This window comes from Scomber scombrus, chromosome 15, assembly GCF_963691925.1.
Source record: "Scomber scombrus chromosome 15, fScoSco1.1, whole genome shotgun sequence".
In the NCBI taxonomy this organism is placed as follows: domain Eukaryota; kingdom Metazoa; phylum Chordata; class Actinopteri; order Scombriformes; family Scombridae; genus Scomber; species Scomber scombrus.
This window is the reverse complement of record NC_084984.1, coordinates 29,162,377-29,228,051: the sequence shown is the minus strand read 5'-3', so window position 1 is coordinate 29,228,051 and position 65,675 is coordinate 29,162,377. Positions and strand designations below refer to the sequence as shown.

General features: G+C 40.0%; 1 protein-coding gene across 1 annotated transcript; it reads right to left on the bottom strand.

Moving 5' to 3' along the window:
• Window positions 1-5,192: 5,192 nt before the first annotated feature.
• On the bottom strand, window positions 5,193-59,921 carry nrg1 (neuregulin 1). Its single transcript, XM_062434221.1, is given in 9 exon segments — window positions 5,193-5,829; window positions 14,936-15,136; window positions 30,312-30,433; window positions 30,531-30,657; window positions 32,198-32,301; window positions 34,194-34,216; window positions 40,775-40,833; window positions 44,338-44,488; window positions 59,216-59,921. Coding segments are annotated over 9 exon segments (2,130 nt in total).
• Between the last annotated feature and the right edge of the window lie 5,754 nt (window positions 59,922-65,675).

Sequence of the window (65,675 nt, the reverse complement as noted above, 5' to 3'; positions counted from 1 at the left end):
AGCTGGGCCACCAAGTGTCTAAGCTGCTGCACCTCCTCCTACATAACTGTAGGAGGCAAGCGTCACCAAAATTTCACGCCAATTGGAGTCCTGAATTAACAGGTAGATTAAATGTCTGGACAACTACTGCTGTCTTGCTTCTCAACACTGAATACAATTTTTGTCAGTCCCCCACTGATATATTACAAATTAAAAGTCAAAATTAAAAGAATTATTTCTCAAAATAAATCACGTCTGTGTCTAAGAGTGCATCCTGTCAACTACGCCAATATGTGGCAGAAATGGAGAGCGGAATAAACTAATTAATTGGAAGGATAAAATTTGAGTACTATACCTGGGAGTTTCGCCCCCAGGAAAATAGTTTAAGGACGCAGGTCCGAATGCACCCAGACACAGATAGTGGTTTAGGCAAACAAAGAAACAAAACAAAACATTCAGGATAGAGTAAAACAATTACTGCCACTTTAGTCAAACCTCATTGTTAAACAATCATTAGCCTATAGGTGCAGTGGACTAAAGAAAAAAACTAAATCAAAATACTTAAGAAAACAAGTCTTATTTAAACAAAACAATCATTAAAAACAAACAAAACATGCAATAACCCAAACAAAAGCAAAAACATGCAACTCAGTTAAGTAATAATAAAGAAATTAATCAACGCCACTGTACATATACTGGATGATGTTAACACAGAAGAATAAACACAGTGAAGAGCAACCGGATCAGAGTGCCACTGAAGTTACTAAAAACAGACAGGGGAATAAAGCAAAGACCCAACGGAGTGACTTATTTTCCACCGCACCGAGCGCAATTGAACGCCCGGCACCAGTCACCAGACACACCCAAAAAGTCCAGACACGAGACTTAAGTCTTAAGACACAAGACAGCAGCAGGAGTCCCGGTGCACCGAGCGTAAGACGCCGTAGGAGAGTGCACTGCGGCGCACAGCCAGACCCACAATGTGCCTGTAAAGTGAGCACACAGACAATAGAAGGTATAAACATGTTTATCCTTACATGAATGAAAGGCGTAACCTAAACAGGCCACCTTCCTGCAGACCATCAGCAAAGCCTCTCCGACAGAGAGGAGGGAGAGCAGCAGCCACAGTTTAATACTGCTGAGAGACCAAGAAAAATGAATTTTAGCAGCCAGCCAGGAAGCAGAGTTACAGCTGCCGATAAGGTGAGCCAACATACCTCAGGAGAGTGGCCCAAGAGCGTGGACAACTCCAGCCCCACACAGCCACCGCCAGCAGAGCGACACTGACTCCAGAGAGAGTGAGGGGATCCGGCAAACATCGGCCTCACCAACCGCCACACGGTTCAGACCACACAAGCCAGCCCGAGGGAGACAAAGGAGCAAACTGAACACAGGATCACCTATGCAGCTAAAGTACCGGCGACTCCGCCTCAATCAGCGCAGCGGAGCCGCACCTGATGTGAATCAGGACGCAGGGGCATTTCTAGACCCCCTGGGGGCCCTAGGCAAGAAGGACCATGGGGCCCCCCTGAATAATGATGAATGAAGTCCAGGACTACGGATCAGTAGAGAAATCTTTTATTAAACAATGAACATATAAAATAAATAATATATATATATGAAATTGTGTAAAAATCAGCCAGTCACTGCTCCCAAGCGCTCTACCAAGTGTCACCTATCAATCAATGTCACCACCTAGCTAGGCTGCTAGCTCAGCTAACTGACAAAGGAGCAGGGGCGGGTTTATGCTAATTGTTGGACCCGCCCACTAAATCCTGAACACAGAAATTTTGAAAGTTTGCGAAGCCTAGCTCCACAATTCTTGAGAAATACATTTATGACCTATTTAATGTGTTTAGAAGAAAATGGCTGAATTCACTTTACACAGACTTTAATGTGCAATAAACTTTTTTGGTGCTTGGTGGATGACTGGGAGTTTGGGATAAAGTGGCAGGCTGGCTGGCAGCACTACTTTTTTATAATGTAACACACATAGCTTACACATTCCCAATTACCACTGTCACGTTTTTTCTTTTCATCCTCTTCTTGTTTTTTTTTCTTTTCGTCTGCCCAGAGAGATATGTTCGCTTCATTTTTTCATCTGTGTGTTTAACAGGGACCGCACGTCGATGCCGGCTAGTAGGGGGGCCCCATTAGGGAGATTCCCGAAATGTCATTGCAGTGTCTACGGTGGTTTCAAGTTGTGTCGCTGATATGGAGCGATATCAGCCGTCTGTAGGGGCTCCCCTACTAGCCAGTGACAACTCGGAAAGGGCCCTGTCCGGGGCATTTCCGATGCTTTGTCGTTGCAGCGTCTAAAGCAGTTCCATTATTTTGTCACTGACGTCAGCCATCCCTCGGGGCCCCCTTCAGCTCGGGGCCCTAGGCAGTTGCCTGGGTTGCCTGCCCCGTTGCGGCGTCCTTGTCAGGACGAAAACGACAGGGGGAAGGGTGGCAAGCGAGCCATCCTGCCACAGAAAGGAGAAAGTATAATGACAGTTCTTCAAATACCCATTTATCTGTGATTGCTGCTGTTTCAATGGAGGTTTTCTTTAGGTCATTGATACTGATATAAGTAATTGGTGTTTTGTTTAAACCATACTATTGACCAAGAAGTTTTGTATGAGTTTCAACACTAATTCCCACTTACATGCTCTGTGTTGAGAGAGAGGTAGAACTTAGGAATATGCCTTTTAATTTATGACGGTGGTCTGTGTGACTCCAATCTGATGGTAAAAAAGGGGAGTGAAGTCTCTCCGATAAGTAATTACGTCCGAAGGAGACACCAAAATCTGTCTTATGTTATTTTTATGTAGTTCTTGTCACTTTGGGTTGCTCCTGATCTTTGTTTGTCCAAGAGAGAGACCATGCCAGTCTCTATATCAAACTTGGTCCAATTTACTCATCTCAGGGTCATAGGTGACTCTGACCAGATGATGTTCTGAGCCGTACAGATGCTGTGTCGGCTACAACAGTCTTGAAATAAAGGTCCAATGTTAGACCCAAACAACTGACTTTGCAATTATAAGGCTTTGTAATGTTTGAGCAGTTGGCTAACTAAACAGGAAACAAACCCTTTATGTGCATTCTTCCTCTTCTATTGTTTTAAATTGTTTTTAACGCTTTACTAAATGTATTTTAGTTGTGTGTTACATAAGTGAATATGGCATGAAAAACCAATAAACGTGACTCACATGAAAAATCTTTCAAAAATAAGTGTAGGAAATAGACACAACACGAGAATGGGCAATACAAAAGACAGAATATGAGGAATGTGATGTCCACCACCTTTTTTAGGTAAAATAAATGGATTATGACCTGTTTATGTTGTATTGTCTGCATGTGAAGAAGTCTGTAAAGGAGATAACCTAACACATTTTGGATTTTGTGCATCAGCTTTCATTCTACACACCCGTCTTTAGGATGCGCACAATTCAATTTTGCAAATTTGACATTTGCAATTTGATATTGTAAATGGTCTTGGGTGTGGCACATTGGCTCTGTAGCGCCCCCCAAATACTTGCATTTAGGTGCTCAGAAAGTTAGATCAGATTTACATGAAATTGACATGGTGTGATCTACACACAATATACAGCATGACATTAAAGGGTTTTTTCTAGCACCATACAGTATAGCGGACACAGGAGGTGATAGTTGCTTTCCAAATGCAATGTTCAATTTTCATGAAAATGTAAATCCTTGTCAATTGCCTTCTGGTAATTGTATTGCTGCATTAATAAATAACTTATGTAATATTTTACTTATGTTTCATCCAAGCAAAAGGAGGCATATATCACACAATTCAGCAAATGTATACACAATATGTCATCTCCAGGGTCATGTACTACACACAGGAACTAATATTTATTATAAAGTTCACAAACTATTTTATAATCCTGAAAAGGAATAGCAATGTCAACTGAGCAGCTTTATTTATTGATTCATTATTGATTGATTGATTTTTTTGTTGTCATCACCGAGAGGACTGAGTTTGTTAAGTCTCAACATTAAGGTGATGCATCCTCCTTCTAGCCGATCGCTTTACATAAATGGCTTTCTCCTAGTTAAACTTTCATGTATATTAATATAATATAATATAATATCTATCAATGATAATAATAATAATAGAGAAGCTTGTGGAAAATAGTATGTGTTAAATTTAGGCTACACCTCTTATTTTAATGTGTACATTTAATCAACACTGCATGTCTTGCATTTCCTCTGCTGCTATGTATTGTATGATTATGAGCATTTTAGGCATAAAACATATTTTGGGATGAATTAAGTTTTATATTATCTGATTTTCCAGTTGCAGTTTCAGTGTACACTGGGCATCTGTATCTGTTGATAAATTGAAGTATTGGCTTGAACCCAGTATCATCAGATACCGTTATTAAAGGACTTGGATCTGGGTTGAAAAGACTCAACAGGGACATCATAATTGTAACACTAAAGAGACAGGCTTTACTGATTACATCTTTACCTAACCGTTATAATATTTTTTCACTGGCAGAACATCAGTTTACACAGGTATCTATAATCGCTAACATTTTTCCAGCTTTCATCAAATACAGGTAATGATTGATCATTTATTCATAAACATCAGTCCAGGCGTTGCTTTTTTAAGTATTGTATTTACAAACAAAAGTCTCAGTGAGACAGCCCGTAATGAGTACAAAGGACATCAGATAATTGACCAGTCAGGTCAAATGGCTGGAGAGGAAACCACATACACTGCTTATTATTTCATCAAAGCATTTAAAGATGTAGCATGCACCTTGTATGTATAGGAATTATTATCAAACTGTCATATCAGTGGGAACTTTATACTACAGGATATTAAAAGCAGCCAGCAAGTTATTTTTGATTGTTAACCAGAAGATTAAGATGGTGGATAAATGGCCCAGTATGCAATGCTTTAGCTCCCTTAAGCATACCAAACAGAAAGGCACCATTGATATTTCTTCTGCGCTGAAATATATTGAACCATCGCTACATACTAGTGTATGGCACTTTACCTACAAGACATGAACACATTTATACATTTTTTGTTTAGAAAACTCTTTATTCACTACTTCACTAAAATAAAAGTTTTGTTTTTCATTCATCTTCAAAAGTCTTTACACAACAAATAATTTATAGAAAATAAAGGTTTAATAGTGACTATTCCTTTTTTCATAAACATAAAGGATTCTCAGCTATTTCTTTTCACTTTACACAGCTACTGGATTTTGTTTGGTGGTGGCACTGGATGACTTGACTTGCTGATCATCATTTGGTGATGCTGGGTTAGTCCTGCTGCTGTCCATAGCCCTAAGCAACAGGGCTGTAGTGCTATCCATAGTAAGGAAGGGTGTGTGTTCCCCATGGGGATCCTCTATTTCACCCTCTAGTATGTTGTCACCACTGGAGTCCACATTATGCAACAAATGGCCATTGGGGACACTTCTTTTGGTGCTGTAGTTTTCGATAATGTTATTTGAATTCACTAGCATTTCTGGCGATACTGAGACCATATGGGTGATAGCTGTAGTGATTGTGATTTGGAAGTTATCATTCTCCATGATCAACAGTGGGCTAGGTGGTAAGCTGTGTGCAACGTGGCCATGGTTGTAGTGCGCAGAGGTCCTCTTCTGTTCATCTCTTTTCAAGGTCTTGTATGGCTGACCTGTGTTTGACAACAGCAGTGGGCGCTCCTCTTCACCAGAGGGGCTTAAAGCCACTGAGGGGACAGAGATGGCCAGGCTGGGCAGGGGGGCTGACATCTCTGATGGAGGAGATCCTGGAGATACAGGAGAGGTGCAGGACACTGGAGACAGCCAAGTTGGGGTTGTCACAGCAGATACATACCTACAACAGAAACACTTTTCACACATTTTGCTTGAAATATGTTCATGTATAATGTTTATGTGCCAAATTTGATATAAAAAAGGTACAAATCATTGTCAGAGTTATTAAACATAATACTGACTCTAATACACAACAAACTACAGTCTCAAATACCAACAAGAGTTAAATCGGCATTGATATTACACAGCAAAAATGTAAGAGGTAGCATGGCTGTGGAAAGTAAAAGACAATATGAAATGTAGCAGCAAGCGACAATTCACCCCCCCTTCAACAGATCATTCACCTTCAAAACTTGGTTTGTATGTTCAGAACATAGTTTAATTGGTGAGTTTTAGTGAGTAATTAGTGAGTTTAATCAGGATTGCTGAAAGGCATCTTGAGTTACGAGCAAATATGTGATGGACTCATGCCAATTTTGGTGAAATTCTGTCCACCAGGTTTTCAAATACGCGTTTGTGGCATTTTTGGTACACCCTGTGGGTTGGGCTTAAAATGCAAGTACACCTTTGGAACGGCTGGACCAATTCCCTTGTTTTTCTTGTACTTTGAAGATATTTGGGTGTCAGATCAAATGATGAATATGAGACAAGAGTTCAGAATTTCAGCTTTTATATTATATTATAGGTATTTACATCCAGATGTGTTAAACAACTCACATAGCACTATTTGTATCAGACCGAATTTTTAGGTCAGCAAAAGTATTGGAACAGAGTCTTAAAGTAACTTAAAGTGAATAACATAATATTTGGTTTATCCTTTCTTTTTTTTTATAATTCAAAATGTTTATTATATTTTCATTATTACAACAGACAAACGAACATTGAACAAAACAGACAGAATGGAGGTCATAAAAAAATACAAAATCTGAAAATAAATTAACTAAAAATAAGACAGGCAGGTGAGTAGGCAAGGCTCCTGTGAAGCCCAGAGAGCTGCTGTCGAGTCTGTCTGGCCTGGACTGTGCGCTCAAGCGCCTCTAGAGCAGCCGACCCAAACATCTCACCGGGTTCCACTGGGACACTGCGGACGGTTCTCCGGCACGTCTCAGTGAGAGGCGACTGTACCAGGCACACCTGGCAGCGAGCCTGGACAAGAATGGACATCAATCGCCCCAGTTCTCTGGACATTAAAGCAAACGCCTGCAGAGACGCTTCACCAAAACTGTAGACGGAAGCGTCCAGCGTAGCATCCTGCAGGGATGCTGAAAGAGCAAGCATCAGATGCGACAGAGAATTGTCAATGCGTCCCATGCGTGCTGCTGCGTCATTGGCCTTAGAGAGCATATCATCTGTAACCCGACATTGGGGGCGAGGACACCTGGCATCCGGCCTCAGAGCTTCATCAGGTGAAACAATGAGAGCCGCTATAGTCGGCTCAACCGCTGGCATGTGGGCCAAGCCAAACTTGGCTGCATCCTGCATGGCTGCCAGGGTCCGGCTATCAGATGTTGCATGAGAGAGAGCTTTAGTATCCCTCCAGCATGAGTGCAACTCCCTCAGGTATTCATCTGACGGAGGCACAGTAAAGGTGGCAGGGGCTGGACCACGCCTGAAAAAAGCACTGGCAGGAGCCGGCTGAGCTTGCAGAACGTCCAACTGCAGGCGGGCCAGCGCAATACGAATGATGGCTCCCATAGAGCTATCCTCGGACCCAGCACCACAACTGCGGGCCGAGGAGCGGGAGCTCATCCCAGAGGCGTGGCATACTGGCATAGGTATAGCATACTGGGAGCGGGAGCGCACACGCTGCCTTCACCAACACAGGCGGGTACAAGTTGTACAAATTACTCATAGATATAACAGCAGTACAAATGTCGGGAGAGGGAGCGAGTACACTGGCTTCACCAACACATGGAACTACAACGAAAAACAGGTACAACCAACAGTGTACCGATTACACAGACAATAGGTCAAGCGGACACAACGCTAACCGCTAATGCCTGTAAATAATAAAACAGATGTCGGGAGAGGGAGCAAGTACACTGCCTTCACCAACCGTTATTTAACAAGAGAAAAATACTCAAAGGAAACTTATCACTACGCCTGGTACTCAGCCAGCTGTAGAGACCAACCGATGACTGATCCGAAGGGGTGTCCACAGCAAACCGCAACAAACCTCCCGTCTCAGCTCGTCGCAGCCCTTGGAGGGCTTGCAGCTCGCAGCTCCGACAAGTTTGTCACAAGGCTACCAGCGACGAAGCAGCAGTGAAGTACATGCTCAATTTTAGCTAGAGCTCACTGACATACGTGTACCTGCGAAGTGAGAAGATAAGCAGGAACAGATCCTCTAATGTCACCGGAAGATATAGGTTAGCCGGGGTCATCAGGGGTCACAGGTGACTTTGTTGGTATAAACACTCGACCTGCGCATGCACGAGATGGAGACATTCAGTGCTAAAGCATCGCCTCTGGCGGTAAGTAGGGATGAAATGGAAGCTTAAATTACTGTCAAGATTCCTTGCAACAGGTTTGTTATGTTCCACTAAGAAACCAGCAGATGGCAGAATTTGCTTTGCCATATGCTGAGACCAAATGACAAGGATCTTTGTTTGGTTTGACATCCAGTCTTTGACATTGCAAAGGCAGTAATTTATTACACTCACCATACCAGGGTCTGTGGATCTAATGGGCAGGTACATCTGCATATCATCAGCATGAACATAGTAAGAAACACCATGTCTCTGGATAATGAAGCATGTATAAAGATAATAAGATTGGTCCCAAGACTGAGGTACACCATACTTTTACATAAGACAACAAAGAAACAGAAGATCCTATTTGACAGGTTTAATGAAAACCATTCTAATGCTGTACCAGATATCACCACCCTTTGTCTCTCTAATAGAATGCTGTGATCAAAAGCTGTACTAAGGTTCAGCATTTGCTGTCATCAGCAGCCATTAAAAGGTCTGGTAATTTTGAGCAGGGCAGTCTCACCCCAGAGTGTGCACACAAGCAGTTTCAAAATAATCAGGGACACAACCATCAGACAATGAAATGTTAAAAGATTCCATTGCTTTTAATAAAGATTTTGTCAGTATTATATCAAGAGGGCTAGAGGGCACTCTCACAGTGGCGGTTCTAGCTTGAATGACGCCCTGGTGTATGATGTCATCATATGAAATCTGCTCCCCTATTTCATGATTGATACTAAGACTAAACCAATTCACCTTGGAGGTGCACAGATTCATTTTGTATTACCTTTTTTTTTGCCATTTCACACAACCCAGAAAAATAAAAATGAGCAAGAACTGTAGGCCTGCATTTATAATATTATGAATGAAATGTGCATTATTTGGAAGAAAGTCGAGTTGTGACTTTAGCCCACTAATTCCATTAGAGTATTGCCCTATTAAGTGGATCCCCCGTTCCCCCCTGCTCGTTCCAGTAGGGAGACCCAGAGGTGAATGGTGGTATGCAGCACCGGAGCACCACAAGGAACTGTGCTCTCTACTGTCTTGTTCACTCTGTACACGTCTGACTTCGGCTACAACAAAGAGTCATGCCACATGCAGAAGTTTTCGGACGATACTGCAATAGTGGGGTGTATCAGAGATGAGCAGGAGGGGGAGTACAGGAGCCTGGTGGAGGACTTTGTGCAATGGTGCAAACTCAACCACCTACAACTTAACACTGCTAAGACCAAGGAGATGGTGGTGGATTTCCGTAGGTCTAAGCCCGCACTGCTACCAGTCTCCATTGAGGGAGTCAATGTGGAGGTGTTAAGCACATATAAGTACCTGGGGTTACATCTGTACAATAAACTTGACTGGTCAGCCAATACTGACGCCATCTACAAAAAAGGACAGAGCTGGCTGTACTTCCTGAGGAGGCTGCGGTCCTTCAACGTATGCAGCAAACTCCTCGGGATGTTTTACCATTCTGTAGTCGCCAGCGTCCTCTTCTAGGCTGGTAAAGAAAGCTGGCTCTGTTGTGGGAGCTGAACTGGAGAGCTTCACTTCAGTAACAGACAAAAGGACCCTGAACAAACTGCTCACCATCATGGACAATGAAGGTCATCCACTTCACAACACCATCATCCAGCAGAAGAGCATGATCAGCTGGAAGACTGAGTAATTCATTTGTCCCCAGGGCCATACAACTTCACAATCTGGCAATAAAAGGACCCTCACAGCCACAGCCTGGACTAAATTCACTAAATTCACTTTAAATATTAAATATAAATTGTAAAAAGTATATTCACTAAATTCACTTTAAATTGTATATTGCACTATATTTTTAGGTTTATTTTTATTTTTACTTTTATTTTATTTTATTTTATTTCTGCACTTTATCACACAGCCTCATCCTCCTCAGTATTTTTAGTTTTTATATTTAGTTTTTCTTCTTATTTAGTATTTAATGTTTTAGTATATTGTTCTTTGATGTCTTTGTGTATTAAGCTGCTGGACCCTAAATTTCCCCAAGGGGATCAATAAAGTTTCTATCTATCTATCTATCTATCTATCTATCTATCTATCTATCTATCTATCTATCTATCTATCTATCTATCTATCTATCTATCTATCTATCTATCTATCTATCTATCTATCTATCTATCTATCTATCTATCTATCTATCTGTCTAGCCAGATCACAGTTGCCGGTGTCTGGGTCAAGTAGAGTGCTGGGGGGAGAACCAAAGCTGGTGAAATTGGAGGAGACAGATGATATTGAACATTTTCTCACAACTTTTGGAAGACTGGCACCTGTTTACAACTGGCCGCAGCGAGACTGGTCGATACAACTAACCACTTATTGACTGGTAAGGCAAGATGTGCCTTTGTAGCCATGGACCCAGCCCACACTCAAGAATTTGACAGACTGAAAGAAGCCATTTAAAAAACGTATGAGGTGAACACTGCCAGCGCTTCCGTACCCTTGACACACCACAGGAGCTGTACACACACCTCAAGGACTTGTTTTGCAAGTGGGTGGACTTTGATACTGCCAGTAAGGAGGAACTCTTGGAGAAGATGAAGAACGTCAGGGTTCTCTATCCAGAGGTGAAAATGTGGGTCAGAGAACGCGATCTTGTGACAGCGGCAGAGCTGGTTGACACCTATGTCTCGGCACGAAAGGGTCCAGGGGCCCATGCCAGGGGTACGTCTGAGGGAATGGTTAAGGGGGGTGGTTCAGTCAGTAGCTCTCCTAGCCAGCCTAGACCTCGCAGACCAGGGTCTCAGGAGAACATTAAGAACAAGGCACAGTCAGGAGACAAACCACAGGTTGTTTGTTACAACTGTGGTGAAGTGGGACATACACTTCCAGTATGCCCCATTAGAAAGAACAAAGCTACTAGTCTCTGCTATGTCCATAGACCTGAGTTCATTGTTCCCCCTGAAGACCAGTTAGACTCCCCTCTGACCATTGTGCAACTTAATGGTAAGCCCCACATAGACCTGTTAGACACTGGTTGCACCCAATCCCTTGTTTAGTGTCAGCTTGTCCCTAGTGAGTTGTGGAATGAGGAAGAAACAGTCCCGGTCATCTGTGTCCATGGTCATGAGGAGCAGGCCCCCACAGTTGAGGTGTACATTGATGTTAAAGGACAGGTTTACCTCATGAAAGTTGGTGTTGCTCCGGAGCTGCCCTACCCCAGTTTTGAGGGCAGGTTCATACAGTCCCTTGGGCAGGTCACCTAGGCTTTATGAAAACCTTTATGCACATCTCTAAAAGGTTTTACTGGCCAGGGATGTACAGCCAAGTGAAGGGTTACTGTAAATCCTGTCCTGAGTGTCAGTGGACCGCAGGAAAGCTACTGACCCCGTACCTCTTGTTCCACTTCCTTTCATCAGTATTCCATTTGAGCGTATATGAGTAGACATAGTGGGCCCAGTGGAAAGGAGCCAGGCAGGGAACAGGTTTATTCTTGTCATTAGTGACTATGCCATCAGATATCCTGAGGTGTAGCTTCAGCCTTGCTTAAATTTTTCTCTCAGGTAGAGATTCCCAAGGAGGTGTTGACAGATCAGGGTCCCAACTTCATGAGTCGTACGCTCTCACAGGCCTATCAGCTGTTAGGGATTAGGAGAGTGAGGACTACCCCCTACCACCCTCAGAGAGATGGCTTGGTTGAGCGTTTCAACCAGACTCTGGGACAGACTGGGACAGATGGCTGCCGTTTCTTCTTTTTGCATATCGTGAGGTCCACCCGGTCTCAACGGGCTTTTCACCTTTTGAGGTGCTTTATGCCCACCAGGTCAGAGGCCCCTTGGATGTGCGCTGTGAAATGTGGGAGGGGCCTGTGAAATCTCAAGACATGAACATCACCTCCTATGTCCTGGAAATGCAGGAGCAGCTCATGAAGTCCAGAGAAATCTCCAGACGGAACCTTCTCCAGGCACAGGCAAAGCAGAAGGAATGGTATGACCGGTCAGCCAGGCACTGAAAATTTTAACCTGGTGAAAGTGGCAAGGGCCCTTCCAGGTCAAATAGAAAATGGGTCCTGTGACATACCAGATCCATATGCCTGACAGGAAACAGCCTTTGCAGAATTTTCTACATTAACCTGCTCAAAAAATGTCTGTTTCTGGAAATTCCTGGCCGCACAGAGGTCATTCACCATAACATCAACTTAAAGGATCCCAAGCCCCTTCGCCAGCCTGTCTACAGGGTCACAGTGTTGAAGAGGGGGCTAGAGGTGACGAGGGAACTGGGGGTTATTGAGCCATCCTCCAGTGAGTGGAGCAGCCCAATCATCTTGGTCCCCAAAAAGGACGGAATCTTAAGGTTCTGTTTGGACTTCAGGAAAGTGAATTGGGTCAGTAAACTGGACTTGTACCCCATGCCAAGAATTGATGATCTGGTGGAGAGGATTGGAGGTTTGCAGTACATCATCACACTCGACCTGTGCAAGGTTTATTGGCAGGTTCCCCTCACCCCAGAGAGTAGAGAAATCCCAGCCTTCTGAAACACCTTTTTGGACATTTTCAGTCCTTCCCTTTGGTCTACATGGTGCTCCTGCTACGTTCCAGCGGATGTTGGACAGAGTCCTGGCAGGCACAGAGTCATTTGCAGCAGCCTATCTGGATGATGTTGTGCTGTTCAGCAACTCAAGGGAAGAACACCTGGGTCATTTACAGACAGTGTTGCTCAAAATCAAGGAGGCAGGTCTGACCATCCGTCCTGACAAGTGTTTGCTGGCCAAGCAAGAGACCCAGTATTTGGGTTTTGTGTTGGGGAAGGGGGTCATTAGACCACAAGTGGGGAAGGTGGAACCCATCAAAGTTGCTGAGAGGCCCACTACTAAGTCTCAAGTGAAGTCCTTCATGGGCCTGGTTGGCTGGAACAGTCGTTTCATTCCGGTCAACTTAACAACTCTCATTCTCACATCCCTACACTGGATTCCTGTTGGCTTCCTGCTGGCTATAGAATTGAATAAAAAATCCTGATGTTTGTCTACAAAGTGTTAAATGGTCTTATTCCCATTTCAAGTGGTCAGAGACCAGAGATCTTAGCCCTGTTTACATATGAAATTAAAGTACAGCAGTGAGCACACCTAGGACACACTGAGAATGCATTGATATCTGATTGCTCAGACCACATTCAGAGGTGGTCTAGGCCACAGGTGGCCACATTATTTTAGCAGTGTGAATGCGTATGTGTTCAGTGCCACACTGAAAGACTGGCTATTCAACTGATGGCTTCTATTATCCAGCAGACAATGCACAGGAAGTGCATTGCTGCCTGGTCCATGTACCATTGATCCAAAGCTGTGTTCAACTTGTTGTTTTGTTACATTTTGTATGAATAAGAAATAAATGAAATCCACTTCCTGGTTTTTCCCAGTCTCCTAACCCATGTTCATTTTTAAATCAACAATTGGAACAGAAATCTGAAATGGAATCTGTCCTGTCAGGTTGATAACTACAGTTTTTAGTTTTGCTGTGCTGCTTGACATTATGAGCTCAAGAGTTATCAGGAGGGTGGCGTCTTTACTCCAAACACTGTATGAACTGGGACTATGTGTGTAACCTTTTGCACGTGTAGAAGAACACAGAACCTCTTTACCTGCATTGTATAGTTGTTTATTTGTTGTCAACAAATTAGACACAGTTAGAGGGTAGAGGGACCCCTCTTTGGTCTTTGTAAGCAGAAATGATGTATGTGTTTATTTTACATATAGGGCCTGATTTACTAAAGGTTTGCGTGTGTAAAAACGTGTGCAAACTTCCCACAAAAAATGTGCATGCGCGCATGCGTGGTTGAGTGGTTAAGAGTGCACGTACGCAGAGGACCCTGGTTCGAATCCCAGCCGGAGGACCGTTGCTGCATATCAAGCCCCCCTCTCTCTCCCATTATTTCCTGTCTGTCAAATAAAGGTGTCTGTGTCTGAAAAAAATCTTGGGAAAAAAAAGTGCATGCTGATCTACTAACGTGGCGCACTGAGGCTTGCGTCTTTCAACTGTGCAAGATATACGCACTGTCCATTTAGTACATTTGCCATAATGAATATGTAATATGGGGTGTTTTAAGTGATTTACCAAACCTGAAGGTAATTTTGCTGACTGTAACTGCGTCTATAAATAATACCTTTGAACAGCCGGTATTAACCGGCTGCGCACTGCACACAGATGACTTCTGTTACGGTAGAGAGGAGGAGACGGAGGCACAATGACAGAATACACAGAGAACAGGTTTTTTCCACCCATGTTAATATTTTTGGAGTGGAAGTGACTCAGTCACAAATACTCTCCCATATGTTGGTTTTTCTGGTAATGTGTTTTTTTGTTATATATTTGTTAACCTCTTCCACTAGAACCTGATCAAATTTCATTTTGTGCTTGCAGCTTTCTGCTCGTCCAAACTCTCCATTACGACATGCAAAACCCTGATTTAAATATTGCTGTCTCCATCCTGTTGCACCTGTTTTCATTTACGTAGTTATTTTTAGTAGAGCACCTGCAAAACATGCGTAATCTATTGCACTGTGCACGCAATTTAGTACCCTTTATATGGGATTTTAGTAAATCAGCCCCTTAGGGTTCATGTGTATTTTAGGCAACTTTATTTCAAATTGTTATATGTGTGTCTTCTGGAAGTCTTCTTCTTGACAGTTTAATTGGTTTTCTGTTTGTGGCGCAAAGTTAAAAATTAATCAATTACCTCATACTTTAAGGCAAGTCCCTGTCGGAAATGGGTGTGTCTCTGCACTTCTTTGAATGAGCACTTAAGTCTCTGGTGCCGCCAGTGGCATTCAGACGACCTCTGCGGCCCTGTATGGCACCCTGGCTATTCTCCGCCAATGACATCATCGAGATAGACTCAGTGTCAGACAGAACACTGTTGCTCCAGTCATTACTCCAGCTGCAGAGACAAGGGGGGGGGGGGGTTTCAGACAAGCCTCTTAACAATGACATAAATGTACTGTGTGTCAAATTTGTGTACCTGAGCCTTTCACTGCATTTTATTCAATATTGCTCAAAGTCTGAATAAATTGAATGTCTGATTGACTGATGCAGGGGTTTACAGTGTAATTAAAGGGTAAATAAATGTTACCATGATACTGTATCGAATTAGCTTTTAGCTACTTTTCTGCAGTCCCTTCAGTAGGTCAATATTAAAACACAAACTGCACAATAACAAACAGTACAAAGCAAAAAACACACAAGATACATACAAAATAAAAAGTTACACACAAAAGCACATCACATACAATGTGTAATCAGTGGTTACAGAGCTTAGAAGCTTTTAGTAGACTTTTGAATTTGGTTTTAAATGTGCTGATGGAACTGCAGCTCTTCATATCATCGCCATAATAAATTACGTACATGCTGGAAAACGTGAAAGTAGCTGGCAGGTTCCACATGTAGGCATTTGAGATATATAATAATAATAATGAACAAAGAAACACAAAAATAATAAATAAGGTAAATGAATGAAGAGAAATGGATGAAGAAAGAGAGAGAGGAAGAAAAGAGAATAAAAAATTGGGTTAGTGTAGAGAGAGGGAGAAAAAGAGAGGGTGTGTGTGTTTGTGTGTTGTGACAGATAATCATAGCTTTCCTCATTCACTGTGTCGTAGTGGTTGTGGTGGCAGAAGAGGTTTCGGCTCTAATTTATGAAGTTAATAAATGGAAGCCAGATTTCATGATAATGTTCAGTTTTGTCTTTTATTGTGGAAGTTAGTTGTTCCATAGTTAAGTGACCTGTTAGTAAATCAAGCCATTGTGTCACTGAGATTTTGCTTCTGTCCTTCCAGTGCAGTAGTATTACTTTTTAACGAGGATCTTTAACACCTCCCTGAAACTGGCCACCGTCCCACCCTGCCTGAAAGCAGTCACCATCGTTCCTGTCCCCAAAAAAAACACCATAAGCAGCCTAAATGACTACAGACCAGTGGCACTGACCTCTGTGGTCATGAAGTGCTTCGAGTGGCTAGTTCTACACCACCTCAAGTCCTGCCTCCCTCAGAACTTTGACCAGCAACAGTTTGCTTACAAGGCAAACAGGTCAACAGCGGATGCCATCGCCACCGTTCTCCACACTGCCGCAAGCCACACTGAGAAACATGGGAATTATGTCAGGATGCTTTTTGTTGATTTTAGTTCGGCGTTCAACACCATTCTGCCGAACATTCTCATCAAGAAGCTGACTGACCTGGACTTCCCACCCCTCACCTGCGACCATAGGCGGTGCCAGGGTAGGGCTTGGTTGGGCTATAGCCCCATCAATAATTGTGTTAGCCCTACCGTTAGCCCTACCATAAAACAACCAAGAAAAGTGCGGAGTCCAACAGTGCCTCCACGTCGTAACGGCATTCAGGCAGCTGCGATGACAACTGTAACTGATCTGGGTTCAGAGTCGGCCTCCAGTATCGCCGTTATTATTAATCAACATAGACCTTCACTGTCCTCAGATCAGTGGGGAACCTGTCATTCCGTACGTCACTCATGTGAGCGAAAAAAAAACGGAGGATTGTACTCATTTGAAAATCTCAACCTGGTGAGTTTTAATATTGTTTTTGGAAACTTTGCTGACTTTGTTATTGCGTTTTGCGTGTAGTCTGTTCCTTCCTTGCTGCGGTCTTGTTGCTTAATTAGCATATTTAATTTTTTGGAGATGTGTTTTGACTCTTGGCTGTTGTGTGGTAGTATTGTGTTGTGTTGAATTGGGTGTGTCAAAGTTTGCCTTATTGGCCCACTGTGATCTTATATTGGTCTCATCGCCTTCTATATCTGCAGAATTTTCAGTCGTATCCACCTGCTGTACTGTTAACGTAACTACAGTATTAACTAACTAGGGTCTCTCTCTCTCTCTCTCTGTGTATGTGTGTGTGTGTGTGTATGTGTGCGTGTTTTAGCTGTGGGAGGGTGTTGTTTCATTGAATATATATTCACATTGAAATTCTGGCATTGATTTGAGCCCCACCGCTGTATGGGTTAGCCCCACCATAGTTGAACCACAAAAAATACTCTGGCGCCGCCACTGCCTGCGACTGGATCAACAGCTTCCTGACGGACCGCCCACAGACAGTGAGGGTTGGGCCCCACACATCCTCCACCCTAACACTCAGCACGGGCTCCCCTCAGGGCTGTGTGCTGAGCCCCTTCCTGTATGGTTTATACACACATGACTGTGTCTCCTCCCACCACTCTAACATCATCGTCAAGTTCGCAGACGACACTACAGTGGTGGGTCTCATCTCTGACGGCGACTAAAAAGCATACAGGGAGGAGGTCCAGAGGCTCGTAGCCTGGTGTTCAGCAAACAACCTGTTGCTGAACACTAGCAAAAACAAGGAGATGGTGATGGACTGGAGGAGGAAGAGAGTGGACCCCACCCCACTACAGATAGACAGTGTCTGTGTGGAGAGAGTCTTTTCTTTCAGGTTTCTCAGTGTGCATGTGGCTGACGACCTAACATGGCACACCAACACCTCAGCTGTTGTGGGCAAGGCTCAGCAGAGGCTGCACTTTTTAAGACTTCTGGATAGATGCCACCTGGAGGCAAAGCTGCTGCAGACCTTCTATTGCTCCACGATAGAAAGCGTGCTGGCGTACTGCATCACGGTGTGGTATGCCGGCTGCACAGCCAAGGACAGAAAAGCCCTGCAGGGGGTCATCAAGACAACACAAAAAATGATTGGCTGCCCCCTGCCCTCCCTGGAGGACATTGCAGACTCTCGGGGGCTAAACAGGGCAAGGAAGATCCTGTCTGACCCATCTCACCCCGGCCAAGGCCTCTTCAAACTTCTGCCCTCTGGCAGAAGATACAGGGTCAAACACACTTTCTATCCCTGGGCCATCAGGCTCCTGAACAGTTAACCACCCACCCCCACCCCCAGCACCTCTACTGGGCCATCAGGCTCCTGAACAGTTAACCACCCACCCCCACCCCCACCCCCAGCACCTCTACTGGGCTATCAGGCTCCTATACAGTTAACCACCCACCCCCACCCCCTCTACTCAGCACCTTTTATACAGTACTGTATTCAACACCTACCTCAGGTTACATAGGCATAAGTGCAATATGTGCAATAGACTGACTGTGTATGTGTGTTTGTTTGTGTGTGTGTAAATAGCTTTTGAAGTAGTTCATTGTTCTTATGTATAATAGTTACATTTATTTAGACTTCTTTATTTTTATTCTGACTTTATTTTGCACTATTTTTTATTTTTTATTTTGACTATTTTGCACCACGGGAAGACCCCGTACCAATCTCGTTGTGACACTTGTTGTACAATGACAATAAAGGATATTCTATTCTATTCAATCATTAAGGAGATTAGCATGAATTTCTTAGGGGTGATTTGACAGTGATGGCTGACATGTCACCCAGCAGGCAGAGAGATGGTGTCAAGGATTCGGGAGAGCCTCTTTTACACACATCCAACCAAAATGGCTGAATGTGTGTAAAAAGCCAAAAGAGCATGAACGTGATAGTCTATTTGATTACATGTTGAACACTGATTTGAGTCACTGAGTCCCATGATGTGTAATTGATGTTTGGTAATGTGTGCTCTATGTAGAATCTTATATCAAATCTGTTGGATTTTGGTGTTGTCTGACATGTTGAAAATATTTGTACTAATTTAACAGGGTAGTTGGCTAGCCATTTGTTAGCTTGTATGGTAATGTGCTTATTTGTAGTTACTGAGTCTTATAGATGTGAGAATGTGGTTTCTTATTACTGAAAGACTGGAGTTTTGCAAACAATGATGGTTGGTGCAAGTTGGACTGGTAAAGTTTGATACAGCTTTCCAAGACTGATTCACTGCAAAAACTGATTTCTAAGAAAGTTAAAAAAAGACGTATTTTTTGTCTCAATAGAAAAATAATCTTGTCAAGCATTTTTTACATAAGAAAACATGTCTTATTTTAAGAAAATATATCTCACTTTTTCTTAATAAGTTTTTTTTCAGCTTATATCAAGCTGTATTTAACCAGTAACAAGGTAAGGCAAAATATTACAAATTATTCAAGCAAAAGCAAAAGATTGTTTTCCTTATTTTAAGACAGGGCTGCTCTTAAAATAAGAATTCTAAGAAATGACAATGATAAAGTTTTTTTGGTTATTGTTGTTTGTTGTTATTTATTCACTGGCTTTGAAAACATTACAAATATGACAATGCAGCTTAACACAACTACTGCTGAAACCTCTATTTAAAAAAAAAAGTTTCAAAAGTCTCAATGACTGTATACCATTTAAGAGTTACAGCTAATAGCAGAAATATATCAAAACAAAGTGCAAGATCAACCTCAAGATCAAACTGAAGAACCTTACTCAAAACTCTTAGCAAGTAATTTGCAATTGAAAGCTATATTAACTCAGAGATTGCTGAACTATTTATCTTTCTTGCAAAAAAAGTGTGAAAAGGCAATTGAAAAAATTGCAAAATGAAAGTGTCAATAATGCACACACGTTTACTAATCAAATTACATTGACATGAAACACAGTGCCTTTTACAATAGACCTACATCAGGTGAGGCTTTGTGTAGTCCAACCACATCCCCAAGGTAGTATTTCATTAGCAAAGATTGTAATATGGAGTGAAAATCTACAAGGCTATCAATGGATTTTAGTTAAGTTTTGGATCTCTATTGTATATGCCATATAATCATCATCAATACATGAGCGAGATTAGACAGCATCGTACAAGAAAGCCATTGCTGAGTAGAGGGCTTTCATCGAATAAGCTTGTTCTGCATCATGGAGCTATAAGAACCTGTGTAACGTAGTGATCTTGTAGCGTTTTGGCGGCAGCCAAAACAGTGTTAGCCTTTTCCTGTTTTCACTAATGTAAAAGTTAGGACGAATTTGTTATTGTTGAAGAATTTCTGAAAAACCTAAACAATCACAAAGTGGGTAAATCCTGCATGTTATTCTCTTATTTCTCATATCTCATATTTTATGATTTATAGGAAACAACGTGAAACGAATAATGCATCCTCTTATCTTTATGCATTTCCTCCGTTATAGTACATAGTCAGTAGTGTGCTTGCTAGTGGCAGTCAGAATCGCCAGATGTTCTTGTACTGTTTATTTCTGAATGCAGAATATGGGCCAGATGCAAGAATATGTTCGTATTTTTTTTCTTAAATCTGTCGTATTTTTTTCGTGAGGTGGAATGTACGAGTGAGCCACGTCGAATTCACCAAACACTCGTATCACCAGGAAACAGTCGTAAATGACCTTGGTAAACATGATGAATCCCACCTGTTCTAAATGAACGCACGTTCCAGAGAATAGTTAATTAACATGAATGACGCCCCAAAAATACCATATAAGGTCAGACGACCGGCAGGTTGTGGAGAAGCTCCATTCATGAAAATGGCACTAAAGACTAAGAATAAGAACTTTACGAGCTCTCAGACTGAGGTCCAGCTCTCAGAAATAGATCAACAGAAACACATATTATTATTTAGTGTTAGTGGAATTAAAGGTCCTGAGAAAGACAAAGAATGAGGAAAAATGAGCCGTGCTGTGAACGCTGTCTCAGCTGTTGCACCGTCACAGAAATAAAAACAAAAATGACTGAACATGAATTATACCAGAGGATGTCATCAGCCAGGGAGTTAAACTATTACTTCAATAAGCAATATTTCAATTAAATGAATAACAGTTATTAATAAATAGTCAGTTTATATTGTGGAAAAGTAACTGCGGACAAGTCGCTTTGTAGTTTCGGCCGCTAATATTTATATTGTAAGCTTGCATTATATCATAGTTTCAATTGTCAATTTAAATGACTGATATATCTACCTAAATTGTTAAATAGCCTACTTCTTTATACTAAATAGCCTAATAATTTTAAAAACAGCGTAATGTCATCATGATTATGGATTCAGAAGAATTTAATGAACGGGACATCGTATACACTTGCTCATTGCCTACATCCCCTGTAGTCCACCCGACATTATTCATTTCTCTGTTTAGTGGTAGTCAGCATACAGTGATGTTAAAAAGAAAATCCAAGTCAGTTGATTCTGAAGCTCAACTGCTGATGATACAGCAGATGAGAGAGTGGCCATTTGTTCCATCTAGCTAAATCGTCTTTGATATTTTTCAGGAGAGGTGGGAAATTGAGCAGTATAAGGTCTTTAAGATTTGACGAAAGTTGAATGCCCAAGCCTTTGATGTTGAAGGTTGTATTCCAGACCTCAGAAATCCAGTGCGTGCCATGGAGGAGAAAGATATCTGATTTTGATGTATTTATGGAGTAGTCAGAGATACAATACTCCCGGACAGATTTACATGAAAATTACTGGACGTTGGACTTCCTTTCACCACCTACTGCTGGATCAGGGACTTTGTATCAGTGCGTGTACAGAGAGTCAGAGTGGGTCCTCATCTTTCCACAGCCCTCAGCCTCAGCACTGGCTCTCAAAGGGCTGTGTGCTGAGCCCTCTTCTGTACACTCTGTACACATATGACTGTGTCAGCACCCACCCAAGCAATGTCGTTGTTAAGTTTGCTGACGACACCACCGTGATGGGACTCATCTCGGAGGGTGATGACACACCATACAGGACTGAAATCCAGAGGTTGGTGAGGTGGTGTGCTGAAAACAATTTGGTCCTCAACACATCAAAAACCAAAGAACTGATGGTGGATTACAGGAGGAGGAAGCAGAGTGCCCAGCTATAAGTACCTTGGTGTGCACATAGATGCAGACCTCCAATGGAGCACCAACACCTCAGAGGTTGTGAAGAAGGCCCAACAACACCTCGACTTTCTGAGGATCCTCAGAAGTGTCAACCTAAATAGGGAGCTGCTGACAGTTTTCAACTGCTGTTCCATTGAGAGTGTGCTCACCTACTGCATCTCTTTGTGGTTCGCCAGCTGCACCATGGCACACAAGAAGGCACTTCAAAGGGTCATCAAAACTGCACAAAAAATCATCGGCCAACCTCTCCTCTCCTTGGAGGACCTCTACAACACTCGCTCTCTTAAGAGGGCACACACATCTTGAAAGAAAGCACACACTCAGGACACCATGTGTTTGAGCTGCTGCCCTCTGGCAGGAGATTCAGGGCTTTAAAATCACGCACAAACAGACTGAGAGACAGTTTTTTTAACAGGGCAATAACAATACTAAATACAAACATCTAACACATCATCTCGATTGGAACTGTTACTTATTTACTATTCACATCAATTCATGATTCCCTTTTATGCACTGCTACTTTTGTATTTATTTTAATTTATTTAAATAATTATTTAAATGTGATTGATTGAACTTGCTTGTTTGCACTGGAGGGGACAGTAGTCCAATTTCGTTGTACTATTGTACTTGGTATGATTGTGCAATGACAATAAAGATTTATCTATGTATCTCATGGACAGATGTTGCAAGTGGTTCTATAAAAAAGAGCAAATAGAAGTGGTGAGAATGGACATCCCCTTGTTTCAGCGGAAAAGGTGGTTAGATATGTCCATTGGTTTTAACAGATGCTTATGGTGAGCTATTTTGATTCATGAGCTGAAATATGATCCGATGCCAGATTATTCCATTACTGCAAAGAAATATGTCCAGTCTACCTGATCAAATACCTTGGTTTAGAGATGTAATGACAGTATTTATATATTTGGGTTTTGAGCCTGTATTTAGGATTTCTTGTAGCATTCTGTGGAAGAGTGGGACAAGGACATACCAAAACTGCTTGTAGTATTCAATTGTAAATCCATTTGGGCCAGGTGCTTTATTGTTTTGCATGAGAAACATCTTAAGGGGTTAGGTATGGTAGGTAGGGAGACACTGCTTAGAAAATAATCTATAATATATATAATAATCTATATCTTCTATACTAGTGTCTTGTTCTGGTGTATATAGAAAGAACTGAAAATATTGTTTATTTCTGACAAATCACAAGTTGCTCTTCCATTTGAAGTTGACTGGCCAGGAAAGGACCTGATTTGTCTCATAAATAGAAATATTGTTGTCTTAATCGAGTTAATATGAGTTGTGTTTTCTGATTTAAGATATTATCTAACGTGAGCCTGGCACTGACTAACTCGTTATGATGTTCTTATGATGGATTTTGTGAATATAGTGCGTCCAAATACTGATTTAGGTGTTTCCCAGAGGTTGCATGACGATGTTACCAGTGTATTATTGTATTCTACAAAGAATATCCACACTCATTATTCTGTGACGTATTTGTTTTTGAGTACTGTATTGATGAAGGGGGATCAAGGGGATGTGTGTTGTTTGCTATCAGTTGCTAGAGTTATGTTTATTGGGGCGTGGTCTGAGATGGCAATGGTGCCAATGGTTGATTCTGTAATTCTTCTTTTGTTTTTTGTTTTCTGTGGTAAGTGAGGTTCATCGATCATGAATGTTTTAAGTGTTTCCATGCTGGGCTCTGTTAATCCTGTGAATATGAGATTATCCTGCATTGCTCTGGGCTGTAAATCGATGATGTATGGTTCCATAATTTCTTTGTTTTCTGTGGTCAGCTCTGCAAAGTTTTTGTGTAGGTTGTTGGCTATGGCTTTAAGTTCTTTTTGGATGTGTTCACCAAGTTTTTCAGGTCAGTGATTTCGGCATGAAGGCATCAAGAATGTCCTGTTGCTTAGTTGTTTGAATGGTTTTAGCTTTTCCTCTATTAAGGGGGGGACTCTAACAGCTCTTAGCTGGACTTAAAGAGTCTTTTGGAGGCTGGTGTTTTGCTGATGGTGAACAGTAGTGTGGTTTTGAATTCCCATTATGATCTGAAAAAAGAGCTGATGTCTTGAGTTGTTTGCTGGAGATGGTGGCTGTGAGTTGGTGGATCTAGGTTTGTTGTACAAAAGTTGGAGGTATGTTTGTAAAGTTCTGATCCTGAGCTGAGTTCTGCGCACTTTGGGCCTGATTTGCTAAGATCCCAAATAGTAGGTACTAAATTGCGTGCACAGTGCTATAGATTGTGCGTTTAACTTGCGTGCGTTTTGCAGGTGATCTACCAAGAATAATCACGTAAATGGAAACAGGTGCAACAGGGTGGAGACAGCAGTATTTAAATGAGGGTTTTGTGTCTTTATGGAGAGTTTGGACGAGCAGAAAGCTGCAAGCACAAAATGAAATGTGATCATGTTCTAGTGGAAGAGGTTAACTAATATATTGAGTTATAACAAAAACAAAAATGACCAAAAAACGCCATATGGGAGAGTATTTGTGACGAAGTCAATGCTGTTAGTAAAACGAATAATATTCCACTCCAAAAATATTAACACAGGTGTAAAAACTCAGTCCTGTGTGTATTCTGTCATTGTGCCTCCGTCTCCTCCTCTCTACAGTAACAGAAGTCATCTGTGAGCAGTGAGCAGCAGGTTAATACCTGTCCTTCAAAGGTATTATTTATAGACACAGTTAGTGTCAGAAATAAGACCTTCAGGTTTGGTAAATCACAATGTGTGTGTTAAATAACATATTTACATTTTCTCCTCCCTGTATTTTGCACACTGGGGTTAAAACGTCTCATATTACATTCATTATGGTAAACTACTAAATGGACAGCGTGTACTATCTTACACAGTTGAAAGACGCAAACCTCCGTGCACTGTGTTAGTAGATCAGCTTGCACAGTTTTTGCGGGTGAGGTCAAGTTTGCAAATGTTTTTACACACACAGACCTTTAGTAAATCAGACCCTTAGTGTGACGACAGCAGCCTGTGCATTTCCTGACCAGCTCCTGGGAGATCATTAGGCTAAATAATAGGGGACTCAACACCCATTTTGCACTTCATGTTACTAGACAATGTATCACAAACTTTAACAAAATGTATCCTATTAGATAAACAAGTTATATTTAGACAGTTTGAGAGTACTGGCAGTATACTTACTGGCCTATAGTTACTCGCTTCATGGTGATCCACAGATTTTAAAAAACAATGGCACAGTTCCAGCTATTAGGAATGGAGCTGTGTTTAAAAGACAAGTTAAAATATCTCTGTGTGATCTCTACTTTTGGACCTTTTTCAGGAGGTGATGATTTTGTTTTACTTGTAAACCTGACCTGTAGTATCTATAGGAATTATATCTAGTTTCCTTTTTGTATTTTTTTACCTAGCTCATATACAGACTCAAGAAAAAAAATATTAAAGACAGAAACAACGGCAAGATGATTTTAAAATCTAACTGTTCCTTAAGCCTTAGGACAACATCTTGGGATTTCATTAAACCATATTAAATTGTTTTTATTTTTAGATGTGATCTATATCTTCACATTAAATCTTTCCCTCACACGGTTGATTGTGTGAGTAAACGTTTCACAGCCATAGTCCAGATCATCAGAGAATAGTATAACATCACAGTTCAACCTGTTGAATCATAACTTTTAGTTATTCTTTCTGGTTTGTTAGTAAATATCAGATCAATTTGTGTATTGGAACATTTTGCAATCCTAGTTTGGCCTTTTACTAGTTGTTTTTTCCTCTTAGATTTATCCTCACAATTCATTAAAATCACCAATTACGTATTAATTCTTTGTTGAGATTGCAACCTTTAAGACTTCTGTGAGTTGATCATAGAAAGTGTCATCTACAGAAGGGGGCCTATAGATCCACTATTATGTTAAAAGACATTTGTTGGGGCAAAATTATTGTTATTCCAAGCTGTTTGTTTCAACCACATTTCAGTCAGACACAGAAAGCCCAGATGTAAGTCAGACAGAAGATGAGTTAGCTGATTGCTCTTTGTAGTAATGTTATGGACTTTTACATGATTTAATCACCTTTTGCCATATTTTCAACGTAAGGTTTATCCAGGGTTTTTTTCTCTCTTCCAATTGAGCTATCACCTTTATCCGCAATTATGGCCTGCAGGGGAACATTTGAACTGATTTCAGATACTCTCCCTAGTCGAGTTTATATTTGTCTTGCAGGCTCTTTGGTGCAGTAAAATTTAAAGTCATAACCTGTGTCTTTGATATGTTGAGCTTATACCCTGATAGATTCCCAAAATCAGCTAACAGTGTCATCAAGCCTAAGAGAGATTTTTCTGGCTCCTCCAAAAGAATTAAAACATCATCTGCAAAAAGTATTGCCCTCTGTTCAATCCCTTCCAGCTTAATGCCTCTAATTGTGTCACTCTGTATTATTAATTGGCTTAAGGGTTCAATAAATAAAGAAAAAAGGAGGGGGGATATCGGGCAACATTGTCTTTTTCCCTTCTCCAAAGTAACAGAGTCGGAAAGGTCCCTGTTCATTTTTATGCGTGCTGTAGGCTTGGCATATAAGGTCTGAATTACTCTTATAAATCTATCTTGAAAGCCACATTTTCCCATAACCTTACACAAAAATAACCACTTAACTGAGTCAAAGGGTCTGTCTGTGTTGAATAAATCCCGTCTGGTCTAAATAGATGAGATCGGTTAGGAGTGTTTCTAGTCTGCCGGCTAAGATAGATGTAAACAGTTTGTAGTCAGGTCGATAGTTACTGCAGCCTTGCTTGTCTATTGCTGTTTGGGAATGACTGAGATAATTGCTTCCCTCCAAGAGGGCGGAAGTTCTCCTTTCTGTAAGATCCAGTTAAATGTGTTAAGTAATAATGGTTTTAATTGTGGCTTCAAAGTCTTATACCACTCTGTAGTGAAACTGTCTGAGCCTTGGGACTTACCGACCTTTAGTTTAGCAATGACTAAGTTCAATTCTTTTGCAGTAACACTCTCGCTCTGTGAACTACTGAGTGTGGGTTCTAATGAACTCATCAGAGGCCTGGGGTTGAAAGTATAGTTCTCGGTAAAATATTTCATAGCTCTCTTTTGGGTGCTTTATTTTATAAATTGTTTTATTGTATTTGTTGTTTCCGTAGCCTGTATGCCAACAGTTTTGCTGATTTGCCCCCCACTTCATTATTTCTTTGTTTCAAGAAGAGACACCTTTTCTGGGTTTCAAGTGTATATATATTGTCTATTTTTTTATTATTATTTCCTGTTTCAAGTTAGAGTTTATTTCACTATTGTCAGCCAATTGTAGCTTTTTTAGTTTTCCCTGTAAATCTGCTTATTTTTGTCCTTTAAGTTTCTTCATATATGAAGTAATGGAAATAATGTTCACCCTCATTACAGCTTTCAGTGTGTCCCACAGAATTGCTGGTGATACTCCTGAGTCATTAAGGTCAAGATAGTCTCTAACGTCCCCCTTCAGCCTCTCCAGTAATTTTGAGTCATTGAGTATATTCTAATTCAGCTTCCATAAAGTTTTCCTTTCTAGATCTAGTGACATAGAAATAGAGCTATGGTCTGACAGGTCAATTGTTGCAATATTACAATCTCTAATCCTAAATGTATCAGAGCTGAAGACAAAAAAGTAATCCAACCTTGAGTAAACTGAATGCAGGAAGGAATAGTGTGTATAATCTCTGCTAGTAGGGTGTAATTCTCTCCACATATCTACGATGCCCAACTCTCCCATCGGTGGTTTTAACTTTCCTAGTCAGAGGCCGATTCTGTATAGTTGCTCTTGAAGAATCCAGTGCTGGGTTCAGCCTAATGTTAAAATCCCCCCACATATTATCACACCCTGAGAGTTAACCATTAAATCAAAGACACGTCAATCCGGCTGTTAAGTCACGACGTCACGCATGACGAAAATTCTATTTCCGGGTCCAATCCCCAGAGCGGCTCCGTTTGTGCAGTATGCCACAGTGTTGTGTCCCGTGTTGTCTCAACAGATCTGAATCAAAAAACGACATCAAGTTGTCGTTTTTGCGACTGCCTGATTCTCAACGCGTATCTGCACTTTAAAAAATCCATCCTCAAACTGCTGTCAATCTATCTATCTGTTCTTACTTTAGCTGAGTGGCTAGCCGCTTATATTATTACGGCTGTGAGCAACCATATAATTCGTGAGTGGTCTTGAATGAATCAGGGCAATCTAAGCTTTCTAACAATGTATGGCATTAATATATATGTTTAAGGGTTGGTGTTTAAAACATTCAGAAGAACTTTCGCTACCTCACAACTTCCAACCTGTCCCGTTGGCAGAACAGCGTGTTTTAAATAGTTAAAGTTTAACCTGAAGAGTATGGTCCTTTTATATACAGTCTATGGTATGGTCTAGACCTACTCTATATGTTAAGTGCCTTGAGATGACTTTGTTGTGATTTGGCGCTATATAAATAAAGATTGATTGATTGATTGATTGAACGTGCAAACTAACCTCTAACTCACCTCAACTTTGTACACTTTCTTTTTCATTGATGCCTGGACAGTGCCCTTAATTAAACCATCAGGAAGAACAGTTACACTCTGTACTCTATTGGAATTATATGAATTCAGTCCCCTTTTCACTCTCACAGACATGTCACTACAATAAGAGGTGATCGTAAAAAGGTTCACGGGTTCCGCCATTGTTGTTGATTACTAATCGATGCCTTTGGACCCGGAAATAGAATTTTCGTCATGCGTGACGTCAGACTTAACAGCCGGATAGAATAACCAGTCACTTTCTAGCAGAGCGTAAACATTCAGTAATGTTATTACAGACCCCTCTATTCTCCCTGTGATCTTAATAAATCTTCCCACATCATCCACAGTCTCTGATATGTGTTCATAAGCAAGTACACTTGCCTCTCTTGTTGACTGACTTAAATGAAGAAGAGAATACCTGTCTAAAACCCAGCTTTTGTAGTTTTGCATGCTCGGATTGACTCATGTGAGTCTCCTGAAGGAAGGCTATCCGTGCTTTTTCTTTTTTCAATTTTGACAAAATCTTACTTCTCTTAATTGGAATCAAAACCCTGTTCACATTAAAAGAAATAATTTTCTCAAGTCCACTTTACATTCTGTCATGAATAGAGTAAAATACTCACTCTTCCCCTCTATATAAATAATAAGGTGTTAATGCTTGGTGGGCTCTCTCTATCAGTAGATCCTTCAACGTTCTCTTTAAGCAGCTTAGTTGCGAAGGGGATCATTGCTCTGGGCCAGTCCTCCGCACCTTCAGGTACCCTCTTGATCTGCCAACTTCGACTGGAGCTGCTCCTATAGCTTTAGCGTTTCTACTAGTGCCTCTTCCGTGTTTTGCAGTCTCTCTTCATTCTCCATAATCCATGCTTCGGCCTCGTCCAACCTTGAGTTAGTCTTTCCCCTTTGATGTCTTCAAACTGTTTTTTATTATCTTGTCTGAAGTTGCGTATCTCTCTGAGGATCAGGATCAGGTTCACCGGCTCATCCCCCCCTCCCGTATTGTTGCTATCATGGCTAGCCAAGGGGGAGCTAACTACACCATCACAGTGTTGCTGCCCTTTGCTGTTTTGTCGGAGTCCAGGGCAGGCTTTTTACCCTTAAATATAGACGTCATCCTCGCTCCTCTACTTCGTGTAGTTAACGTGAACCAATATTTGTATTATTTCAACTTTGCAAATTTCTATTTCTTTCGTCAAGAGCACTTTCCCTACACTGCCATCTCGTTGGTGACCCGGAAGTCCCCATTTTTAAAATATTTTATAAATAAATCATGATGTGGGCTTATTTGGCGCAGACATGGGCTTAAATTGTGTCAGACTTTTGACTTTTTTCATCAAATATCTTTATTTTATATTCCAAAATCTACATGAACTAATGAATACATTTTCAAATGAGAGATAAATCTTACTTTATAAGAGATGTCAGTATCCATGAAAAACACCTGAACTTAGATTTTGGTGGGTTACCCCAACAGTTGAAAACATTCGTTAGAAAAATTAGAAAAGTAATCAAAAAGTAATCAATCACTTTGATTAAGTCATTGAAATAGTTACATTACTAATTACATTTCAAAGGTAACTAGTAATCTGTAACCTATTGGATTCCCAAAGTAACCTTCCCAACCCTGCTCTCATAACTATTGATGATGATTGTCTTTTTAGTTGCTGACATTTATGCAAGAACCATTCGTCAATGGCTGTCCTTGAGGCATACAGCCCCCAGGACATACACTGACTACCAGTCATCATTTAATGGCTGACAAGCTGTCCATGTCTACATTACCTCCTCAGAGTTAAATTAAGTTCTAACTGATTCAAACCAAACCAAATTTTCCAAACTGACAAAATACATTTGACGTCTTTCTTACCTTTGGCTGGAGATGTGGGTGAGAGTGGTAGGTTCATGCGTAGATATGGCATATTTGCTTGTGGAGAGGGTTATGTCTGTCTCCTTCTCAGCTGCATGCTGCATTGTCATCGCATTACAGTGCTTTGAAAACAGGAGCAGAACAGTTGAACAAAGATGTGAGTATATGCGTTCAACAGGTTTTGATGCTCTTATTTGATACCATCAACTACCAGCATACATTGATAAGCTGCAAATCTTGTAGAGGCAAGTTAGAAATTTGACGTCCTCTGGCTGAGCTTGCCAGGTTGTTCCTCTTCTTCCTCAGGTTCTGCCTCAGACGGTCATGGAGCTTCCTCCTGTGCTTCCTGTTTGTGAAGAAAGAAATTAGATTGTAAGGCAATCCGGATCACTTCTGGGTAAAATGTCTGAGGGGAGTGTTCCAAATGTTCCAAAAGGGATACATATACCCCAAAGTTCATCTAATGTTATTCTGGCTTGACTAAAGTCATGGTCATTAATATTTTTAATATTATATATTTTCATTGAGATGAGTACAAAAATACATAATGTGTTATAGTGTTATAGCGTCCAAAAGCACCAAAATATGCCCATTAACGTTTCAACAGCTGCAACAATTCATTCACTGTTTTGTCCTCCTATGGTAACATTCTGTATTGTTGTTTAAGCCAAAACTGGAGCACATTACAATTGGTTCAAAATGTTGCTGCACACTCCACCCTTTGCACCGCAGAAATGTTTACTTGTGAAAGCAGGAAAAGCACAGGTGTAACTGATAACATTAACAATGGCTCCATGCCATTAATTCTCCCAGTGAGGAATGCCACTGAGTGAGCATGCATAATACCAGAGCCCTGGAGTCTATCATTAATGTTATTAATTACACCTGTGCTTTATCTGCTTTGACAAGTCAAAATTACTGCCAATAAAAGAGTCTATTACTTACTATGACTTATATCATCCCACTAAAGGTCTGATTCACTAAAGGTCTGCGTGTGTAAAAACATTTGCAAACTTGACATCACCCACAAAAACTGTGCAAGCTGATCTACTAACACAGCGCACTGAGGTTTGCGTCTTTCAACTGTGTAAGATAGTACACGCTGTCCATTTAGTAGTTTACCATAATGAATATGTAATATGAGGCGTTTTAACCCCAGTGTGCAAAATACAGGGAGGAGAAAATGTAAATATGTTATTTAACACACACATTGTGATGCTTTCTGCTTTTCCAAACTCTCCATTAAGACACAAAACCCTCATTTAAATACTGCTGTCTCCACTGTTTTCATTTACGCAGTTATTCTTAGTAGATCACCTGCAAAACGCACACAAACTAAACACGCAATCTATTGCACTGTGTATGCAGTTTACTACCCTTTATATAGGATCTTAGTTAATCAGGCCCTAAGACTCAACAGCCATATCACTTCAGTGTTGGCTTACTGGCCTCCTGTTATATTTTTCAGGAAATAAGAAACAAATTCCCAGTTCAACATTTGGCTGTCCTGGCTTCACGCTATTTGAATATTTAAAATCTCACCTCAACACCTATTGTTTCTCAACAGCATTTGTTTTTATGCTATCTTACCCCAATTTATTCCTCAATCTAAATACTTATTTATATGATTGTTTTGTTGTTGTTGTCTTGTTTTGGCAAGTATGTATGGTTTAATTGACACACTTTAAAACCCGATTTTTAAAGGGCTATTCAAAGAATGTACTCTATTTGCATATTACCGTTATTTTAAAAACTCAACAAAGTTCACATTTGCGGAGGTTTTTTTAAACTTGGGGGCACTATTGGGCGCTATAATAAAATCAGGGAGTGTACCTCTAAATAAAAATCATAAAATAAATCAAACATAAAAATATGACATTAATTACTTTGTTTTGCAGTAGGCAACCACACACATGATTCCAACGACTAGGAGTGCAATGCAGATTCCTGTTATTGTTAAAATACGTTTCTGATACAGCTCCTCAGCTTCTGAAAAAGAGGACAGTCCATTCTTAAACTTCAGGTCCACAACACACATACACATACACATAAATAAAGACCATTCCAACCATGAACTAAAACAATAAGAAAAGACTATGTAAAGAGTAAGGAGGGTTTTTTTTTTTTTACATTTACAGCGAATAACAAAACTGACTGATAAGATTGAAACCAACACTGAGATAACCCAGATTACATCACTATGACATCATCAGAGTTATTTTCTCAGACTTGACATTTCTTAGTAATGTAAGAATTATAGTGCTTAAACCATGATGAATAAACTGACCTACAATTGTAAATCAGTGGAGTATCCCTTTATAATAATGAACAAATGAGGTGTTCTTTTGCTCATTCTCAGACTGAGAGCCCAGCCAATACATAGACCTGTTTTAGCTCATGGCAGGTATATTTGTATCAGTGTATAATGTTATAATGCAAATGAACAATAGTCAGTACAGAAATGTCAAAGATATGTTTGAGGTCATTTAGGAACAAGGAGTCCATTAAAAATCTTGGTCACAACTCTTTAAGGACCACATTTAAGGGGATCCTTATCAAAAATGTTAGTTCAAGTTGTGTCTGCATGTTAAAAAAACATTATTTCATTGACATTAGATATTTTTCTAATTCAAACAATATCAATAGCAGTATTGGCTCTTATAAAAGCCTGTATTGGCTGGGCTTTAGTCAGCAATCAAAGAGAAATGACTCTAACATGCAATGTACCAAATCCAGATTTCCACCATTTGCAGTTTTATATACTGTACTACTACTGGCTTTGTAGTACACAAGGGCAGCTTCTCTTTATCACCCTAAAAACTTGACCTGTTAAACCTCACCTCACCAGGTCTTCCAACCAGACAACAATATAGGTATATCTTCCAGGAAAACATTTATGCTCATTTACACGGTCGCCCATAAAGTTGGAATAATTTAGTTTTCAGACACATTCCTCTTTTTATTTTCTATTTATACCCATCAGTAATCACCTTTGACCAGGTGCAATGAGATTGATCAATACAATTTTGAGAATATTTACACTTTATCTATCAAGAATAAATCACATTTTCACAATCATTTCATGGAAAGAGGTAAAACATATTTTCTTCCAACTTTATGGGCGACCGTGTATATTCATCCAAAGCCTATGGAGGGGTTTGGAAAACAATGGAATCACATAATGACCCACTTTGATTTATAATCTCTCCCAGGTGAGCTCACATCCATTAATCTTTTACCCTCTACTATTTATCCCATTGTTCATCAGTGCAGTCTGAGGAGCACTGAGCTTGAAGTCTACCTGTAAATTTAGCTGAATTGTGTTTCTGTTACTCTGTTATTTCTTTTTATTTTATTTTAGCCCACCAGAAGCTGTAATAAACAGTTTCATTTTTTCATCTTCTTTATGTTGATTCTCTCTGGACCTTCTTACAACTGTATCTTATTCTTTATATTTGTCCTCTCTTTAGATGTACCACACCAGCATAAATCATTTAAAAGTGAAAGCAGGGTGACTTGTTCTTTTTCCCCCAATCTGAAATATCATTTATGAACTCTTCTCTCTGTGATAAGAAGAAGCAGACAAAATAGAGCTGCTTTAAAGAAGAGGGGATGTAAGGAACAGTTGGAAACAGGAAGGCGGAGATGACTGGCGTTAGCAGAGCAGTTATGCTGCTCTATAGTTTCATACTGAACACTGTTTGCAACAGAAAATGTAGGAAGGGACAGTTTTATGTGAACATGCGGCATCTGAAATGTTCAGTCTTTCATTCTTATGTGTGCTGATTATCAAGGCTATGATCCCTTCCTTTGGGAGAGAAAACTAGTAAAGGGTTTTTTATCTTAGTCCTACATCTGCAAAGTAAGAGGAAGGAACAATCCCATAAATTCAGTTCGAAGATGTTCTGCCAGTGCAGAAAGGTGACAAAAAAGAAAAATTAATTTTTCAAATGAGGTAATGTAATACTATAATATGATAATAAAATAAGGATAACCCTAACCCTGTTCCTAAATTTAGGAACACATATAGAGATATAGTCAGATTATGTTTTATGGATTACCATAAAGTCTTGATACACAAACCTATACAATGTAGAATCTCACAAGTGTTTTCATTTAAACTATCAGTGCATAGTTGGTGCTTTGTGTGCTTATTCAAATCATTGTTTGTGTGTACAGTAATGACACAAACACACAATTTTAAAAGAGTTTGAAGACTTTTACAAGAATTGTTTGCTTTTGCAAATGATGTATAATGTTTTGCTGGTTTGGTGTAAGGTTTTGCAATTAGAAAAAAATGTTGAGTCATAAAGCGGTTATAGTTAAAAAAGAATAACAAATGACTATTCATGACTATTTCACCACCTGCTGTGATACTGGGTTGTGTCTATAGCAACCACCATAACAATCTCTTTAGCTTGTGTCTTCACCATAGTAGTGGTTGCAGAGGATCATAGGTAGGCTAATTTAGCTATTCTGCCATCGTCCAAAACAGCCAAAATGGTATCTGAATCGAAAGTGAAAAGGCAATGGCCATTTATCAATCATTGTGTTGAGTTGTAAAGAACACTTTCATGGTTGTGTGTTGAGAAATGTTGAGTATTATCATTAAAATGAACAAGTGAAGAAAATCCATCTTGATGAAACCAAGTTCCTCAAACGAGCCAAACACACAATAAACCTCCAAACTAACATTCAGGAGGGAAACTGGCAACACATAAGGAAAATAAAAACAGCAAATCTCTGTCTGGAAGCAGGCAGGAGTCCCGGTTTAAACTAATATAACAGGAGTGGAAAAAAGAAGCTCTGTGTGTCACAGACTCTCTGCACTGGAATTCCCCACCAGAGAGTCTCCCTGCCCCTTGTGCATCGTGCAGGCTAACCTGCAGTGGTGTCACTTCATGTCTGTGACATATTCTACATATATAGACATTGACACTGTAGTGAAAGGTGTAATATTGAAGGTATTTTGTAAATCTGACTATCAACACTTTTGCTGACACATGCACACTTCACACCTGAGCCGGTAACGCGATGCAGCAGCATTGTGTGACATGTGGCTGTGTGGACACTCTGACTTCCAAACATGGGCACCAAAATAAAAAAAAACAAGAGATTTGGCAGTGCACATGCACTGCTGCTGCTTCCAGTGTGTCCAGGCCCTTAGTCCTTTGAGAGACTGATGTTAAAGGACATCACAGGACCCCTGCTGGACCCCCTGGGGCAAATAGGTCAGCAGATGATGTATCTCATTCAGACAGTCAGCACTGGCACCCTCTATACCAATCACTGCACCTCAAGAGACCCATCTGTTCAACTTCTGAAATGTTCTCATCCGAGACGGTGATGAGTCTGCATACAGATGGGATGTAGAACAGCTAGTCCTGTGGTGTGGTCACAACAACCTGGAGTTGATCATTATCAAAACTGTGGAGATGACAGTGGACTTCAGGAGGAGCCCCCCAGGAATGCCCACCTCACCATACTCAACAGCACTGTGTTGACTGTGGAATCTTTCAGGTTTCTGGGATCTAAAATCTCTCAGGACCTGAAGTGGGGGTCCAACATTGACACAGTCATCAAAAAGACAGAGCAGAGCACGTTCTTCTTGCACAAGCTTAGGAAGTACAACCTGCCTCAGGAGATGCTGAGTCTGAGTCTGTTTTCTGTACAGCCGTCACTGTCTAGTAATACAGTTTTCTGTTTATGCTAGTAAATTGACAAAGGCCTCTGAATTTGCATTTACTAAGTCTAATTAGAGGGACTGTTTTTACCCAAACAGGGATGGGGGCATGATGCAAGTACAAGTACCTGGATGTGTTGGGCAATAATGCAGGACTTTGTTATTTGAGCAATGAGTAATGTAAGGGAATAACATTTGAAATCCAGTTATTACATTAGAGGTACTAATCACATTAACACTCTTACTTACTTTTACACCTGAGGACTGGTATGTTTGAGGCCTAACTGGGATTAATGGAAAGTTGATATCAGTGTGGTCAGTTGATACTTTCCAGAGGAGAAATGCAAATTTACCCCAAAGTTGTCTTATTCACATGCTGTGTGTTCTTACACTACACTAGTTACTGACACTAGTTTTGTTCAGAATTGGAATCCACTTGATTGCTGTGTACAAGGCTATACTAATACTTGCTGTTGGATGGTCAGTAAATACAAAAATACAGTCTCTACTGGTTTTTGGTCATACTTTGACCAATATGACAGTTTGAAAATATTAAACTGCATTATGTGTGGTTTTAAAAAATCTTCAATTTTATCTGTTAAACCCTGGGGGCATGAAACATATCTGTTTGGAGGGCTTTCCAGATGAGACTCTTTGACTTCATGAAGTACTTTACTATCAAATAGTCTTATCTGAGTTTTGTTTCAATTTTTGAGAATAATAACACATTCCCATGTTCAAGAGTTGCTATGCAACCATAGTATGCACATATATACATACTTCTTTCATGAGATTATCTCATCAGCCTTGTTTAGAGTCCCTTATTCCGGTACACTTACTTATGCTCATGGAGGACTCTGCCAGAGCAAGCTAAGAATTACTATATATATATATATATATATATATATATATATATATATATATATATATATATATATATATATATATATATATATATATATATATATATGTAGTATTATTTTCAACCACCTTAAACAAACTTATTCAGGTAGAAGGCTCAAGCTTCAGCACATGGAGAAGTTAGTGAGACCATTTAGGTAGATAATTTATAAAAAAGCCGACTTCATATTGTAGCACTTGTAGCACCTGTTTAATTGGCTAACTGACTATCTTACTGGATATTCAAAACAAGACTAGTTTAAAGATATACTATGCAGGATTATTTTGGTTGTTTGTACACACAGCATTCAATATTGTTCAAAGTTGGCATCTCCCCTGCTCACCAAGTGAGCGAGAGAGAGTAGCGGTGGATGAGCGGGCTATAGAGTGATTCAAGAGAGCAAACGGCACTGACAAGAACAAAGCTACCGCTTCTACAGCTTTTACGTTCTAAAACACAATGAAACATGCACACACCTCCACACAACCCTGCAGGAAAATGCTACATTGTCGGATTAAGTGTCTGCTGTGACCTCTCTGCTTTGTGTGTGTGTGGTTCAGCCCCGCCCTTGGTCAAGCAGAGACAGACCTGCAGCTCTTTATATATCCATGTCACAGAGACAGAGAGCAGGGCGGAGTAGAGGAGAGAGATGGAGACCGCTATGTAACCTTGTCAGTCGCTATAATTCTTGACCAATGTTTATTTTGTTAATGAAAATTATGACTAAATATGTTTGTACATGACCTTTTTTCTATTTCTAAGAGACGATGAAGAGACAGCTCCGACATTGTTAAACACTAACTGGATGATATCTATTTGCAATATTGTTGACGAAAAAAGACGAGTCGAATAAATCTAGTTTAAAAAATAAAAACTTTAACAAAACCTCTCTTTATTTTCGTTGAAAAAAAGAGAAGACAAAATATTGTTGACTCACAGGAGGCGTAGCCTGAGCAGCACGTTAGCAGAGCAGCAGCAGCAGTGAATGCTCCTTCTGTGTGTCTACACTGGAGGCGTTCAGGTGCAGTGTTGAGTGTAGGTCACCCACGTTTTGGAAGTGCTCAGAGCCCAGTGCACAATAACTGTAGTTGCATGCATAAAACAGAGGAAAATAGACTTCAGATCACGTTCACGTGCACATGGTGCAAGTGAAACGTGAACCATTACTGGCCTGTGTAGACAACTGTATTGATTAAAATAGCAGTAATGTAAGGTAAGTAACGTTACCTTTCATGGTTGTTGTTGTTATTCCAACAAACTTTGCATTGTTAAATCTTTAATATGAATACATTTAATATTGTGAACTAGCTTGCTTAAAGAGCAATTTTGATAATCTTATGTCATTAAGTCCAGGAGGCCACTTTTTTCTTTTATTGTTAACGCCTACCTCAGATCTATTTACTTTATTCTTTTAATACAAATGTATTGCAAATGGTGTGTGTACAGTATTCTTTCCAATTATATTAGACTAACTACTTTTATTTCTGTTGATCAGAACAGAAAAGTAAGTTTGCAGACCTGCCTGGGTTTCTCTTGTATTTTTACCCCCTCTAAAAAACAGGATGAGGTTGACTTAATATGATTTAAACTAACAAGGACATTCGACACAGGACAAAGACTAAGGCTGTGTCCAAAATCACTCACTCATTCCCTACTCCCTCGTCACTACGTAGTGAGTCAAACATAGTGTGACTATAAAGGGAGATCATCGGCAGAAAGAAAAAAAACACTTTCAGACACTACTCAGGTTCCGTTAATTACGTCACGTTAAAACGTGATACATCAACGCCGTTTGTGGACTATCATTTAAATAAATATTGCTTGGTTAGTGACCCTCAATGTTGTACACTACTTTGAGTCCACTATATAGGGTATAATAATTACCACTAGACATTCGGACAGCACTACAAAATGGACTACTCACTATGTTGTGCACTATATAGGGTGTAGTGACTGATTTTGGACACAGCCTGAGACTAAAATTAAAAAATAGCTGATAAATTTACCACTAGTCCCGATCTCAAACGCCTCACTTGTGCATGTTATTTCTAACTCTACAAAATAATAAGACAATACAGAGTTCAGAGTCTCTGTAGATACATACACCGCCAGACATTTCTAGTGGGTCATAATTGATGATTGAGAGGGATTACTATAAATCTATACATTGTTTTTGTAGGAAATTCTGCATAGTATACCTTTAACCAGTGCTTCCTGGGATTAAAAACACAACCTGATTTGTGCACATTTTTGCTAACCATGGCTAAAAACAGTTTGGTTTCAGCTTTCAGTTTTCTGATCAGTTGACTCATTAACTGTTAAAGACAGAATTCAGAAATACCACTAGAACAATATACAGATCATGTATCATTTATAGTTGTAGTGGCATCATTTTTTCCAGCCCGCTGTAATAAAAATGTTCATTATATCATATAAACTATTTCAACTACAACAGCACCCTCTGTTACTCAACAATCTAGACCATTACTAGTACAATATATGAGTCTACAGCTGATAAGCATCATCTCTTGCTGCATTCGCTTGCACTTGGACATCAGAGTTCTCGCTATTGTAAATTTCCAACCAGCCACAACTTTTCATATATAAATGTGTATATTTATGTATATATATAAATATATATACCAGTCAAAAGTTTGGACACATGTTCCCATTCACTTGAATGAGAGAGTGTGTCCAAACTTTTGACTGGTACTGTATATATGTATATATGTATATATATATATATATATATATATATATATATGTATGTATATATATGTATGTATATATCTATCTATATATATATCAATTTATATATATATATATATATATATATATATACAGTACTGTGCAAAAGTCTGGCCACCACCATCATACAATCAGAAAATACAGGAACTATGTACACAAAATGTAACATGAATTATTATTATTAATTAAGGTTTTCTGGTTGTATTCTATTAAAGAGACTGAGAAATAATTATATATCATTATAGCATTGCTAAACAACAAGTCTAATGGTGGCCTAAGACTTTTGTATCTGTATATATGCGGACTATAAGCAAAGTGATGAGGGACTTTGAGGTGTGTCAGCTGAAAAAGATGGTAATTAATGTTAAATTGTGTGTACATATTTCCTCTATTTTCTGTTTGTATGATGGTGGTTTGCACAGTAATGTATATGTGTGTGTGTGTGTGTGTGTGTATACATATATATACATAGACATATATACATATATATATACATGTGGCAGCTGCCACCCCATTCCATCCCAACCGATCCATCCCTGCATTGCTACAGTATATCTAAAGGTTACATTTAAGTATACAGAAAGGAAAGATTGGAATATTGACAAACAGAAGGGAAAAATAAGAAAACTGGCAAATGATTCCCTCAATTTAAAAATGGGGCAGCTGTGGCTCAGGAGGTAGAGCAGGCCATTCACCAATCAGAAGGTTGGTGGTTCGATTCCTGGCTCCTCCAGCCTGCAAGCCAAAGTGTCTGTGGACAAGACACTGCACCCCAAATTGTTCCTTGGCAGCTACTGTCATCAGTATATGACTGTGTGTGTGAATGGGTAAATGTTGCCATATATTGTAAAGTGCTTTGAGTGGTCAACAAAACTGGAAAAGCACTATATAAATGCAGTTCTTTTACAACTTAAATGTACTAATTTTAAAATATTTTCAATCAAATCTACAGAACTACATGCAGCTTTAAAATACAAAATAATCCATAGAAACTAACTCCAACATGCAAAAACAATGGACTGCAAAAATAACAGATTTAAGGAGAAAAATAACATTACAAGTACACAGCACAATAACTACTAATTGAGCATGCTCTAATCCAAGAACAGATAGAAGAGGTAATAGACATACTGTAAAAGCTGGCCATTACATAGTTTTGGCAGCGATCACCAGTAAATTCATTTGGACACCTGAGTAGGAAACAAAGGAAAGAAGACGAGAAGAGAAAGGGAGTTAGATTTTCAAGAGCTGTGAAAGACCCACAACAGTCATCACTGGTGTTGGCAGGAAGGGCTAGCTAGACAATTATGTCTAGCTATAGTCTGTGTTCAGACCTTCATCCAAATGTATTGAATTATGATCTTCAATTTAGGGAGATTATGCAAAGTGTTCTATATTGTGCAGGCACTCTGTCAAGCTCTATAGGTTTGAATACTCTCTTAGCAGCAGACTGAAATTTGCATGTACATAGGAAGTCACTTAGGATAAGCCTAGCCTTTGCCTGCAATGTAATCCTATATAAGGGATGTAATGTTCCCGGGGAGAGCTCTTTTAGTCCTGATGTGGCATTAGCCACTCCAGTGGTCCCTTAAGTCACCGCTATGCAAGACATGATTAAAAAACAAAAACAAACAAGTTTAATCTTGAAACATCACAATCATTAAAGCTTTCCCAACCATACACTGGTCAGTTTAGCACTTGACCACTGGGAAAAAAGTTCTACTGCAGAGTGTTATCCAATGTTTTGGTGTCAGAGGCGTAGACTGTATAACAGTCATAGGGGATGGAGTAAGGCTGAATGAGAAGAGTAGTAGTAGGTTGTGGGTCATATCTCCAGAAAGGACAAACCACTTCAACCTGAGATGAAGGTAAGTCATTGCTTTGAACAGCATGGAGGGGATGTGATGAGATGTGAGGTACATGCAAATTTCAGTGCATTACTCTGCAAAGGAGTACTTAAGCCTTTAGACCCATTTGGAGGATCCACTTGAGGTCATAGAACAAGGGTTACAGGATTTAAACATGGATTTATTCACCATTTCTTGGCGACAATATGACAGGGGTGAAACACCAGCAATGACATGTGGGACTGAATACAGTTGTGTTCACATACGTTTTGGGTTTGAGACTTTCTTAAGCACAGCTTGTTCACATCGGTGCCCAGTGAATCCCGACAAGCACCTGGTTGATGGGTAGAAAGGAAAAAAGATAAACTGCACAGACATGTGACATGGACAAACACAAAGAAATACATTCCTTTACTGTACTTCTCCAGTGTACTGTCACAAACATGGAAGGATCAAGGATATGACTAATTCGACAAAACCCTGGATTAAGTCCATTGAAAATGTTTGTAATGGCCCAACTCCCACTTTTATAAAATTCTTACTTTCCATGATACCAGTGCAGGACAGCTATAGTATGGTTAAAGTAAGGAACGCCAGGCAAATCAACTATGTCTGATGTATAGTGAAGGTTAAACAACTAAAGTACATTATTAATGTTGGGCAAATACAGGTTACAGTTAATAAAATGCCAATGCTAATTGTAGGTTTGTGACAAGGCACAAAAACTGTTTTCCTGCTTGAGTCATGTGCTACACACTAATCCACCACCTTGGCCCCTAAATCCTTACTGTATTTAGCACATTACCACATAAAGTGGACATTACAAACATTGGCATTGGATTTATATCATCATATGCAGAATCAACCAATGTAAACAAAAACCCAAACTCAAAAAATAAATTAAATTAAAGATTAAACTTCAGATGCCCTTTTGTAAAATATTCTAATATGGCATTACAAGTTTCTTTAGTGCTCCAAAGTCCCCTAATCCAGATGTGGGTTCATATTGTTCTGAAAAAATGCTGGAAACCATTGCAAGATAATCTTCAAGACCACCACAAAATGCAAGATGAAGGTCACCTGTTCGACAGTAGAAGCTAAAGTAACACTAGTGCTGCTTAGCTAATCCACTAGCTAACCCATCTGTTGTGTGTTTAACTCAATGTTATTTGATTAATATTGGAAAATGTTATGCTTAATATGACATTCACGGTCTTTTCACTACAATGGCATTACAATATGCTTTGCTTTGTTCATTCCAGAGAGGAATTATAAACATGGCAACTGGCCACCCCACAAATGATAGCTTATGACAGAGGACCAGCAGGACAGAAATTGATCATCTTCTCCTTCTTCAGGAGAAGATGATCTTCAGCCCACACAAATGAATTTCAGGGAGAATTTTGACGATTTCTGGTGTAGGTTCAGCCGGACAGAAGTGGATCTTATCAGAATGTATAGTGTGCTTTGAATGGTCCATAGCTCTCTGTATGTTTTACTCCAGTTACCCTTATTCCTTGCATTGTGTCATTCATTCAGGAGGAGAATATCTGTGGCAGCATTTTGGTGGCTACAGGGGGCACAAGTGCATTATGTTTTCTGACAATGGTGGTCATGACAGCTCGTGTGATGTAATAACACACTATACAGAGCTCAGTTCTACATTTTCCATCAAAAAGCTAGTTTTTGTGCCCTTCAGTCCAGGATATGGAAGGTTGGAGAGGTCAGGTCTTCCTTCAGTGCACTATTGAAAACAAGAGGGCTCCCTCTTCTATAAGCTCAGCACAGATGTGCACGGAGGCACACAGATCCCACATCTTGTCTTTTAACTCATCTTGATCCAGAGTTTTTACTGCAAATTCTGCTTCCTGATGGGGGTGTTCTTTGCCACTACAGTAGGTTTACCCCCTCTTCTTGAGAGCTCAGATCACCATCACCACTGCTGTTCGACAGTGGGCACATACTCTGACCTTGGCCAAGCATGAAAGTGATTGACATGCCCTTTCCTATTATTCTTAATTCATGATAAAGAAAAAACAGAAGTTCCATGACATGAACACCAAAATCATAACCAGTACAGATAGATGCAGATTTTCTTTTCCTGTGATGGGTTCTTTCAACTTCCCTAAAGAAGTGAGAAATAAGGTGATTCACCTTTTCTGTTAACTCAGAACATGAGATTGAGAATATTAGATTGTTCATCTGCTCGTCTTCTGCATGGCTCTCACACCACAGATCTAGGTGATGGTGGGAAGTCTCTTTCTCAGAGAAACTAAAGTGACACTCCTGAAGCATCTTTGGGGCAATCAGCTTGGAGACCTCACACACATTCACTACTTCGAAGAGCACAGTCATGCGTACTATACCATACTGGGTTGCAAAAGCCTGTTTAATTTGGACGCTGGTTCAAGGTTGATAGAATACCAGATTTGCTACACTACAAGGCTGATCAAATAACAGATATATTTCACTTGATTTTATTAGCAATGTGCAAATCATTCAGTTAGCTGCTGTGTTTCACCAGTTTAAACAACAAACATGGCATAACAATATATCAGCTATAGCTCATTAACATAAATGTTAATGTGCTCTCTGCACAGCTGATTGCCTTGCATTAGTTTTAGGAGCTTTTCAGCTTATCAGCTTAAAAGTTGGTTGATCCAAATCAGGACAGCCAGTATTTGGGGTAAATAGCTCCAGAAAATAAGGTTAATAGTCAGATAGACAACCAGCATTTCCTGTGCTGCTCAGCTGATTTCAACATTAATTAGGCTGACACTAACTTTTTTTCTCTCACTTAAAAAGTACAAAACTTAATTTGATCTTAGTCTCCTGTTCATGTCCTACCTGCAAAGAAACTTTGTGCTGCCAGGCATGATTTCAAGGGTGAAGCACTCCCCTCCATTGACACAGTAGTTCTTCTGACTGTCACTGCAGCGCGTCACATGACTGGAGGTCTTTGCTGTTGTGGTAGTGCTGGTGGCAGCTGCAGAGGACAACCATTATTAGTACAAGAAAACAACACAGACACAACCAGCATTTGTAAAGAGAAAGCAAACTATTCTTAGCTATCTTAGCTAAACCATTCTGGATGCACATTTTCTGAGTGATTCAAACCTCCTCTGTGGTTTGAATACCTTAAAGAATACTCCAACAAAACCTATGTTTCAAAGTGTTAATCACTCCCTGTCTGTAGGTTTGAAAGGTTGTTCTAAAAGGCAACTATAGTCAGAATAGATACTACTCTATGGATGTTAATAGAGATCCAGTATGACTACTGCAGGTAGAAAAAGTCTCAAACAACTCCTTCACTATTAGACTCTCCATCTATATTCTCAGTATGTTCAGACTATTTTAACCAATGCATTTCCATTTACAGCTTTTTTGTCTTGAAGATCACAACCAAGTCATAATTTGGTGAAAATGTAAATTCTGTATTTGGAACATAATGAGTGCACAGTCAGCAGAAGATGGTAAAGAACTTTATAAAACGATTTTTAAACTCTGGAGACAAACTTAGTCACTGTTATGAGAGTCCACTATAACTGGTGTGAATCCAGCCAAAGGAAGCATGCTGCAGGTGTTTCAGAGCCACCTTTCAAGCCTACAAGCAGTGGGTATGTTTTCACAATCTGTATTTGGTGGAGTATTCCTTAAATCACTAGCAGCCAGGTAGTTACACATTCAAAATTAACAGGAGGACATAATTCTGATAGAGATTTTGGATTATCAAAAGGTGAATATTTCTTCAGGAGATATGTCTATACAGCTATAACATTATTAAAATCATCAAGCAGTTAAAATGTTCTTCAAACATTGCATTAACGAAAAACACATCCCTGGCAGTGAGACAGCATCATATTCAATTTTAAACATTTGACTCATCACAGGCCAACATTACTGTGAAAAAAGTTTTTATTGTGTCTCCAGGCCTTTCCAAACACCTGTCCCTTCCACATGTACAGTAGACCGTAGATAAAGGTAATACAGTTTAAATTTTAAATATACACTTACACAGTGCCTCATCTTCATATCACTTGTGGCAACACTTAGGGTCTGATTTACTAAAGGTCTGTGTGTGTAGAAACATTTGCAAACTTGACATCACCCGCAAAAAACTGTGCAAGCTGATCTACTAACACAGCACACTGAGGTTTGCGTCTTTCAACTGTGTAAGATAGTACACGCTGTCCATTTAGTAGTTTACCATAATGAATATGTAATATGAGACGTTTTAACCCCAGTGTGCAAAATACAGGGAGGAGAAAATGTAAATATGTTATTTAACACACACATTGTGATTTACCAAACCTGAAGGTCTTATTTCTGACACTAACTGTGTCTATAAATAATACCTTTGAAGGACAGGTATTAACCTGCTGCTCACTGCTCACAGATGACTTCTGTTACTGTAGAGAGGAGGAGACGGAGGCACAATGACAGAATACACACAGGACGGATTCTTTCCCCCCACCTGTGTTAATATATAAGTGGAATATTTTTGGTTTTACCAACAGCATTGACTTCGTCACAAATACTCTCTATGTGTTGGTTTTTCTTTTTTCAAAATGTCATTTTGTTTTTGCAGCTTTCTGCTCGTCCAAACTCTCCATAAAGACACAAAACCCTCATTTAAATACTGCTGTCTCCACCCTGTTGCACCTGTTTTCATTTACACAGTTATTCTGAGAAGATCACCCGCAAAACGCACACAAACGAAACGCACAATCCATTGCAGTGTGCACGCAATTTAGTACCCATTATTTGGGATCTTAGTAAATCAGGCCCAAAGTGTACTACTGGTGTCTGGTGAACACTACACTTGAGGAGACTGAGAAAGAGAGGGATGAGATGATATACAGTATCAAAGCATGATGTCTAGTATAAAAACAACTCTTGCTTGCTCGCGCCAGATTCCGGGAGATTGTGTCTCATTTGCGGGCGTCAAGGAGCCGCTATCAATATGCGGGAGACTCCCGAAACGTACGGGAGAGTTATGATGTCTGCTATGATTACAACCCAGTTAACCGGGGGAGATTGCCAAGATGGCGCCACTGTTAGACGCTTTATCTGTGTGCTGCCGAAGCTTTTTTCGTTTGAGACTTGAATTTGCTTGCTTAAGGCCAACAAACATGTAAATATTTTTTTAGAACATTAGTACATAGCTGTAAGGTCTGTTGGTGAAACCTTGACCCGTTTTTGTTTTGTTTTTCGTGGCCTTTCTCTGCCTGCAACGAGCTGATGCTGTTGCTAACCGTCAGAGTTGTCTGTTTGCTAGCTCGGCGTCTTCAAAAGGCTCCAACCGCTAAATAACTGACTCCGGGGGAGGATATGGAAACGGCAGTGGAAGTGATGGAGGCCGCGGAGAGTCAAGGCTGATTTATGCTACTACGTAACCTTCACTCCGTAACTATGCTGGTGCCCCGACGCCGTTGTGCACCTTTCGAAGTTCTGTGTCGTGTTTTGTCGCGGTGCAATTAACCTGAATGGTTATCGGTGTCTCTAGTCCCTTCCCAGGTATGACACAGACAATTTCACACTTTATTTTCTGTGTAATGGCCACTTCTTATTTTTTCCTATAACAAGTATTTTAAAAAAACTTGCTCCACAGCAGATTGTGCTACTTATTTCAAGTGAAAATGTGCTTGAAACAAGTAAAAATTGTTTAATAACAAGTACTTTTTTGGTGATGAGTCTTATTTTAAGTGTAATGAGATTTATTTTGACTAGAAGATTTTGAGTTTCTGCAGTGTTTTGTTGTAATGCACATGATTATCACACAACATTGTTCTATTTATTAATTATTACTCTGTATATTTTTTGCTACCAAGCAAACCAATCACAGCCCTTGCAGTCCGCGTTTCCATGATGGCGTAGGGGTCCGTGTCGACGCAGAGTGCTACACGTAGCTACGCCGTTGACGTGACGCAGAAGTATAAATCAAGCTTTTAAACGGTGCCATACCTACGCCAAACTATATCCTGTGGAAGACTCTCCGAGTCCTAACGTTAGACCACAAAAGAAGAAAGCACTGCGTCGCAACACAGAACCCATAGAAAATAACTTTAAAGGGGCTAAATGCGATTTATTTCACACGCTAGACGTCACAGTTCTGGACTGCATGTAACCAAAACAAAACTGGCTCAGACCTCCCCCCCCCCCCCCCCCCCCCCCCCCCCCCCCCTTTCCGCTGGCCTTCCCCTCGCTCTCCGTCCGCTCCTCCTCCTCTACCTGCCTGTTTTCAGTGAAGCACTTTCCATCCACTGACGAAACAGCTGACTGAGGAAACAACAGGACCGTTGTGATGTCAAGTAACGAAGTAAGTACATAATGTAACTTCAGTAACGTATTTGTAACGTAGTGTAACATGTCTCTGTTGCAATGTAGCTTGAATGTTATTCTACCTTCTAAGTCGCTTTGGATAAAAGCGTCTGCTAAATGACTAAATGTAAAACAGTTGTTATTAGCTTTCTAGCTTTTCGATGCTAACGTTAGCTAACTGAACGAACACGAATCGTGATTGAGTCGGGAGAATAATGTGTTTTTTCCAAGCGGAGTTGCCGTACATAACTGTCCAATATGGCGGACCTTGGCAGACTCAACTGCGCATGTGTGACTCACATCGGGTAGCGACTCACATCAGGTAATGACAATGCCTCTAAGTGCAGCCACTCTGTGGCAGGGAGAGAGAGAGAGAGAGGGAGAGAGAGAGAGAGAGAGAGAGAAAACCGCTTCAGTTGAGGTCTGAAGAAGTAACGCCGCATTTTTTTGGCAGTAAAGGTAACGGTGTTGTAACGGGGGAAACAGTAATTGATTTGATTACTCGATACTGAAAAAAGTAACGCAGTTTATTTATAACGGCGTTATTCCCATCACTATAGATAATATAGGTGTTGTTGTTTTGTTTTTGTTTTTTTAATAGTGGCACAGGGTTCAGTGGGTTTGGTATCAGAAAAAGCCACATGGCCATTTACTATAAATATAATTATAGAGAACTAGGTTGACTTTCCTCAAGACTTCCCAGCATGCAACAGTAATAACAATTCTGTGTGTCTTGTGTTTTGTAATCTTCACAAATGAAGAAAAAAACATTTTCATATTTTGAACCAAATTGCAATTGAAAAGAAGTAAAAAGCTAATGTTAAATATACATAATGAACAAAGAACATCACAGTTGAATGACTTCAGTGTCACCACCACTTAACTTCCAACTTGTAATTAGATTTTTCTGCTTACCTCTTCTACAAAAGCCTTTCCTCTTAGTGTAATCTGATCTAGCACGTGGTCATGGCTCTGTCAACTTCCTGTCTCACATCCTTTTACAAAGATGACCAGAAAAGTGTAGATAGGGGTGCAACATGTAGAGCAGTGCAGCCTAGATGCTGATCTGCTTAATGGTGCTGGCAGGGCTAGCATGAGGGACAAGGTCTAGGAGTGTCAGTGAGGGAAATGATCAAAAGAGGGAGGAATATAATGTAATATATCATTATAGACCAGCATACTGGTCTGTTATTAACATTATATAAATATAACCCACTAGACTAGGTCAAAACCTAGTATATGACTGGACCAACTGTGTATGGTCAATGTGCAAAATAGTTACATTAAAACTATAGTTAAATGACAGTAATATTTGTTTTTAAAGTGAAGTAGCATATCACATAAGCAATTGGAAAGAGAGAGAACTTATTTTACTTTTAATTATAACTACTCTAATTATCTGATAACTCCTCCTGCTCTTTCGTGTATTTCTATCTGCGGATGCCTGTAAACATATCTTGTCATCCATATGTTTATGTAGGATTAGCTTGCTAGACTAACAGACCATCAGCTGCTTGTGTGGCGTTTAGGTGCTCAAACGTGTTTTTAAAACTAATTTTGAGTCTGTGCTGCACTGTGGGCTCTGATGTAGACTCCCTCTGATTACATAATTGAAACTGTCCACGATGTTGATGCAACATCATTTTCTTTATAGTATTTACAGGAAACTCTGTTTCTTTTCTATGTTTATTCTGTATGAAGAACATTTTACAAATCTAGCTGTGGTTGCTGATATGTATATAGTATTTCAGAATAAAAATGAATTCTATTGTTCTACTGTTTTATATTTGAGTATGAAAACATATCAACAACAAGCTACTGTATGGACAATGGAATGTAATACTGGAAATGCAAGAGGCCTAGTAATGAGTTTTTCGTGTTTTCCATTGAGTGCATACGTGTTCAATTTGTTCTCAGAAATGTCTGTTCATATGATGGTGTGTGTTTGTCATTTGAAGACAAAATTTCACTTAATAATATTGTTTTGAATGAGAGATTCCTGGAGTTTTAGGTTTTGTGTGTGAGTTTTTTATTTGTGTTTAGAGTTTAAAATAAGGCAAAGACTATTTACACCCCTGGTGCTCATATCAATGAATGCTATATGCACCCCAGTACAATTAGAAGTGTATGCTATTTGTACCCTGGTATATATAGCAAAGTGTTCTATTTGCACCCGCCGCTGTCCCGTATCCCACCTACACAGTGGGATAAATATACGTCTCTGTTGTCTTCTGTATAATCATTTCTATCCGGTGAGATCTATCACTTTCCAGCGTGAAAAAAATGTCAGGTGTGAGCGTGAGAGCGTGAGAGCAGCTTGAAAGGCATGCGTCTCATGGCCAATGCCTGAGACTACAAAGGTCTGAAATGTATTTGGTATCCATGGCAACCATAGACTTATCTGTCAAGATTTGATTTCCATCATATAACAACCTGAAGGTTGCAAATTCAGATATTTTCAGGTTGTATGCATTTACTTAACAAGTGAAAATGTAGCAGAGTTTTTCCGCTGAAAACATTATAAATATATAACTGCTGCTGCAAAGACTCGAACCAGAGTCTCCTGAACTAATGACGGACACGCTGCCCATTACGCCACCGCTTCGGTCCTACATAGTGATGTGACAGCCCAATATATTTGCTAATACGGAAGATAGATATTGGCGACAAATAATTTCTAACTGACAAACTGACGCTTGTATGCATTCACTGAGGAAAGATTATGAAAATATAATACAACTTTCCCGCCAGAAATGTCTTTAGAACAAACATTAGAGATGAAACCTTTCTAAATTCGCCCTTTTCTTCTGGCGTGGAAGATGAATGTCCGCCATGTTTTCACGTTGTTATACGTCTAGGGTGCAAATAGCTCTCTGTGTGGCCGAGGCTATTTGTACCAGAAAATAAAATAATGAGCCATGCTTCCAGAGAACGTGTAAGAAAAACTGTAAATACCTAGTTGTAAAATTACAGTTTTTTTTTTTTTTACACATTTTGCACTTCAAAGCTTTATTGGTGTGAATACTGACAAACATTTACACTTTTGTTCTTCAATTCTTCAAAACTTTATTAGAATGATGCTGAATGCGTCATTGGTCTTCAAAGCTTTACTTTTTTATTATTGTGCGATCAACAAAGAATGGATTGCACCCTCTAACAGCACTGTAAATTGCCCAACATCTGCAATCTGCCTCATTTTAAGGTCCTATTCACAAAAGATTTTGCGCAATGGTATGCCGGCACAAACACATTCATGTTTTGAAGTTAAGATCAATTTTCCCTTGTTTTACATCTAAGTGCAGCGGTTTCTAGTGTTTCAGGCTTCTCTCCATAGTTCAGCACACAGACTGGTCCATAATGAAATCTGCAGAGAGCACAAAAGCCTCAAATTGCATGTCTTTAATTAGCAGATGTGCACACACACAGGTCTTCATAACCACAAACCAACTTTTGTGTATTTGACTTATTTAGTATTTCCAATCTATAACATAATCAAAAGAAATGTCCATCAGCATAGACTACAGCTATTGTGACTCAAGCAGATCTGAAATGTGTTAGGTTACAACCCACAGCAGTCTCACAGCACGTATCACAACTACGTTGGTCCACAGTGTAAAATGTAGCCATCTCACAATTGGGGCTCATAAATTGTGAGGTGGCTACGTTTTTTCGGCCCTATTCTTTTCTATAGGACCGCGTTCACGTCACATAACATTCAAGTTTTTGTCTGCGAAAACAAATAAAATGTCTGCCATTCATTTAATTCTAATATTTTAAGATAGTTTCAGCCTTAAAATGTGTTTTGATATTTCTAGCGAGAAATATGCATTTTGTTTTCACAGTCTCTGTTCAGTGAATGTATGTGATGTCTAGTTTATCACTTATTACCAAGTAGTTTACAAGTGTGCCACAAAATTGTAGGAATACAACGTTTTGCTCGGCCACGCGCTGTAATATTAATTCAACAACCTTCTTGTCTTTATTATTTTTCTGTGAATATTCTGAGATGAGAAGAGATTTAGAAGAGCAGTAATATTGGTGACAGGCTGATGAGGTTACATTTAACAAGTGATTTGAGATCACCATTTTATTTGTTTTCGCAGACAAAAACTTGAATGTCATGTGACGTGAACGCAGTCCTATAGAAAAGAATAGGGCGTAGCCATCTCACAATTAATGAGGCCAAATTGTGAGATGACTACATTTTACACTGTGGACCAACGTAGCTGTGATACGTGCTGTGAGACTGGGTTGTAGGTTAATGTCTGAATCTTATAATAATGTTGTTCAGGTGTCACTGATTTCACAGAAACATCTGTACTGATGTTGTGTGTGTTGCAAACAGCAGCTAAAACAGTGAGTGCGTCTCCAAACTGAGAAAGAGACTGCACGTTTATGCATGTGGCACAGCTGTAATAACTGTCAGGATCTGACAATTAATAATCTGTGTTCTGTCTTTTGCTTCACACCTATAGGTCAGCTGTTACACACACATTCCAGGTTAAATTTTAATTTAAAATCCGAGATAAGCCTTGTACCCGGCACACAGCGGATGGCGGATGGGCTTGTAGGTCTCAAAATGAGGTGTGGTCAGGCACGTGGTCAGGCACGTTACTATTTTAAGGCAGAGGAAAGCGATTGCGCTACTGACAAAAAAAACCTGGTCTGAAGTCACTGGCGCATATTTCTTTGTTATTTTAAGGGCACATTATCAAGATTTTAATAGGCGGGTGCACAGTGAGCGTACACTCTGTTACACACACAGGGACAGGCAGCGGCACACAAACATACAAATAAATAAATAAATAAAAGTAGCCTATTACATCAACATATTAAAAAATACATGTCATATTGGTTAGTCATAATATTTATCATATTTAATTAATTTTAAAAATAAGAGATGACATGAGAATGAAGCTAGTGTTTGTTAGGGTAGAGGGGTCAGCACCGTGGAGAGAGCTGCTGCAGACAGTCCTAACAACTGTATGAAAGGTTAACATGATTAAAACAGTTTTTGAACAATATTTAACACATGTTCTTGAGATGACTCAACAATATAGATTCATACAGATTTAGATACTTAAAACCCTGCCGAGTTTACCTGTTACTACATGACTGAACAAAACCATTTTAAAGAGAACCAAAGTTGTAATTAAAAGATAAATAAATAAAAACAAAGCGCCACGATGTCTGTGTGGTGCAGCTGCATGCACGCTGACCTGATGGGAGGAGACGTGAAAATATGCAGCACAAAGTGAGTTGTTGGTGTTTTTGTGGAGAATGGGTCTCAGAACCAGGTCTGATTCTGGAGGAAAGATGCTCTGCTGCTACTTAGTGATTTTATCAACAAGAAAATCATCTGAACATCTGTGGTTAAAACATCTGTATTAATTTGTTAATGAACGTGGGTGATTCTTACAGTGTCTCTTATCCACAGCTGGTTACACTAAAGGACTGATATGTTGATAAGTCTGCAGCCTCTGAGATGCTGCACAGAGCACAGTGCCATTACACACAGCCTTACTGTTTATTAAATCAGCTGATGACACCAGGCTGCTGCAGTATAACCACACACACCTTCATCAGCCAACTTTCTTTTCAGCAAAAGTAACTCATGTTTTATTCTTGAAACACATTGCTTGACAAGTGCGCCGTTATAATAACTACCCGCCAAAGTGACAGCACTCCTGATGACACTCTGATTGGTTTACCACTAAAATAGCAAAAGTGGATTTGGACACGCCCCAAAGGCACTTGCGCCTCACGCCTCACACAGTGCGCTATACATCATTAAATGGGGCCCTTGATCCTCCATGTCTGACCTTTATAACAGTCAGTATCAATTCAATATCATCCAAGCCTCACAAACTTGAAGATTTGAAGAGACAGAGAGAGAGAGTGAATAAGGAGTGAGTGTGTGGACAGTTAACACCAACTTTCTGAAGATGCTTGTAACTCTCCCTTAATTGTGTGTGGCAGCTAACACAGGTTTTGCAATGAGGCTTATTTGCATAGAAAGGGGACAAATTTTACCCCCTATTACCTAATTTACATATAAACAAAAGACATAGGAGGACCATGAAGCCATTTGCTTGGCAGCACAGTTTGCTGTGCATTTTACCCTTTGTGGGTGCTTTGTGAATTACATGCTATCTTTTTGTCTCATTTGCAAAGGTTTAGCGGCAGCAAAAGCCACTCTCAATCTATGCTATCTTCACTCTTATTTATTATCACTTATTTCACCGTTTTACAGCATCTAACTAATTCGTACAAATTTCATATCAATATCAAAACATACATCTCCTTAAGGAAATGACTTGTTCTATTCTTAGTTCTAGCATAATCCACTGATTTTATATCACTACACATTGTTTAATTTATAATGGAAAGTTGATGGGAAGAATGTTTGAAAAGTGATATCTCTAAGTCTTTATACTTCATGGACAGATGTTCCATGAGGAAATGCTAACACGGGATCAAGAGTGCCACTGTGAGGTCAGTCATTACATGTTTGATGTTTTGCCTAAAGTACTGATGGAAACAGTCATGGTCCAGCCTCAGCTCTTTGACCAGCTGGTGAAATTCCCCATGCCATTCCACTGCCACTATGTCTGGAGGATGGCAGGCACCCACACCAAGGCAACAGCTAGAGCAATGTTTCGCTCCATGGTGCAAATAATCTCTTATCAAGGATCTAAACTATTTATAAGAATCCCGTCTTATAAAAAAAAGTTTAACTATGTTCTCACTTCAGAGAACACAGCCCATCAGATATGTCAACAATTTGTAAACGAGGTTTTCGGTTCACATCAGTAGTACATTACTGCAGCACACAGAATGACAGAAATGAAAGGTCCCACTGCTGGTTGAAGAAAAAAGATATTTTTGTGGCGAGCCGCATTTTGCCACTTTTTGGTTTGCGTTCAGTATGACACTTCTACTTCTGGAAATGTCCTCAAATGTTATGGCCTGCATTTTAGGGGGTAACCACTGGTCATACGTTATACGTTTCCCTTTCACTTTCTCACTTGAGAAACATTGATCACAAGGAATAGGTGTTTCGGTCTGACTTACTATCAGAAATAGTCACAGCTTTTCATAGATTTTTCAGATGTTGGGAGTTCCATGCATGCACAGAATATTTGATCCTTTGCACAATCTCACTATGGCCGATTTAACAATTACCTCGCACCACTTCACTACATTCTTAAAACACTCCAAGTCTCCAAGCCAACCTTAAGCTAGCCAACAACAGCCTCTATTTGCCACGTAGGAGAGGAAACCCATGTCCGTAGCTTGGTTTGACTCTTGCCTTTGCCTCCTACCAATCCTGCAGGCTTCCTCCAAAGCGCTAATCATTAGCAGAATACTAAGCAGGCTCCTTCTATGCATTGAATTTGTGAATTTCAAAGCCAGCCCACATCAGCTGATGGCTCAGCTGATTCCCTTCTGTGCTTTCAATTGGCAAATCGCATACAGTGTGCTTTATTTATAGCTGCTTCAGTCTGCTTTCTTCACAGCTTCTCCTTACATGCTGTGTTGACTTTAACAATAATCATTCTGTTGTCAGTGTTGCCTGCTCTGTTCTGTATGTGTGGTCTTTGCTGCTACTCTCCCTGACTTAAGCTTTCCATCTAAGCACATGGAAAGGCAGGGAGAAAATATAGTAGAGAGTATATATTTGTTTATTTTGACAGAAAGCTAGCAGTGTTATAGTCTAAAAATTGTGAACATGTAATATAATGGAAATACAGACACACAGAGATAGAACTGATCAGTGTGACCACGTTTGTCAAGACTCCTTCAAATGAAGATAAGAAATGTGGCTTTCTTGTCCCATTTGAAAGATCCAACAGAGGGACTCTTCACAGCCCAACCAAAAGCAGCAATGGCAGAGATTTTAGTTCGCCTGAGCTGCTGTAATTTTTCTATAGGACTGTTAATATGTTACTTTAGTAAGTTTTAATATTTTTAATTTTTTCACTCGAGATAGAAACCATGCAGATTCCCAATATGTGGTCAGTTGACCAAAATAACGCTTGTTTGTAAACCTGGAGATGTGAGGAGCTCTCTAGGTAAGACCATAATATATTATCATCCTCAGAAGAACATTATCTTGAACTGATTAGTGCAGCTCTTTTGGTGATTTACCAGTGGATGTAATGTATTTATGGCATTTTGATGTTATATAATTCCCTGTGCAAGATAAATGTTGATCTCACAGATAAAAAATCTAACAATTGTAGCTACCACATAGGCAGTGTTTATAATAATAGTAAAATAGTTTATTGAATAGTGCTGCCTCTATCATCACATTTCAATAATTGTATTAAAATGAATAGATGAGTCTATAAATGTATTAAAATAAATGAACAGATCAGTTTATATAACTTAAATTTGATTAAGCTATATAACAGATTGAATTTTTATTATAGCTACATTACACACAGAATAACATAATTACTGCATCTCTCTGTCAATTAGGTGTTAGTGGAAATGTGAGTTGAGATGATTTTGTCAAAGTTCAGTCGGGTAGTTGTCTTGAAGCTGAGCTGCTGCTATCAGCATGTATGTGGGTGCAGAGAGAAGCAGAGGAGAGCACAGTGACAATGGACAGACTATTTTCTCTACTCGAGAAATTAGTTGAAAAGTAAAAAATATTTAATTTATTAAAATAAAGTTGTTGTTAAATTCATTGTTTATTTAATTTACAGCAGTCTCAACAACTATTTGAAACATTAATAAATGACATAAGAAGTGGAATAAGGGTGTCTGCAGGTTCTTAAAACGTCTTAAACTCAGTTATTAATATAAGGTTATATCATTATTTATAAATTATTATATTTTGGTAAATTAAATCAAAACAATTCTGGCTCCATTTCTACTAGCTGTGTCCTAATTGTCAACTGCAGTTGTCAAGGTACAGCTAGTGATGCAAATATGAAATCCTTCATTGACCAGACCATCTCATTTAACAACTCTCGGTTCAGCCTTGGCAATCTACAGCAGACATGACTTTGTAGACCATATACTTCAAAAGATGTGGCCCCTAAATTGAGACACAGCCTGGGTTTCAATCCAGTTCCAATGTAAACCAGCAGGGGATGTCACATGTCCAGCTTTATATATATAAACAGTGGTCTCAAGCCAATGTAGCTGAAGTACCTTAAAGTGTCAAACTCATTTTACTTCCGTGGCCACATACAGTCCAAATGTGGGCTGGACCAATAAAACCAATGTAACTTTATTTGAAATGTCAATAATGGATAGGAAGAAGTTGATATCTGAAATGTTCATTTTTACTGGGAAGAACTGAATTGCAGATATCTACAAAACATATCCAGTATTCCAGTATAGTGAATACATTTTAAAGTGGATTTGACCTTTTAATGATTTTTTTTTTTGAATTTATTTAGATTTTTGACTAGGAGAAATAAAGCTTGAGATACCTTGAAATGCAACATCTACTAGTCAGAATACCATTTGTAGATATCTCTTATTTCCAATCTAACCAGTCTCACTATTAAATGTTAAAGCAGTCACTTTAAGTTTTTAAGCATTTTTAGATAACTTAAACTTTTGAGTAGTAGGCTAATCAAAGTTGATATCTTGAAATTAAATTTCTATTATTAAACAATGTTGTTGTGGATATCTTTAATTACCATTCTGACTAGCGAGAATACCATTTTTGTAGTAGGAATTGGAGAGTAGGAGAATTAGCTATTAGGGATATCTAAAATGTAATTACTGATAAGAGTGTGGCTCTATTAAATACCAAAATGGCTTGCCTTAAACTCAAGTGCAAACCAATGGGTGACGTCACACCTTGCTATGCCCATCACATTATTTCAAACAGCAAAGGTGTGCAGAATCAGAATCATGAATGAATCATAAAATCATAATTTTATCAAAAATATATCATTGCAGTGTCTCCTATAGTGTCTGCTTAATCCTGAAGAAAACACAGGTATAGATCTATAATCAGTATTGGAGCAGAAGTTATTAGATTACAGTTGTTTTACTTTTCAACTGTTAATTAATTTCAACATATGACAACTTCATATTTGAAAGCTGAGATGCTGTGCGTCATGAGTAGTCATCATCTTCTCAAAATGATGCTGGAGTGAGTGAGTATATGTTTGTCTTAGGTAAAATGTGTTGCACTCTGGCTCAATATGCATTTCTCTTTTATGATGTTTTGGCCCTTCAAGATCAACAATGGCAATACATGTTAAAACATGTCATAAAATATCATTGGAGGTTTTGGAGATGGATCATCCTATGTCACAATCTTACCCAGCTATGTGCTTTCTCCCTGACATATGGTGTCACCTAATGCTTTTTTACAACTTCTAGCAAAGGGGGTAACACTGTGGGAAGTTCATGGTCTTAGTATGCTTCAAACTGTGCTTTTCAGATTGTTTACAGTGTCTGAAACCCCCATTTCAATAGCAGAATTGGGGTGGGGGTGGGGGGCTTCATCCAACTGACCGTCGCCTCTGCCTTAGATCCACTAGACAAAATGTACAGCGTAATACATCACAACATGATGTGACTACAACAGAAACATCATGGTGGCAAGACAGACAGTGTCAGTGTGTTGTTTTCCCTGCAGCAGAGGGATGGAGAGGGATGGAGAGGGATGGAGAGGGATGGCGAGGGATGGAGAGGGATGGAGAGGGATGGCGAGGGATGGAGAGGGATGGAGAGGGATGGAGAGCATCAATTAGCCTCCAGCAGGCTCTGACCTTGAAATTGAGCACATGCAGTGAACAGGAAGTCTCCCTGTACCACAGCCTCGAGTTACAGTTTTGTAATGCATCATTTATTGATTTTCACTTTTTCATGTGATGATGATCATATATGATGATTCATACTTTTACTAGCATCTATGATAATCAAAAATAAAACCCTCACAACATCCATTTACCGTTGTTTTCAAAGATCATTGTGGTATAATTTTAGAGAGCTTTAATACTTGAGGAATAACGAGTGAATACTAGTAATTATACATTCACTCACTGTTGAGGTAAAGTAGGTTGGAAGTCATCTATCTGTGTAAAAATATTTCAGAGGCTTAGTCACGGCCTCTATGCTACTCTGTGCAAGTCACAACATGTCTGCTTTCAGGCGAAGCCCTGATCGCAGACACTTCCTGGCACAGCTGACAGAACACAGCATTTAGCAAATCAATGATGAAACAGAAAGAAACATCAAATCCTTTAGTTTCTCTTTATGATGATGAAAATCACAGTTTAAGGTTTAACAGGACTCTAGCTAGTGCTCCATGCACATTATTATATTATATGTCATGATGTTAGAGGCCAGTTTTGGAACAAAGGACATCCTCTCTAAAAAAAACATGAATCCAAGTGCTTTGAGTGAACAAGTGTTGGGTACTTACAGATTGTTGGGATAAAGATGTTGTTTAATTCCTGTGTTGTCTGAGGGTGGGGGGTCTGCTTTGGGACGGTGGGATGTTCAGCGTTGAATTTCAGAGTAACAGAGGGATCAGACAGAGTCACTCCTGGAGACTGAGACACATACGGCCCTCGTTTAGATTTCTCCTCCATTAAAACCTCAGGATGTCCTGGGGATATGGCAATGGCGGTGGTCAGGGAGACAGTGGACGGAGATGAATGAGGAATTGACACAGTTAATCCCAGTGTGGGGTCAACTGATATAATAATTGGGTCCTGTCCGATGCGTTTAGGATCTAAGTGAGTGGGTGGTTCGTACTCAAAGATCTTATCCACAAAGACCCATTTGAGGCCAGCTGTGCAGAGGGCTAAGCTAAGCAGACAGGCCAGGATAGGCAGAATGCAGATTTTTTCAGAGTGCAGGCAATTGTTAATCTGTTCCATCTCTATGCACACACAGCAGGTCCCTGGCAAGGCCACTATTCCCAAAGCCCCCGAATGCTCCCCATCAATATTACCACCTCCTTCTGCAGTTCCCTCTGTGCCCTCCTCCCCACTCTCGCCAGCTGCCTCTGTCTCCTCTGGTTTCTCCTCAGGGACTTGTCCAGTATCAAAAGTATATCCAGTGGGGGAGGCTGATCCAGGAGTGGAAGCAGGCCCTGCAGAGAAGTCGTCCATTCCCTCAGTCATCCTTTCCACGTGCTGGATGAGGGGTCTCTGAATACCTCAACTATTAAGTCTGAGCATCACATAGTGGCTGCCTGCCACTGGTCTCCTCAAGTATGTTTTCCATCATGAGGCTGCAGAGTGAGAGCTGGGAGATAAAATGCTCTTCAGAGTGAGACTAACCTTGTTAACTATCTGGGGGGTATGTAGACAGCCTTCTGCGCACAAGGGGAAAGGAGATCCTTACTCATGCTTTCTCAAAGAAACAAACAAATAAGTCTTAAAATAGAATCATCAAATTTGCTGCAGGCAAAAGCAGAAACAGATTGCTTAGAGTCCTTAAATGTTCTGCACAGTCTACTAGTGAGTGTTGGAATAGTAGCAGCTCACTCACCTGAGCACTTGGACTGAAGAGGCGGTGTTGACGTGATTGGCCAGCTGCAGCTGCAGTAGCTTTAGAGTAGAGGACAGGACGGCCAAGCACTGCAGTGGCAGGAGGGACATGCTGTCTTGTCTGTGGTGCTCCAAGCAGCTGAAAGGCTGAATCATCAGGGAGCGGCAGGTGTCCTTCCCCTCAGCACAGCCACAGAAACAGATGAGTAAGGGGAAAGAGAGAGAAATAGAATCATAGAGAGAGGGAGGGGGTTTGCAGCAGCACAGAAGGGCAAAGAGACGGGATACTCCCCTTTTTCTACTCTCACCCCTCCTATCTCAATCTCTCCTCTACATGTGGTGAGCAAGGCAGACTCTGGCCTCCTCCCTCTCTGCCTCTCTTCCTGTCTGGTGGTGTGTCCGTGCTCTCTTTGCAGGCTGTTCCCAATCCCAGCACAAAGCATCCAGCTAAACAAGTTCCCTGCATAATCCAATTAGAGTTCATGTCAGCGAATCACATGCAAGCAAACTGCTAGCCACCTAGCCACCTCCTCCGGCACCACTCCCCATTGATTATGCGAAAGGGTGTGTTTTTTATCAAGGGGAAGGAGCTAAGGAAGTAGACATATGATCTATCCCATGAGGATGCAGCCATTGTGCTCTACTCTCCTCAAGTATCTGCATTCATTAGTGTTTTAACACAGATGATAAAGATAATGAATAAGTCAGATGTATACACACACACACACAAACTATATATATATATCTATATCTATATATATAGATATAGATATATGTAAATATGTGTATATATGTATGTATGTATGTATTTATGTGTATATATATACATAAACACACACACAGACACACACACACATATATATATAGTCTTCCTTCCAACCATGTTGATCACAAAAGTCACACTTCCTCTAATCAAGAGTGTGACACAAAAGCCTCCACACCACCATTAAAACCATTAAGTCCCCTACCCCCAACCCTACCAGCTAATAGGTCAGCAGGACAAGCCAAAGCCTTCTTGAGGAGCCAGAGCTTAAATAAGATGAAGACAGTCAGAAAGGTCAGGTCACTGCAACACTGAGCATTGACACTGCTTTGACCCTTTCCAATCTTCAGACAGGATTAATACCAGTAATGGTATCTGTGAAAGAGGACTTCCTGTCAGGACCCTGAATTAGGGAGCTGCATATTGATTAACTTCTCAGCTTTTTCACCTTCTTTGAGCACTGCTTTGCTTATGAGAAATCCAACCAGAGCAACCAAAGCATGTGCACTAATACTAATGCTTTTTACATAGTCAAAAAGCACTCAACCACTCCTCCAAACTAAACAACAGGATATTTTGTTTGTCATTGTCTTCCAAAACTCACATTAGCTCTAATCACTCTTTTTATTCATATGAGCATTTCTGATTGTATCTCAGTTAAGGTTTTCTTTAATCTTAGGGACAAAAATAACTTTTTTTGTGTTATATTTTTAGTGTTATGATTTTTATGGGCATAATTTCAACACAGCATCTTTTGCATTTCTGAAGTTGCTGTTAACAGCTGCCTTGGTGTCTTTCTACAGGTTTCTGACAGTCACCTATTCTAATATTCTCTAGCATCTTACATCATGTCAAGGGAGTTCCCTCTTCATTTCTATCACCGTACAGTGATGCTCCGATATTCATCTTTGGAAGCCCTCTCTCAGTATAACCAGCATCTCTCCTCTACACATCCAAACCATCTCTCTGTCCAACCTAAATTGTCCCCTTAATATTCTAATTTCTTATCCTATCCATCCTCATCACTACCACTAAAAATCTAAGCAGGATATGAAGCTCTGTTGTGTGAAATTCTTGTTTTGAGTCTCTGGGAACATTTGTGAGTAAACCTCGCCCAAAAACAGAACACATAGCCTCATCTCGACATTTTAGGATTGTTGATTATGCTAATGATCAAATCTCATGAACGCGCATGGTCCGGGAAAGCCATAATAATAATAATAATAATACATTTTATTTAAAGGCGCCTTTCTTTGCACTCAAGGACACCGTACAGAATTACCATGTACCATCCATCCAAAGCTTTGTTCAATTTGTTTGATAACATGACAAACAATACACACATAATTAATTGTTTATTCTTTTCTGTTTTTCGTTTGAATAAATAAAAAGGAAATTCTCGAGCTTTTCCCGTTTTTCTCTTCAAATCGAAATTAGGATAAAATTAAAAAAGAGAAGACAACTTGTTTTCCGCTTTTATTATTCTCTGCAGCTTCTGACCGCGGGCGTCTGATTGGTTGACGGGGGCCGTTAATCCCGCCCATCGTCACGCCTACATTGAAGGAATACATCCGGTTATGGCCGCTCAATGATCTCACTGTTGTAACTTAGGTGAGTGTCTCTGGTTCCTCCCTTTAAATGCAAATTTGTCAGAAGTGCCAACTCATGAGAAAGACTATGTGTTAATGTAAATATAGTGTATAACTTGAGAGCCTAATATAATGATTTTACCGTATTGCCCGGGACGAAAAACTAAATATGCTAGTCTATGTAGCTAACGTTAGCCTTGTTATGCACTGTGCCCACGCTTCATAAAATGTAAACATACAGCTGCTGCACTGAAACCAAAAAACAAAGTCAGACTGTTATGTAAAAGTGAAGAAGAATTAACGATTGGTCTGATCATTTTAATCAAAGATGTGGATGTAAGATCACTGTTTTTTCCTCATACACTGTGTTTTCTGTGGAATGTGTTTTGTTATCTTAAGGAAGCCCAAAGCTCTTCCCTTGTCTTGGCCTATTAGTGGAGCGGATAAAAGCTACATTTGAGTGGAATTGTGCAAATGATGGTACAAGCATGACATTTGGTATAATCGTTCTCCAGAGGCTTCTGATCAAATCTGTCCAATTGGACATTTGAAAATCCAAGATGGCGGCTATTTTTCAAGATGACTGGCAAATTAGCCTCCAAAATCGCAGCTCTGGAAAGCCTGAATTGTGCACTTTCATTTAGCGATCTGCACATGTTAGTGGGATGAATAGTTCCTGAGTTATCCAACCGAGAAGACAGACTGTTTTTACCGAGAATTAACAACAACAACAAAAATTTCCCCATCAACTAATCTGCAGATCACGTGCGTGTCAAACCGTTGCAGCTCTAACTAGAAGTTAACTAGTAGTAATGCATTGCTGGTAAGTTAATAAACAATAACTTTGTCCCTGACATTCTTCATGTCATTCATGCTTACCCCATCTGTTTGCCATGTTAGCAAGACAGTTAACAGTAGCTTATATAAAGAATATCGGCAGATATATTGATGTAAGAAAACAAGTTCTTTTCATTCTAACATTCTTATCAGCATCGGCCGCAAAAAATGATCAGGCTATATTTTTATAGGCTATACTTTCTCTGTTTCAGGGTCGTAACAGGATCAAACTTTGAAACTATTTGTCAGACCAGCCATGGATGTTAGCTCTACTAGTAAATCAAGGACCACCGACTGGACCAAGTGTTGCATATGTCAACAAGGTAAAAAGGAAGATCTAAAGTCTCCCCAGACCAATCCTGTCAAAAAAGGAGATGAAGGGTATGTGACCATGGCAAGGAATATTCCACCACAAACTCAGGGCCCAATCCCAGACCTAAGGAAGCCCTTTTTTGTGGCCTTACACAGATCCACAGGCACTCAGATCTACCAGACCCTAGTCAGTTCAGTACCTGGCAAGACCTTGTTGAGGCAATCCATCAACGCCTTCAGGATACAGCCAACCACACCCCCACTGGAACCCCATCTTTCACCCAAGCAGTTTGAAACGCTCCTTCTTTCAAAAGCCCAATCAGAAAGCTTCCCAGACGATTTCCATGCCCTCAAGTCAAGTAAAGAACTTCCCACTAATAGTCGACTCTCTTCCCTTGCTCCACAATTTGAGCACAAGCTAAACCTTTTCAGAGTAGGAGGCAGACTGCGATTGGCAGAGGAACTTGAACCAGGAGCAATGTACCCCATTGTCTTAGACCCCAGACATACAGTAACCCGTCTGATCATAAAGGATTATGACTAGGCATGGGCCGGTATGAGATTCTGATGGTATGATAACCTTAGGCAAAAATATCACGGTGTCACAGTATTATGATTACAGCTCTAAAATGTGTTATTTTGAAATGTCTGTATTTAAAAACAAAGTCTTTTATTTTTAAACAATATATAGAACATGATGGAGGGTTAGGGTTCAGAGGGGGGGATCAGACGTTCATACTGGATTATCAGAGGCCGACAAGCTCATAACAGTGGGTCACAAAACAGATAAAAGATGAGGGTTACTGTTCAAATGTCTTACATCTCACTGCATCCATATAGAAATTCTCACAAGCCTGGACACTGACAGCTTTCTTATGGCCCTGTGACGTTTCACAACCTTTTGAACTCCTAGCAGACTGTGGAACTTTAAAGGAGGAGCAAAGGAACTCAGTGATGCTTTTGAGGCCTTGAATCCAGTATTAAAGGAGCAGCTGGGCAAAAGGAAGATACGGTTCAAGTTTAACCCTCCAAATGCCCCCCACTTTGGAGGAATGTGGGAGAGGGAGGTGAGATCTATCAAAACAGCATTACGAGTGACACTGGGGGCACAAACTGTTACAGAGGAAGTACTCAACACTGTTTTGATAGAAATCGAAGGTATCCTCAACTCAAAACCCCTCTGGTATGTGTCCTCAGACCTGGCTGATCCAGACCCTGTGACCCCAAATTTGCTTCTCATGGGCCGGAGGGATGCTTCCCTTCCCCAGGCAGTGTATGGTGATTCAGACCTTATTGGTCGCAGAAGATGGAGACACTGCCAGATCCTAGCAGTGGAAACACTTTAGACTACTTACCCAGCCTTCAAACCCGCCAGAATTGGCAAAGGGACAATATCAACCTAGCAGTGTCTGATGTAGTCACGGTAATGGACCCACAGCTGCCCAGAGGACTCTGGCCTATTGGGAAGGTAACCCGCCTTATCCCCAGTGAAGATGGGCACATCCGTACAGTGGAGGTGAGCATCAAAAGGAAACTGTACATAAGACCTGTTGCAAAACTAATCCCCCTCCTCTTGATAGCGGATCCTGAACCCACTCAGTCTGGTAAAGACTAATTATATTATCAAATATGTTACCATATATGAGGGGCGGCTGTAGAAAATACTCCCACCTGCCCAGGCTTGGGTGGGCGGGGCTTACATGGCTCAACCTAACAGGCCTCACCTGAGGTGATAAACTGTCAATCAGCCTCTGCTCGTTGTCTGCTGGAGCATGCTGCATGGACGTGGAGATGCCAGTTTTCCAGTCGATTGTCAACCTTGGATGCATTACTTTGAGTGAGTTTATGTTGTTTCCTTATGTATTGAAGTAACTTATTTTCTGA